General features: G+C 39.4%; 2 protein-coding genes across 4 annotated transcripts in view; one reads left to right on the plus strand and one right to left on the minus strand.

Annotated features, from left to right (window-relative positions):
- Nucleotides 1-4,815: 4,815 nt before the first annotated feature.
- Nucleotides 4,816-55,677, minus strand: pdgfc (platelet derived growth factor c). Of its 3 annotated transcripts, none has more exons than XM_035425113.1 (6): nt 54,686-54,807; nt 25,039-25,226; nt 19,906-20,086; nt 7,921-8,128; nt 7,150-7,367; nt 4,816-6,545 (listed from the first exon to the last, which is right to left on the minus strand). In XM_035425113.1, exons 2-6 carry the CDS (start codon nt 25,101-25,103, stop codon nt 6,429-6,431), a joined length of 789 nt encoding a protein of 262 aa, XP_035281004.1. In that variant the 5' UTR covers nt 25,104-25,226; nt 54,686-54,807; the 3' UTR covers nt 4,816-6,428. The 3 variants fall into 3 exon arrangements, with proteins under 3 accessions (XP_035281004.1, XP_035281003.1, XP_035281002.1); XM_035425112.1 differs by lacking the exon at nt 54,686-54,807 and adding an exon at nt 53,485-53,873 and having other exon boundaries at nt 25,039-25,234; XM_035425111.1 differs by having other exon boundaries at nt 4,818-6,545; nt 25,039-25,234; nt 54,686-55,677.
- Nucleotides 55,678-65,745: 10,068 nt separating this feature from the next.
- Nucleotides 65,746-72,089, plus strand: part of glrbb (glycine receptor, beta b) — an 18,942-nt gene continuing 12,598 nt past the window's right edge. Inside the window, exons 1-4 of the mRNA XM_035424583.1 lie at nt 65,746-66,081; nt 69,102-69,247; nt 70,362-70,468; nt 71,041-71,108. Of these exons, the coding sequence (XP_035280474.1) occupies nt 66,079-66,081; nt 69,102-69,247; nt 70,362-70,468; nt 71,041-71,108 (324 nt within the window). The 5' untranslated portion in view covers nt 65,746-66,078. The remainder of the gene's footprint in view (nt 66,082-69,101; nt 69,248-70,361; nt 70,469-71,040; nt 71,109-72,089) is intronic.

Here is a 72,089-nt window from a genome sequence, read left to right on the forward strand (position 1 = left end):
CATAAATGTGGCGGTAATGAGGTTTGCTTTGAAAGAGCTATGTAAGCTGTTTCTGAAGAATGACAATCAAGGTCTGAAGGCAGAAGAAGAGAAGGTAAAGGGTCAAGGAGTAGGACTGGGCTCAATCAGCATTTGCTGTCATTCACAGCAAAATGAATGTTAATCACCTTCTGTTCCAAACACAGTTGAGTTCAGCAAATGCCATAATTATCTGAACAATCACTGATAGATTGGACAGTAGATGGAAAAACCATCCCATAACATCAAAGATCTACCAGCATATTTCATTGTAGGTGAAACATCCTTTTAAATTTGAGTGTCCTTCTTCTGATGCCAAACCAACCGCTGGTGTGTCTTGCCAAAAATCTCAATTTTGGGCTCATCTGACCATAGCACCTGGTTCCAATCAAGGTTTAGCACTGGAACTTCAACTGGAACCAGGTGGTATGGTCAGATGAAAACAAAATTGAGCTTTTTGGCCACACACATCAGTGGTGGGTTTGGCATTGGAAGAAGGACACTTAAATGATCCACCGCTGTACATGTCAATATGTCACATGGTTGCTTTCATTTACGGGACCTAGGGATCTTGTTAATGAGGTCAATGGAATCATGAACTCCAGTACTACCAATACATTTTGCCAAAAATAACCCCCCAAATTCCCCCTTCAATAACCCGAATGATCCCAAGCATATGTCAAAATCAACTGTGAAGTATTTGCAGGAACGAAAAATGAAGGTTTAGAATGGCTGTCAGTTCCCAGACTTGAATATTATTGTAAATATGTGGGTAGACTGAACTGCATGCAGCTGGAATAGTACTACAGGGAAATCCTAGAGCGAGGATAGAAAGAAGTAGTTGGCTGTAAGAAATGTTTATATGCCATTATAGATCTGTCAAAGGAGCTGCCACTAAGTACTGGCAGGCTGCTCAAATTATGTATCAAAAGCACTTCATTATTCTGAATATTCGATAAATGCAAATGAATAGTAATCATGTATCATGTTCAACTCAAAGACATTATGCTCAAACACATCAGTTTATGACAATAATGTGAACATGTCTGAAGATGCAATGTTGCAGTCCATTCTAGACAGTTTCTGTCCTCACTAAGTGGGAGCAACATGTTATCTGAATTATTTTATTTTTATTTTTTGACAAGCGCCCCTATCCAGTTTGCAAGCCAGTGTGTTTGCACTGGCATATCACTAAGACACATTGTTTTGATTTTAATATTGTTTCAGGAAATGAATTAAGCTCTGCATGGGTATTTGGGGTTGGAAGCAGATACACTAAATAGGCTAGAAAAAGGTGAAAATCTGGTTATATTGATGCTGTATAATAAGTAGATGTAAAATGACAAACCATCTTAGCCATAGCAAGCCAAAAACAGAGGACTGACCAGTGGTGAACAAAAGGAAAGCTATAAATTCAGTTAACTTCTAGTTGCGCTGCTTACCACTAATGTGAAAATGCACCATACCTTTATTCAACAAGTTGCTATCCATGCATTTCAAGTTTAAAGACCCTGAATAATATTTTAGTACTTCACTCAGTCCACATGCATTGTTTTGGATTTTGATAAACTTTGCTTGTTTCCTTTTGGCTAGTTGAGCTCAGAAAAGGGTTTCTCGCTATTTAATTTAATTAAAAGAAATAAGTCAAATCATTATGGCTTTGATGTCAGCAGAGAAAAACAAAACAATGTTGGAAATATGTTCAATGACTGCCACTGCTTCCTTTCATGATGTAGCTGGGGAAATGACTTGCTGCAGAATGGACTCTTTGAGCACTAAGATCATGATGCAGTTACATAATTGCTTTTTAGTTCCTCATAGCAGACTAACTCCCTGTGGTCCCCTGTCTATGTTCCACTAAATATTAACTTAAATTGTCCCCTCTCAAACCCTTTTCATTTTCTCATTTTATTCTTATTCATAGTGACAATAGGATGTCATCTATCCAGATGATGGATGTGGGGGCTGTGACTCATCAGGTACCTCACCTGTCTGTGCCAGAGTGGGAGGGTTTTGGTCTACAGTGTAATAACCATTTCAACACTCAGTTGTTCTGATCAACTTATGGAAGACACAGAAGTCAACCTACAACAGGTGCACACCTAACGGCTTCCTGTCTACACTTGCTGCAATAATCACAACAGATCCAAGGTTCTTGGCTAAACCAGTTGTGCAGAACATGCACTTTCCTTCAAGTTTAACTTTCCTGTTGCCATGAAACAGTTCAATGGGTAGCCAGTAGAATATACAGAGACCCATTGTGATTGCACCAACACATAATGAACACCAGTAGTGAAGAAAAAACATTTTCTCCTCAAAATATGTTTTCCTCTAGTGGGGGAGTTAAACAGCACTCCTTTGCAGCTAGAACATTATGGACAGCACCCTGCCTGAGAAGGCCTCAGGGTCTTTTTTATAAATTTAGTTGTATGACTAATTTTATGATGTGTTTTATGGTATATGAGTCCCACATACCCCAATTATTGTGACCTTGCGCCCTATAAATTTATTTTTGTTGCATTTTATTGGTGGTGAATTTCCATGCTTAAATAGCATTACTTAACCACTTCTCATAAAAAAAACACCCATGATTGAGGCGTTCAGAGCATCCATGAATAAGCAATCAAAGATGTAATGGAGTAGGTGAACATTCAATTCAATTTAGATCCACAATGCAATACTTCTCAAAATGATGAAGAACAGAAATATAAAGAGTGGTACCTACACTGAACAGGCAGTGCTTTCAGTATTCGTCTCCAGTCAGTGCAAAAAAGAGCCCGCCCCTGATATATTCAGGAAATTAACAGCAGCTTTCAATGAGTTTGTGTAATTTTTGCTGTTAATGCGTCTCCTAATAATGCAAGTTTTTCAAATTAGATGGATCACTCACTAACTCACTTTTTGGTCAGAAATCTATATATTTATTTAATACTGCTAATGCAAGCATTAACTGTGCATGTTGATGTGGTCCTTTTTAAAATTCCATAGTTCAGCAATTGTCAATTGAAACAATCAGTCAGAAAATCCTGTGCAGCTGACTATGGGAAATTCAGATTTCATGAAAATAGACATAAGTGACACGCAAGCCTCCAATGCATGATTTATGACCTACCACATGAACAATGGCAAATAATCCTTTAGGCCCGAATGCACTGCACCTGTAGAAGTGCCCTGTCATTAACTTTCATAAAAGCAAGATTGGCAGTGTGATTCTCTCTTCAAACCCAGTGCTGATATGTTTATTTCTATATTGATCTGTGTTTACTTAGCAAACACATTTATACACAGTGATGTGCATGATCTTTTTGAAATGGTCTGGCCCTTTCAGATCAAATCATATCCAAAACTGCCTCTTTAAAAATGTTCATAAAAGTATATTAGAAAGCTGTCAGATTGGTGGAATCTTACAATTACTGGGGATGAGGCTTCATGCCAGAATGTGGCACTAAAAAAGGTAAGTGACACATCAAAGTGCAACAATAAATTTAGAGGGCAGTTTGAAATCCCAGTAGCAAGGTAGTGAAAATGATACTGTAAAATGACTATAATGGCATCCATAAAGCCTATGTCCTTGCCTTTGTGCTTCCTGTGCAAAATCAACAAATAGGTCCTTATGTTTTATGTTCATGCACACACACGCACACATACACACAAGCATACATGCACGCACACACACATACGCATGCACACGCTCGTACACGCGCACACACACAAACACACACACACACACCTTCTGGTTCATTGCCTCTTGAGAAAATTGCCTCTTGTTAGTTCTAACACTTTCTGTACTGTGCTCAATCTCTGTAACCATCACTGCTTTACCCTGGCTAAAGGAAAAAATACCAAAGGCATGTGGAAAATCCGCTCTTTATAGAAAAGACATACATACTTTAAGAAAGCAGTTTTTCTTTAAGAAGCATATTGATCAGAAAATACATATTCTGCTTTGACATTTAAAAAATGTCCTGAGTTGCAACATAATTTACCTCAAGCTTAATGTCTCTGATCTGAATATAAATTATAAACAGTATAAAATATTTAGCAAAAAATCTGTGGAAAAAGTCTGAGGTTAGAGCTCGACAGTGATACATGTTACATTATATCTTCCTATAGCCAGACATTTATTGAAACTATATGCATAAATTAAATAGCTCAAGGGCAAAATTATACGGCCTATAGGGTTTATTCATTTAACCCTCAACTAATTCCCTTAACCACTATATGTGCATGTCATAAATACACAGTAATTGGTTTATTTTTCTCTATTAAATGGAAATGAGAAAAGAATACAAAACTGTAGTTCTGATGTTGATGTGCTATAAGTGATGAACGGGATGCATAGGCCTTATGTCAGTGAGGACTGGTTTTAACCTGATAGACTGTTGATGGGAAATGTGAGCAACTTCCTAGTCCCTGACTTTTATTTGACATGTATTTATATCAGACCTGGGTCAAATATGTATTTGTTTTGGGTTCAAATACTTTTCCGTGCTCTATTGATCTTGCCTGGTGTAATTGAGCCTGCCAATATGACCAGACGGTGGGGTTTGCACTTTTTGAGAGTTGATTTCATTGGTTCCAATAAACCAGACAAGATTAGTGAAGCGTACAAAAGTATTTGAATCCAAAACACATACGTAGTTGACCCAGGTCTGCTTTATATATTAACAAGGATATTAGTAAAGGTGCCGAATAATGGTGCCAACAATCTGTTTTTTTTTTTTTTTTTTTAAGAACCCCCCCAACATTTTCTGACCTGAACTCAGCCGAAAACTTGTTCTTCTGCCGACCCTTCCTGCCAGCTTCAAGAGGGGCGAGCCGTAGGCACGTCACTTCTCCGATTCACGCCACCAATTACAAGCCGGAGGATTACGGAGGACGTAAGGTCAGCGTGTTCTCGGTTCGTGCCCGGGACTTGGCCGCTGGAGCGTGATGAGATTGGAGGAAACTAGCCTAGCCGGCTTACCCCCAAGCGTTCCCCAGTGAGCCTGGGCCAAAATGCTGCCTTGCCAGAGTGAACCTCCGGGCATAACCAGCAGTGGTGCGGCCAGGACTCGAAGGCGCAGTCACAGGGTTCATGCTTTTCTTTCACAACAAGTGTCTGTACAGCGGAGGCCCTGGTGCCAACCGTCCTAACATCCCCAGAATTTGGCACTTTTGTGCACGGCGCTGGCTCACAGCGAAGCGGCGAGGAGTAAATAGTTTTTCTCCTCTAACCCTGTTCTTCAGATTGGAAGATTTTCCTAGTGTAAATCTCTGAAACCACAAATTCAGTTTTTTTTGGAGGTCTTACGAATCCAAAATTATGTTCATTGTGTTCAAGGAGGTGTGACAATCTAGGCACTGCAGTACATTTAGAGGTAAAAGTGACACATGACATGAAAAGGAGGATACACTTCCCTGCCATTATCTGTAAACTGATGAAAATTGCAAAAACATTTAACTCTTCAGGGGTGCACATATGTTTCGATTTACCTCAAAGTTTTTTTTTATTTTCAATGACACAGAACAGATAGAAACCAACAACAGAGAGAAAAAAATAAAAGGTAACACAGAGCAAGTAATGTTAAATAACTTCGGTAAAAAATATATGACAATGCTGGGGGAGGGGTGGCAAGCAAACACTCTACAAAAAAAGAAGACATTTTATGGAGTATGCAGTTAAAAATAACATTTAAAAAGGAAAGGATGCTTCTTAATTAGCATAAATGCCGACAAACAAACAGTAATACAGTGATTTAATTTGCGTCTGACACAGAGCATCTCTGGTTGTAAGGCCGGTTGGCTCCCCATTGTGTGATGGTGTGAAGAAGCAACAGAGGATTGGCCATGGGGAGGCTCTGCTCGGCCTGAATAAAAAAAAAAATAAAGACCACAAAAAAACATCCTTTTCAAAGACACTCCAGTGTCACGTGTTCTGATTAAACAAAACGAAAAAAGTAAAAATAGTTTTAGGGAAAAAGAACAACGAAAACAACGAGGGGGCGGGAGGGGGGGATCTGGAACCATCAGTGCCGCCGAGGCAGTAGGACGACATTGCCACTGAATTTGTACCAGCCTGTACCTCTAGCTACTGAAAAACAAGAGGAGAGCCTTTCAGCGATTTATAAAAGAGCAAATAATTAACAGTTCTTTTGCAATGCACGCTGTCAGCCTCCTCTCTCTGGAATGCACAAAAAAACAGCTTTAAAAAAAAAAAAATAAAAAAAAGTCCAGGCACTCCACAGCGACTGGATTTGTCCGCGAGTCCCAGTTCAACCTGATGATGCCTGGACAGCTGGTGCGAGTACATGCTGTTCTCCAATTATCCATAAATTTACAGCGGAGGTGACTGGAGGAAAGCTAGCCGTCGCTATCGTGTCTCTCTGGTTAAGTGCCCTATGAAGAGAGGCTTGCCTCCATTGCGCCTTTTATCCGTCCGAATCGTCCTTGCACAGACAGCTGCATTCTTCGTGGTGTTCCAGGGGCACATCCGTCAGAGACTTCTGCAGCCCTCTGCCTCCGCTCCTGTATCTTAGCAGGAGAACCTGCAGAATCAACATCGTAAAAAGTGATTTAAGACCCGTTCCGCCATTATTTATTTGCCTGGCAGAAGCCCCTTATCCAGGGCGACTTACATAGCTTGCATTTTTCCTCATTATTATGCGTTTATGCAGCTGGGTATTTGCTGAAGCATTTCAGGTTAAGCGCCTTACACAAGGGGTACAGCGGCTGTGCCCCACCTGTGCGGAGGGGGGAAAGGGGGTCAAACGTGCAAACCCTGGCCCGCAAGCCCAATTTGCAATAATCCGCGGAGGCCACACACACTGAATTACACACAGCTTTAGGGGTGGAATACCAAAAGAAAAAAAAAAAAGAAATGTTTTGATCCTAAAGGACATTCTTCTGCTCTGAAGATCTTGTAAGAATGAAAGGTTTTTCCTTTCACGTATTTCACGAGGCATTAAGTGTGCATGGCCTCCTTAAATTAAAACAGACATCTATTTTTTTTTGCTTCAGCACTTCATTTAAATGTGACGTGTGTAAGATTGCGAGCTTTCTTCGCGCTTCCTCTCGCTCTGAAAGTGGGATGTATCGTGTTCCCATCGGCACTTCGCTCTCAGGGAAAGGGACCCGAGGAATCCCGTTTACCTCGTGGAACTTCTTGGTGACTTTCGTGGGGGCGCACTGGCAGGAGAAGCAGCCGTGACAGCAGGCGCAGTTCCCTCCGCACCGTTTGACCAGGAGGCAGTTGGGCCAGAAGATGGAGTCGGTCCTCTTCAGCTCCTCGCGTAGGGAGACGGAGAAGTTGCGTGGGGTACAGCTGTACAGCCTCACCTCTTCTTTCAGCTGATTTAGATCCACCACTCCTGCAGGCAAACACAAAGAAATCACCTTTGTGTTATATGATTTTTTTCATTATATGATTATACATGTTACAAACAGTATCATTATGATACAATAACATATACTGAGTGAGATAAGATCATCCCCTGATTTAATTGGCTAAAATTAAATCTCCCTCCAGTGGAGCTGCTCAGTGGCCAACAATAGAGGATTGTGGTTGTACTGGGCAGCTCCCAGGTGTGAATGTGTATGAGTTTGATGCAGGGCGTTCCTGCAAAAGAGCATCCGTGCTCAGTGAACCTACCCTGAGTAAATAAAGGTTAAACAATAATATTATTATTATTATTATTATTATTATTATTAATAAGATATTGTGACCACAGACATCTGTAGTAAGCAAAAAAGACTTCATGGCTGTTTGCACTTTTTCCAAACCAAATTCGTAGCTCAATCTAGCCAAGCTGTAACCAGTACAGTGCACATGGACACAGACATCAGAGCCCTGCTTGTGAACCTGATGCAAATTGAATTATGGGGGAAATTGAGAGGTGAAAAAAATTTAAGTGGCAAACTCGCCTCTGGATTTCTTGGAATGGATGTAAGACTTTCCGAGCACGTGCCATGTCGGCTTGTACAAGTCCTCCATATCCAGCTTCCAGCTGTCGGGTTCCAAGTATTTCATAACTTCCTCTACGGTGTTGAAGCCAGACACCACCTCGGTTAACATGTCCACGCTCTGCACAGATGGTGGCAGAGCCACCGGTCTTTCTGATTCCGGAACTTTCTGAATGGGAGACAAACAGGAAAAAAGATAAATAAAAAATTTATTCTTTAACACAAGGTTTTTCAGCGGGGCTGAGGTTCATGCTCAAACGATATTTTATGAAATCGTCTTCAGGGTCTACAATATTAGAGAACACCCCCGCCATGTGTAGTGGCATTGAAACTACATGGAGAGGCGCTGTTACCATGTCACTGAATGAACAGATCCTCTCTCAGTACAACAGACAATCACTACCAGTCCTACAGGCTTGTCTACAAAATACCAAGCATTAGTCTTTGACTCTTTCACAGCAATTGGACAATTTCCAGGCAGTCCAGGCGGGTCTCTACAGACAGGTCTTTTCACGTGAGCAAAAGACTGGATGCGTGAGACAATGGCAAAAGTAAACAAAACAAAGGTTATAATATACATTATAAAAATATATTGGTTTTTTTTCAATATATAAACTCTGGACTGCTTTGTTTTTTTATACCCTGGAGGTGATGACTGACAGGAGGTTTTGGGGCAAAGTCAAGCCAGGACAATGGAGGGAAGATAAGACTATCTCTTCAGCCAGAGAGCAGCTGTTCTCTCACCTGGTCTGTCTAGACAGAGATAGATAGCATAGCTAGATTCCTCTTGTGTCAATACGAGGGGGAAAAAAAGGAGACACTATTGGAAAATGCATTTCGCGCTCATATATATCTGTCCACGCACAGATCATTCCTTTCAGGCTCCTAAAGCCAGCTGGAGTGTAGCGACGGACCCTTGTGAATATTATCACCTTGGTTTTTTCTTTTTTTTTTTTCCTGTGATATTTTCCAATATTCTGTGGCTGTCTCCTGAGTGTGTCTGATTTCACAGCTCATATTTTCAGCGGTGACAAAATTGTGATGCACTATGACTGACGCTGCCAGACTACAGAATTCTGTTAAGCGCGTTATATGAGGGGGAGGTGAGTGAGTTTCCATTGCCCTGCAAATCTTAATATCTCACATGGAAAGCTCTTGTGTTTCGCATTGCTCTTACATGGCTGGCTCATACTGTACAAAATGGCACGCATCATCCTACACCTTTGCATAACATACCTAGTACTGCTCCCATAGGTCACAGAGGGCTGGCTTTATCACCAGGATAAAAAGCTAAGGCACAGCACTGTTTAACATTTGGGGGATGAGGATGGGGATGGCACTCAGAACAATTCAGAGCTCAGGTCTCTTTTGGGAGCCTCCCCAATAATTTGAACCCTAACCGCGAAATTGTATTGGGTTCAAACACTAATGACTAGGAAGACACATGATGGATGCCCCTCTTCAATATAGTTGTGATCCTCATTAATCAAGCTCTTGGTTTAAAATGTGCAATAAACAAGAATTTTTTTTCATTTTATGGCGCTAGCTAAAATAATAATTAAGGGATTTGCTGGAGTGCTCAGGAAACTATTTTCTCTTCAGTAAGTTTCCAAACATTTAACATCTGCTGTTTTGGTTCTAAACTTCTGAACCTCATCATTTGAACTCATGACCTCATAGCCACATGAAAATGATTTTGTATGTATGAATGAATGTACCCCAGAGGGCTTAAACTTAGTGGCCATTTTCTCCCACACACAGCCATTAAGGCTTCTGAAAGAAATGTCTGATCCTAAAAGTTAACCGAAGCATAAATAAATAAACTTCCATTACACATAATACACACAGCCCTGCCCTTTACAAATCTACACATTTCAGAGAAGTTGAGCAAACACAACCCACCAAAGATATTAGGCAGCTTTTGATACCATGCCAAATGACATAGACATGACAAATCCAGGTTGAGAAAGTAAGTCCTCTCTGGTATTTTGTTCCAATCACCTGGATATGCTAATTATCACAATTCTTCAGCCAGGAGGCAGAACTAATTGGTAAAATCAGCTGGCTGAGTTAATGGATGGAAGAAACACATGGCAGGACTTTTACTTTCTGACCCCTGGACTTTCCACCACTGATCTTACACACATACAATGAAATAAACAACAACATAATTTCTGGTCACAAACTGACTTATTTAAGCTGAAGCTTTTGACAAGAGCATGTGGTTAATGAGCTGCACTGGGACCATGGAAATGTGTTAAAATGGTAGAGATAAAGTGAAAGATTGGAGTATTGCTATGCATATGTATTTCATAAGTGTGGGCACCCTTCACATTCAAAAAGTAGTAGATATCCAAAAGCACAATTCACTGTTCTGCATTCATAAATACATTTAATTTAAGTTAAATTTTTATTTCTTGTCAGGTCAAACAGCCCGAGGACATAATTAAAGCTATACAGAACAATAAAAAATAAAAGAAAAAACAAAACGTATGAACTAGTACTCATTACAACAACTAATTAAATGGGATCAAAGTGTTGAATTGACAGGGCACAACATTGCCAAGTTAGCACATACTAAAGTACTAGATACCTGAGAAACAAAGTAAATCCCTCATGCCTAATGGCAAAGTAATAGAAGAAAATAAGAGTTACATTTTCTAGTAAGCATCAAACACACCTAGAGGCAAACAGGAAAAATAGGTTTGTTGCCAATCACTATATGAGGTCTGACCCTATGTTCCAACAGTTCCACCTGTTCCTTCAGAGTAATTACATTTACTCCCACTCCCTGTCTGCTGTTCTTTCTCCCCCGCTTTCCTAGAAATAATCTTATGCTGGTTACATTTCATCCTAAAGATTTTTTCTCACAAGCTATGTTCACAGTATGTGAGGTTTTAATGCTTATACTCTGTGGTCAGTTTTACAGTATGTGTGGTATTAATGTTTATATTCTGTGTTCAGTTTCACATTGTGAGGTATTAATGCCCATACTCTGTGTCCCGTTGTCTGCTTGGTTGCCACCGACTCATAAGAAACACACACAGAACACTAGCCAAATAAATATAAAACAGCACCTGAGAGATGCAAACCTAAGGAGTTATGTGGGTTTTGGATAGCTCTGTCAATCCCCTTACAAGTGTCTTTTTATGCCATCTAGTGGTAAAACAGAAGAACTATCTTACTCGAGGGGGAGCTGTTCACTCAGTGATTTAGTCAGTGAAGGACTCTGCTCTTCAGACTTATTTTGTCGAAGCCAAAATAGAAGTCTCTGTATTGACTTTGTTTTGTATCTGTGAGGTAGGTAGTAATAAGTACTAGTCAAGCTATCAACTGGGGAAATGCATTACTCATATGCAACGGCTCTTTATACTGTATTTTCGCCTATGGTATACAATCAGTGTGGCAAGAATGTCTCACAAGCAGTTAATATTCCTCTTTGCTGCATGACTGAAATGTGACCTCTCGCCTAGCAACCCTAAAAATATTTGGCCTCATACTTGTGGGTTTACAAGTTCATATTCTTTCCATCACCCTTCCCCCTATTTTCTAACACGTGGAGTACATTTAATCTCCTGCATATTTCACAGTATGAATAACACACATTAAATTAATCTCATGAGATATTAAACTTAAAGCAATACCTCTATGTTCCAGTGCCACAACTAAGAGGTGTTTGGTTCTGTAATATATGTATTTTAATAGGTAGCCAGGAATAGCTGACAATTCTATGGATGTTGTTGCAGAAGTATGTGGTAATTAAGATAAAATGATTTTATAATAAAATCAATAAAAAAGGAAATCACATTTTTAATAAAGCATTTCGATTATTAATATGAACTAAAACAGTTTAACAGTAATGTGGACATCAATCTTTTTTTATGAACTTCTATGTATTATACTGTATTTCAATAACCATATACAGTAGTTGGCATCACAATATATTAATTATGGATCATTTGGGGAAAGTTAAGAATGGTGATACAGAATGCATGACAATTATTTGGTTTCTACTGGCAAAACGTAAAACATTTTACTTCTTTTTTTCAATTTAAGAGAACTGCAGTCTTTGCCAATAAGACTTCAATACCAATGAGGCAGTGCAGCCAAGTCAAGGTCCTAATTGGTTGATCACCCTAAAGCAATGATCTTTATACCAGCAGACCCTGTGACCCAATAGGACCAGGAATGAAGATCACAGCACTAAGAAGAGAGAGAGATGGAGAGAGAGAGACAAAAAAAAAAAACAGATCTTGCATTTCTGGGTTTATAGCAAAAAAGGCATGCACGTTCAATGACATCACTACTAGACAGCAGCAACAGTAAAATCAAACTGTATAAAACTGCTTGCTGAGTAGTCCAGCTTTTCTCATGCATTTCAACATCAGATACCTTGAGAAGTACAACCGCTGTGACATGCTGATGGCTGGCATTCTAAAGAACCAGACTTTTCTGTAGATGAGCCATTGCACAGAACAGGGCATATTTGAGGTTAAGAGGGCCTAACACACAGCCCTGTGAATTCACGGAATCAGAAAACCCCATATAGTATTGCCAGAAACTACAATAGTATTTATCTGTGTGTCTCTCCTTTCCTTCTCTGACCAGGTTCTCTCTCTCTCTCTCTCTATCACAATCACAATCACCGATGAGAGCCAGTAAGTGTCGTAGCACAACGGCTCTTAGCACAGGGGCAGGCCCAAGCCCCGCCTTCAACAGCCTCTGCGATTGGGGTTCACCAAAGGTCGGTGTTTGAAAGACGATTTTACTTCAGCCTTTATGAAGTCGATCTTTCTTCTGCGTGCGGTGTTTTTACAACCTTCTGTCTGGCCAGAGTGTTTCCAAAATCTCTTCCTAAAAATTACAGCCAGGGTTACTTTTCCTTTCATGGAAGCGGTAAAGAGGAATTACCACTGTTTAAATATAAACTAACTGCTGCCCTGTGGCCCGGGGTTCCAGTAGCTTTGGTTTACCCGCAGGGGAACAGTGAGCTGCTGTTTACATGGGTTTCCAGAACTGTGTACAAAAAAAAAAAAAAAACCCAAGCAGGGCTTGCATATACATGAAGTCTTCAAGTATTTATAAAAATGTACACCTTATTTGCTCAAATTTGCTAATGTACGCACAAACAGAAAATTTTGCCACGCACTATTGTTTTAGCAGACGCTAAATGACAGCAGTAATAGTATATGAAAAAGTTTGCTGAGCAGTCGAGAAACACGAGCCTACTGCAAACTAAATCAACCACAGAAATATCCTTTAAGGAAATGCAACCAGATAGACTCCATTCCATTGCGTATACATTCTGTCTAATGGCAGTATTTGAGAGCTGCAGCAAATTATATGTTCTACAGTCATCCTCCTCCAAAACCACTAAAAACAGCACTTTAGCTATATCTCCTTTGATGTCTGCTCTGTAAACTCCTGCCAAAATGCACCTCCTTTCAGTAAAATAACAGATCATTTCATAAAGGAAAACACAGTAAACTAAATACTACACAGAACAGATAAATGTGGCGATTGAGGACCCGTTAAATGGAAGCCCCATGTTTCGAATGAAAATTTAGAACGGCGACACCCTGTAGCACACAAGGCTTTCATGTGGATGCTTTTTTTTTTTCAATATATTTTAAATGTTATGAGCTCATACACCACATATTGAAATTGAGGAGTGTGATGCTAGTGTGTTGTATGTATTTATAAAAAAAGACAAAGTAGTACTCTTGTTCAGTTCTACATCATTTTGTTGTGCGGTTACAATCTTACTGTACACTAACCTATTTCTTTAACATTTAGCCATATTTTCCTCCCAATTTTGAAATGGCCAGGTTTTGTATTCCCAAAACCTCTTTCGGAGGTTTAGCCTGCGTAGTCCTTGGAAGGCAAACTGCTGCGTTTTTCCCTTTGCAGTCCATCAGTTCGCACAGGCATACAGTTGGAGGAGGACACTTCACAGATGGTTTCTGAAGGCAGTCTGTGGGTCCTCAATTGACTGGTGAGTGATGTGGTACTGACTGGTCTGTGATGTGGCATTTACCAGTGTGCGATGTGGCACTGACTGGTCTGTGATGTGGCATTTACCAGTGTGCGATGTGTTAGCTATACTGCAAAGATCACACTTCGGAAATACATTAACAAAATAAGCAAAAATAAAAAAAGCCTTTCCTTGAACAAATTTTCATCTGTAATATTGGCCAGTGCAGTTTTTTTCTTGTGCTACCACATCAATGCGTATCTGTTATTTTCAGAAATGGCTGGCTAATGAAGTTGTAAAGGAAATAATATGGCAACTGCAGGCTGCACAATGATCTTTCCAATTCAACAGCTCATTGCCTAGAACAATGCTATTCTACAGCGATACATGAATCATGAAAGAGATGATTACATTGGTTGATAATAACTGGGATGTGTTACAAAAAGTTTATTTTTATGCAAAATGTCATGATGTGCAGTCGCTGGGGAAAAAACAATTCCCCAGAATACTTTGTTATTATTATCATTATTTAGTATTTTATAAAATTGTGAAAACAGCTCTCTATGAAAATCTCAGTAGCATGCCCCAGAAGTACAGTGCCTTATCTACGTTCCTTGCACATTTATTCTTGGATCAGTGCATTTCATTTATTACAACAGGCCTATGCTATGGCAGGTATCAAATGTCAGCACTGAACAAAGACATGAACTAAGTTTTTGTTCAGCTGCAACACTGAAAGCCATTCAGACAGGAGGGGCGGTTTCGGAAGGCACGTCAACTATATAAACAACCCAAAGGAAGAACAACAAAATTTACTGAAAGCATTACACATCAAAGGGAAACGCATCCATTAAATCATTTCAGGGGATAACCTTGAATTTGTCAAACAATATTTTTCCGGATATGAAGTAATGGGGAAGTTGAATTATTACGGTTGTTGAATGTACCAAAGAGAGGCACCATTCATGCTACACTGTTCACATTGAGGAAAAAAAAATGACAAAGAATAATCCCTGGGGGATTACAACTAACCAAAATTGTTCAGATATTTACCACTGTGCCCTCCACAACTTTCCCCCTCTGCAATGTTCTATCTCAGATTCTGCAGGTGTCATAATGTCTGCTGCAAGGCATGGTGTGTGTGATCACATTTTGAGGCAAATATTACACAGCCCTGGAAAAAATGTTTTTTATCGAGATCGGTATGAAAGAACTTGACTGGCCTGCACAGAGCCATGACCTCAACCCCATCCCACACCTTTGGGATCATTTGGAAAGCCAGTGCTTGACCTCACTAATGCTCTTCCAGGTGACTGGAAGCAGATCCCTGCAGCAATGCTCTACCAACATCTAGTGTAAAGCCTTCCCAGAAGTGTGGAGGTTGTTCTAGCAGCAAAGAGTGGACCAACTCCATATTAATGCTCATAAATTTGGATGAGATGTTGGATCTCTGGTATCCACACATTTGGCCATGTAGACTATGTGACATAATCATTGATGATATAATGACAGATTTTTTTCTTTGTTATGAATGTTGATGAAGGGTGTGGCCAAAGACAATAACTCCATAACAAGTTCATCCATTTCTATGGGACTGGAATCACTGGAAATGTTCATCTTCCTAGATTTGGGAAAAGACATAGGGTTTAAGGGTTTCTGCCAGAATCTCTTGGCTAAACAGGTAGGAAAACAAAGTGCATTGACTCAAGAGTGATGAATTATGTCGGGACAGTCAAAAAGCATAAAATAGGAGTCTGACAGGTCTATGGTTCTTCCATCCATGCTTTTTTGTCTAGGAAATTCTGGCTGGTAATAGAACATTCTGGTGCTGTCTGTGTTTGAGCGAACAATGGCTGTTGAGCATTTGGTCACATCTCGTTGTGAATATTCATAGTGAAACAGGAAAAGAAAATAAATACGAAAGCTTTGTTAAACTGGCAGAGACAACATTTTCATTGTCAGCCACATGTTGAATGTGGGCTCAGTAAATATGTGGTGTATAATGTTGACAGCAATTATGATGATGTTATGCGAAACATCTGTGTTACAGGTCAAGAATCCAGTCTTAATATCGCACTTCAAAAATCTGTCTCTATGGTAACAACTTGATTATTGAAGTCTTGTGGATATTCCAAGCTGGGGTGGGGGAAGGCAACCCGGGGCAAGTGAACTCTGATAAACATTCATCTTTTCTCACTGCGGTAAGGCTTAAATATTATTACAGTAAATGACTTCTGATCATATGTGGATTCAGATGTGATGAGGGACCTTAGTTACACCCGTTTCCTTGAAGCTGTTAAATTCAAAATTGATTGCATAATGTGGTTTAGTATTCAAATAGCATATGGCTTGCTGTATGAACTAATTACAGCACTTGAAGGAAATCAAATACATTTACATTATTTATGTGTATAATGGTGCAGCAAGAATGATAAAGGTTATTCTCATGTTAATGATGGAGACATACCAAACATCTTTATCAGTTCACCAAAAGGTGATAGAAATAAGAAACATAACTGACATTTTTACATGCATAATATAACAGGAAACTACGGTCTCATATTACAGTTCTATGCTGTAATACTGTAGGTATAGAGTCTGTGTTATTTTCTGAAAAAACAATACAATTGGCATTTTGTGAGCCTCTTCTGAGTCAAAATACTTGAAGAATTTCATACTGTGTGTTTTAATATTATTGTTCATATACATTTTATGTAAAAATAAATTTGAGGGTGGGTGGTAGTGATCGGGGAGCAGCAGGGAGGGGACCATTATTTACAGTAGTCACTGTTGGGTTGTACAAGTTAGGCTACTGGGAACGTTGGTCAAGGTAAACAGGTGTGAACAAATGGTCACCAAAACAAACAAAATCCCAACTAGCTATGTCTATAACTTGCTATGGCCTACACAACCCAACTCGTCAGGCCAGAAAGCCCAGAAAGCCCAGAAAGGGGCATGATTTGGCACAGCCACAGCTCACACTGTAGTAGGCTAGCAGGCTATGGATACAATATGTGGGTGATGCTATTAATTTACATATTCCCCAACTCGATTACTGGACAAGGAGTTTGTTAGCCACCAAGCTAGTAACAAGTTAGCTAGAGCCAGAAATTGCACAACTACACCATACTAGTTAGCGAATAGCCTAATCACATTACAAAAAAATAATCCACCCGTTGCCACATTGACACTATTCAGACTCAAAGCTACAGAGAGCAATGCACAGTCAATATCCACCAAATGTACAACACCAAGGTGACAAAAAATGCATAATTACAAAAATACTATAATGTGGGGATCATAACAACCCATTTCTAATTCGTAGTATGCAATTTTCAACTTCAAAAGGAGTCAACCCAGCTCAAACAGGATTTGAGCTGAGATTGCTCTGGGATCAAGTTTATGTTCCTATTAAAACATTAACACACACATATTCTAACTGGCCAAACTGGCATTCTGATAATGTATGTTCAGCCACTCCAAAAGCCTACCTTTAAATTAAAAAAAAAAGTGTTAGGAACAATCAATAGTAAAGGCTCTCCACTGAGCAGGCGATCTACCTTGCTCCAGCCTTTTTTGTGTCCCTTTGTCGTCTGACTGACATTTCAAAATCCAGTAAAACAGTTTCCACACAGGGACCAATTTAGAAGCCCACAAAAAGGGTTGACTTACAGATGCCTAGGGTAGCCCTTGGGCTCTTAATTGTTCTATTTAACATATTCAATTTCAAGTTATAAGGTGACAGTCAGCAGTATAGCAATAGTGGCCACACTGCATTATATGGCAACGCATTGTACTTACACTTGCTAGCATTCTTTTAGCATTATATATTTTTTTTTACACTGGTAAATCTCAATTTCACACAGCTCCTAACACAGATACAATGGGAAGAAAAAAAAAAGAAATAATACTTTGTTACCTTTGTGCAATTATCATTATAACCTGTTGCAATTTTATTTATTTTGATGTATAGTGAAATACGATGAAAATGACCTTCATATTAAAGGACAAATCTGTTGCCACATACAGTGGTTTAGGGTTTTATTTGGCACTGCTGTTAAAATATAGCTAAGACGGGCTGTGACATACTCACATGATGGTGCCCATGTACTATGTAAGAAGCTCCGTTTATTTACATGAAGCTTAGTGCTTATGGGTTTGGCACCAAGATGTGTATATCACAGTCTTATCCTAAAGTAAAGAACAAGTTTGCAAAAAAGGGACCACCGACACAAACTGAACACCACAGCCAATACAGAAAAGCAGAACAGGAGAGGAACAAAATGTACAGTGAATTCCAAACTGGGAAAAAATATTTACATAACATGAAAAAAGCATGAATTATCAAAAAAAAAAAAAAGAAAGTCTGAAGGAGATATTTATAAACACGGCTGTAACCAATGGACATTGTCAGATAAGGCCTGTGTCCAGCATTATTTTATGATGATGATGATGATGATGATGATTCAACCACTGCTATGACTACTATCACCCAGTTACTTCTAACTGAAGCTGTCTCTTACAGAGTTTCTTTTTTTTTTAAAGAATGCCTTCTGGACACAATCAGAAAAATCTCATCCCTTGTGTTTATCTGTCTTTTTTGATGCAGGAATAATGAATGATAGAAAAGAATGTCTGAGGTTGTTATAGCAGCAATGGGTGGACCAACTCCAAATGAATGCCCATAATTTTGGATGAGATGTTTGATGTCAAGTGTCCACATACTTTTGGACATGTAGTGTAGGTCATTATGTTGATGCTGTGAGGACCCACATTTCCAGTCTTCCACACCAAGAATATATATTTTTGTACCATTGTTTCTTTTCATACCATAACTGAGAATTTTTGAATGGGTAACACTGATTTTAGCCACATTCTTTGGGGTTGCATTTAGCCTACGATGCATTGTCCATTTGTCATGGTTAAACTGTACATGGACTATATACTGTTCCCATTGTAAAAGTCAAAATGAAGATGTCTTAGCTGTGAGGCACCGACCCTCATCCTGTTGAAAGTCAATCAAATTATACTTTTATCACAGCTCAATCTTCTCAGCTTCCGTTAGCACACGCTATAGTTTTTGCCTTGGTGCTCGCTTCATTATGCAGTTTGCCAAAAACAGCTGCTGAAACATTGCATAATTAAATGGTAATCGGCTGTGGGCATGCCTTTTGTAAACTCAGTGCTCAAATCCTGACACTCAATGCGACCGTGGTGAGTATTTAGGGTGGGAATAGCAGCTTTTGCTGCAGGTGCATTTGAGCAGCTTGTAAGCATGCGATGCCATGGAGCCAATGTGTGATTTCACTGTGCATGCCATGAGCTCCAACAATAACCAGAGCAAATTTTTGGCATATCCGTAATGGCTATTATCAAGACAAAACTGTACTGTGTGTTTTTAAGCTTTTAGTTTGTTTTCCTGCTTGAAGAATGACAGGAAGAAATATTGAGAGAAGTATTGAAAGGGGGGAATTGAAATTGAGAGAGAGTGACAGGGAATGTGCATTAAGCCTCACTGTGGGAGGTCTTGGAGGAGGAGAAAAGCAAAGGGCAAAATGGTGGTTTCTCAGAGACATGTCCTGTATTCAAGGCCAGGCTCTTGCTCAGTCTGTTTAATCCCTCTTTTATTTCCAGTAGAAAGAATTAATCACAGAATTAGCCCATTCAGGGTCAGCAAGCTAACTAGTGTCTTTGGAGCTTGAACTGATTGCGCCTGTAGAACTTTGGCGCCGTCATGAATACCAAACGATGCTCCTCTACTTCCTGATCACAGGGAATCATCTCCACAAATGCATCATGCCATCACATAGAAAACACTCCTGTTATGCATTCAACAAGGGATAAAATAACTGTGTCTAACTAAATCAGATCCCCAAATCCAAACATAAATTATTACTGCATAACACATTTCAGAAACCTTTCTAAAGAATTCTACTGAAATTCGACTGAAAGGTTGAGAAAAGTGTGCTTACCACTGGGAGCAGGGAATAGCGAATGCAGAATCCTGGCTCTGAAGGAAAGTACTCATCTGATATAAAGCGTATCCTGATCTGGCTCCCTTTGGACACTTGGGTTTCCGGTACAGGCTGAGATCCACACCAACGACCCAGTATAGTGCCTTCAGTAGGCTCCTCGATCTCTACAAAGTCATACCTGAAATCGAGAAAAAGAAGGGTTTTTAAAACATTATCATAATTTTATCATATTTTGGATGCTACACACTTGACTATCATCATACACGTATGCTGTTTTGCAGATGAATCAAGTTTATAAATGTTTATTTTGTATGTATTTTATGGTTCTTGCCCACTCCCCCCACAATTGCTTCTAATTGAAAAAAAAACAATGTTCAGAAAACGACATCAAGCTTCTATATGCAAATTATATTTGTACTAATTAAATACATTGTCAGAGTGATCACACACAAATGGCATGAACTTTTATTTTCCTGATCACTGAGTCAATGTCAGCAAGACCCACGACACAATTAAATATCATTACATTTGCTAGTCTCCCCAAACAATGCCTTGTAATGAGATCGATGCAATTTAGCTAAATTAATAAAGCGCACAGTGACGTGTGAGGTGGCAGTCCCGAGACACCTAAAGCTCTTTCTGTACTGAGAATGTTTTCTCAGGCACTCTGTGGTGCCGCTGAATGGTTTGCAACGGTTGCCTTAGTGCTCAGCCAACCTCAGCTGAGGCCCATTGCAACTGGATTATCCACTGTTTGCATTCAATTTAAGGTGAACGCTACATTACAAATACATTTTTGAGGTAGTGAAAGAATTAAGAGCTACCACTTCTCCTGGTGACAACAGAGGTGGCATGTTCACGACACGAGAAAATGTCTTTTAAATGAACGTGTAATAGTAAGTGTTGAGTTTCCACCCTTTGTACTGCGTAGACAGGGACCCAGGTTAATTAGAAAAAATGTATACAGTTGGCATTGTTCCTTGAAAATTCCAACTGTAACATCAGTACCAATACTGCTATCAGTAGTACCTTTGTAAGCAGAATTGGTACCAAACATGAAATACACTAAACCACTAGTCTTTGCCACTTACTGCTTGGTTGGAACAAAAGCCTGTGCCCACACTGGACATTTCTGAATAAGATGGAGGACCCCCTGTTGTAGACATTTGACAAAATTCTACACTTTCAATTTGACATTTTGTCAAGTTTTTTTACTGTTTATCTTACTTGTCTTTACAACTTGAATTTATTGAATATAATTTTTAAACAATGTGATTGGGAAGTCATTTTCAGTTCCATGTGGTGCAATGCAGAACTTCAATAGACTTGGAGTAAATTATGCAACTGTTTTTTTTATTTTTTTTTTTACTGATTAGTTATACTGTATATGCTCCCATTTTCATTAGCTATATTTCAACATGGTTTATTTCCTTTTCTCTACATATTTCTTACCCTTTGTGTTTAATGGCCCTGACCTGAATTGAGTGTCTAAAGACTTCAATTGGCATAACCATTAACCATGTATTTTTTTTTGTATAACCTTGTCTTTATTGTGCAGCCAAAAGCTTGCAGTCATGGAGTCTTCAATAAAAGTCTCAGACTTTTGCCAAGACTGGGGCTGCTCCTTGGATTGCTGCTTAAATTAATGTATATGTCATTCAAACATACCAATGCTGATATGTATCTTCAGTGAGACTGTTTTCATTCTGCAAGGTCCAGTATTTTAAATTTCAAACTGTTTTCAATACAAACAGTGCGGTGGAACATGTGCTGTAAGAATTAAATGGATAGAATAAATGCATGGGGACATTCCATTCTTCAAATTTAACTGTGATTTGGACCAGGACCACAGCAAGAACCATCACAGTGACATATTAGATAATGATATTATTCTTCTACCCCCTTTCTTCCAAAGTGATACCCACTTCTGGTTGCTTTGTCTACAGGGAAGCAGATGACTGATTCAGGAAGTTGTTTTAGCCAATGAAAGCCACTAAGCTGAACACTTCCACCAATTCTCACCTTGTTGTTGGCAGCAGCTGGCACGTAAATAATGCAGCAGGAGATTAATTCCCCAGCTCAATTATTTCACATTTTCACACGTTCTGTCTCTGTTTACCATCTCACCATTTCCAGCATCCACATATACCACCCAGCTTACACTGACTGTGTTTACAAGCACACAATCTTCTGTTTATTGCTATTGTTCTGAATAAGACAATGTTCCAAATAAGCTGCTTACATGGCTACTAACAAATGAAAGTTCTTTTAATATTCCTGTTTATGTGCAGCCACGTATAATCCGATTAACATGGCCACATAATGTTCCCATTACGCTCTGTATTTATCTTTCAAATTTTTAGAAGTACGATAATTTCTCCTTCCATCCAAAAATGTTGTGTCTTCTTTGCAGGGTCTTCCTTCCTAGTGTCCTACAAACTGCTAGCTGTCTGGCCCATATTAAAATGCAAGCGGTAACCTAGTAACAGCAGTGCTGACCATATACAACACTCTCAGACCATATATGCTGCAAACTGTTCTTAACTGAGTCGGGTATTCTGAATAAGCTGTATATATGCCCAAATAATATTGGTATGCTCCACATCTTAATTGGAATTTGTCATTTTGGGATTAAGGCCTTATTTGGGTATTTAATATTCGGGGTAGAATATTCTGTCTACATGACCCATATTGTATTTGGGATATTGTCTTATTCAGAATAATATCAAAATATCAGTATGCATGTAAACACCCATTCATCCTTCAAATTCCCACCAAGATATTACTTGCATGCCTCTTCAGGAAAGAATAAAACTATATTTTACCACAATAGTGTAATTAATTGGAACATTCTACATATTGCACTCATGACTATTCTCTAAGATAATTATCTTGACTTCACCTTAAAATTATTCACAAACATATATAATTAATAGCAAGAAGATGAAATTGAGATATCAGCAGTACATATCCATACTAGCCTTCCAGTATTTGAATTGCTTGCAAGAAAGCACTTGTTATTTTCATCTACATTCCCAAGGTCAACCAAAGTCTATATTTTATTTTCTGAAAATGACACATCTGTACACAAAGGTGAATCTAGTGATTACTGTGATTACCCCTTCATTTTCAGGCCTGTGTATATGCAACTTAACGGAAACAAGGCACTTCAGTCCAATCCTCTGAGGGATTTCGGTGAATGCATTTTAGCACTGTCCTGCTTTGCAGTTTTATTCATTTATTTGGGGCCACCAGTGTTTATCTAAAGTCAGCAGATGGCGGTATCCTAGTTATTGACTTGTTTCACTGTAATGAAGCCACAGGACCTAGCAATGCACCATTCCGTGAGTGTTTCGCATCACATTATTTCCACCTACATTCAGCGTGCAGGAGAGAGCACGGGGTGCGGTGTCGTGGGAGGGGGCAGTGCCGGCAGATTGCTGCCGTGCCACCGAGTCAAAGCAAGTGTGGTGTGTGTGTGTGTGTGTGTGTGGGTGTGTGTGTGCTTCCATTTGTATGTGTGTGTGTGCTTGTGTGTGCTGTGCCTGTGTGTGTGCTTGTGTTTGTGCTTGTGTGTGTGCTGTGTCTGTGTGTGTGCATGTGTGTGTGTGCAGGTGTATGTGTGTGTGTGTGTGTGTGTGTGTGTGTGTGTGCGCGCATGTTTCTGTTTGCGTGTGTGTGCTCAAACTGCACATTTGTGCTTTAGTGGTGTTTGTATGTGTGGGTGACCAGGGTTGATTATCATCACCGATATGCAAATACTGCTTCAGATAACTCAGTACTAAGAGATGTTTTTTTCATGCATGTACCTATACATGTAAGAATGTTACTGAGGGCATGAAAAAAAAGCCGGCTCTATGCTTTCTCCCTAATGTTTCAATCTGCCTCTGTGGCTCTAATTCCAAGATTACCTGTGCGGTCTTGAATGCGGCAGCACTTGCCAAGCGGCTGTCAATCACCGCTGCGGCTGACTGCGCTCATTGACTTTCCTTTGCGAGGGAGACAGCACAGAGAATGCATTCACGGGGGGGCTGGGGGGGATTCACCAGGCTTGTTACGGCAAGTGCGCGTCAATTACAAGGAGGGCATTACGGGGGGGGATTGCGAGTGTCTACACAGCAATATTGTGATGCATTGAGGGAGTGCATAGGGCTCCCCGGGTATAACTGGCCTTGATGCTGACAACTCTGTTCTGCTCACGGCGGCCACTCCTACACGCGCAGGCCGCGCGCTTGGGTGCGCGGGTATCGGCCAGGTTAAACATGATGTATGACGTGTTCGAAAGCGACGGCGGTGTGAATTTCACGGGCGGAACCGTCACAGGCTGCTGCCGATGTAGGCCGGCGCTCCGCACTTGCCGCGCAGCTGGAGCGAGCTGGGAGCTAAAACCAACATCGAGCGTGGTCATCCAGACACCGACGTGTTTGGAATACGAGCCGGGAGCTAAAACCAACACGGAGTGTGGTTGTTCAGAAATGAACACGTTTGGAACATTAGCTGGGCGCTAAAACCAACACTAAGTATGGTCCTCCAGAAACAAACATGTTTGGAACATTAGCTGGGAGCTATAAAAGCAACACTGAGCACGGTCCTCCAGAAATGAACGCGTTTGGAACATTAGCTGGGGGCTAAAACCAACACTGATGTGGTCGTCCAGAAATTAACATTCTTGGAATGACATTTGTGTTGAGTGTGGCAAGGCACTTCTGTCCAGCAACAGTGCCCAGAAAACAAAAATGATGACTGGAGGATCATTCATATTTGCCCGTATTTCATGGCAAAGGCAATGTAAAAATGGGCAACAATGAAGCTCAGAAGGCCTGAAAGGATAAAAAACAGTAACAGGCATGCTCCCATTGAATGTTGGTCCACATTAGTCCATACTCTTGAAATGTACATTTTATTAGAATGTTTTGGTAATTGCACATATACTGCATAACTTCGACCACAATACTAAAATACCACACTACTACTGCTGCTACTACTACTACCACTACTACTCCAACTAATAATAATAGTCAGCATCATCATTATTGTTAGTGATTTATTTAAGTGGGCATTGTACTATGAGCAAATTCTGATTTCCAGTGAATTATGACTCCAAGATACAAATTCCTTCCTTGCGCTTACTTGCATATCCCGTCTTCTGGGTCCTCGAGACCAAATCTTTCATCAAAGGTTAATTGTATCCGCATGTTTCCTTGAGCAGCCACGAGTCTCCAGACTAGAACTTTGTTGCGAGGGTAGGTATGGGGAAAGTCCGGGCTGTGAACAGTTCCAGCTCCTGACACTGTGAGAACTTTCTCATGCTGGGAATCCTGCACTCCTTAAAAAGAGAGAAAAAAAGAAAACAAAACAAATTACCTCATAAAAATGCCCACTGGCTAGCACAGTGAAGGGGTGACTAAATTCATTCTTTTAAGGTTCATTTAATCTACTGTGAAGGGTTTTGCTATACTCGTACTTTAAAGAACATTGCGGGTTTAACTTTTTTCTCTTCTTTAAGTTTCTTCTTTTTTTTTTTTTTTTTTTACATCTGTCAACTTCATTTCCAGTGACAATAAAAATGTATACAGCCTCACTTTTTTCAAACTAGCACAACAACTAGACAAAACATGATGCCATACTGTACCTCCACCTGAAATGGGCTTAAAATCTGCACACTGTGGCAAGACACAGCTGTTTACAGACAGAAGGTAATGGGATGTACAGTATTACAGGACATGACAAAATGAGAAGCCTAAGGGATATTCACCAAACCACAGTTATGTTTATAATGTTATTATGAAACATCCATAGTCTCTTATTATCGCCACAGTGATTGCCCATAGGAAATATGGTGCATCACAACAATAAAACCGCTTTTTTCCAGTTTACAAGTGGTTATGCTTGTTTATAAATACTTATGACAGACAGCCATGTGGATGTTAATCCTGTTGGTTGCTGACAACTGGAAGCCAGAAACCAGAAGCCAGGTTTGAGGTTTATTATTCATTTATTTATATATTGCATAAGCTGCCACATGACTAATGGCCAAACCATAACAGCGAGACCAACTGACACTGGACTTTTTCAGTTTTTTAGCGTTTCACTGCCCTCATGCAGAACTTCACAGGTTGTCCAGGCACGTTACCTCAGGTCACTCTCAGTGCCCAGGCTCAGTTTCCTAATTGCTGTCCCTGGTAAATAAAACCCCCCTTTAAGAGCCCTTCCACCAAGAGAAACTGATTGCTTCTATCAACAGGGAAGCCTCGCCGCCTTTAGCCAGGCCCTCCAAGTGGCTCAAATCAGAACGCGCGCCGCCTGTAAGAGGCAGTAAAAACCGGGGCGCGGCCCGGGCCCTTTAACGAGCTCCCCGCAGCGCCGCCCTGGGAATTCCGTGCCCTGGTTTTAAATCGCACACGCCCCTCTCCCGCACTTTTCATCAACATCGGTCACCTTGAGCAGAAATACTGCCAATAACTGCCAAATTGCTGCGCGCCACAATTAGGCAACACTGAACAATTCCACCTGATCCACCCCCTCCTTCCCCCTTCCCCCGCATGCCCCTCTGCTCCTTTCCCCTGAACAATTATTAAGATCCCCCGGCACTGCATCATAAACATTATCAAGCCTTTTCATGAGACGTCCAAGAAAAGCTGTTAAAATGACTCATTTAAAACATGTAAGTTTTACACTTATGAAATACAAGTCTACCCTCACAAAGAACACTGAGGTGTTCAATAATTCCCAAAAAGATAAATATACTTTAAAAATAACAATCGAAAATGTACACTGATTAGTTCTGTTTATTTCAGTGTTAAACTACCACACTGCTCTGCTAGCAGGCATTAGACTTAGCAGACATTAAACCTGTTTCAAGGTACTGTACAGAAGTAAAGAAATAATGACTAGTGGGAGTCTAACTGATTTTGGCTACTTATTAAACCAAAGACAACTATTCAAATCAAATAATAGTTAATGCAGAGGCTTTAGTCTGGCATTAACATTTCAGTTCAAGCAGAGACATTACCTCTGGAAAAAAACCAAGCTGCCAAATCATTATTGCTGATTTGTTCAACTTACATGACTCGATCAAACAGATGTTACTGCATTTCATTCAGTGTAAACATCCTTTATTTCATTTAATAAAAAGACGTGTACAACATGTCCAAGAAATAATACAATGGCATTCCTACTGTGTTCAACATTAGTCAAAGCAGTGTTTTGACAGCAGACAGTGGTTTTTTGTTACCAGCTGTGTGGTAAACTGTGATGTGGCGTGAAATTCAGACACATCACAACTCAGACACACAACTTTAGTTTCAAGTAACCACATTTTTCAACTGAATAGGACGCTTTTGGCAATGAGTACAAGCAATGTATACTGTACAACAGAAAAGACACAGTGTCTGGATATGTAAGCTGCAGCAAGACTATTCTTGCTCTGCGGAGATTGCGAACGTACAACGTGCGGTATATTAATCCAAATCCAGACCCTCAGGGCAGTATTCTAATGCCATGCACTGCAAACAAACCCGGTTCGCAAGACAGAACGCTGTGTGTGCTACGTAAGTTATATAAACAGCCAATTCTTCAGTTGCTTCACCCTAGATGTCTCTCATACGTTTTTTATGGGCCTTTTAATCTCACTGCGCTTGACTGACAGCTCTCGTTGTTTTGTTTTTGACAGCGCACGCTGGCTGGGTTCCATCACCTGGGAGCGCCTAAACCTCCTCTGCCGCAAGTGCAGGAGTTCTCGTGGCCACGGTACGATATTAATTACCGTCTATTTACCGTAGGTAAAGCTCGGCGGCTCACAAAGCGCATAACGGTTAACGCAAAAGGTGCGTTTTTAAATGCGTGGCGGGGCGGATTCGCGTGCGCTACCGCACACATGGTTTTGATGCAGGCGGGAGCTGGGCCCCGCCCACTTGCACTCAACTAAACAAGAACACATAATGGGAAAGTCAGCTACACGGGGAATGGCAGGCCAGTTCACCGAGGACACGATTGAGAGCCGGAGGGGAAAAAACCCAGCCTTCTCGGGTGAGATGGTGGGCAAGGAAAGGAAAATAAGGGACCGAGACAGACCACAGAATCCTGATGAGGAGGAGGGCTTTGCTGGCATGGAGATCAAAGTGAACTCTTACTGTTGCAAATTTTATCATTTTATGAGCCAGAGAAACCATTTTTTATGACTAACTGCACACTACACTATTTTTCCCAGGTGACATTTAAATTTTTTGGGGTGGAGGGGGGCAGTCTCAGTGAAGAGGGAATCACAGTATGATGTGGCACCACGTATTTAAAGAAATACTTCACCCTAATTCACCTCATCCATCCCCAACCCCCCACCCCACCACACACACACGCACACAATGATTGTTTCTTTTAAGTTGATACTGCTGCTGAACATCCTGAAGTTAAAAAAATAAATAAAGTAAAAACTAAGACATGCATGTTTTAAAAATATTTCTGTTGAATGTGATGCATTTTATTGACTATATGAAGGTCACATTGCCTTTATTGATTCTTAAATCATGGCCACTTTGAGGTTTTTCTTGTCTTGAAGAGAATGCGACATAAATACAGTTGAAGTGTTTAGGCTCTACCACCCCCAAATGAACAGTAGTTTGGCAAATGCATCCCTCCATTTCATTGTTGATGGCCTTCGTTCATTGTACAGATGTAGGACCAATTTATAATTCTCCCAAATAGAGAAACCTCAATCAGAGTTCTGACAATTTATTTTTTAAACATCCATTTGTTTCATCTGCCTTCGAAAACAGAATCAATGTGATTACAAAGGATCTCTTAAATGCTAGGAACCCTGGTCTTCGAAGCTTGTGTTTGAGTAAAATGCGATTACCTCAGTTTCCTATTTAAAAAATAAATAAAGAAAAATACAATTTAATGCTAACAATGGGGTCGCATGGGTTAATTGTTTCAAACATGACTTTTCCTTGACCCAATTTTTCAGCAAAAAGGGGAGGATGATTAGGGCAGGAAGGGAGTTAAAGTAAATAGACCTAAACAGTGCTGCCATTGTGTTTCATTCACACATTACCAAGTAAAGCATTTCAGCTCAGAAACCTACGTCAAATATTAACCTTTCTATCACCTAGACCGGCATATGCCCAATATGCACACTGGGGAGGGACCCCAGTCTTTTGCAGTCGTACTACATTTTGCTGCATGTTGCTGTTATGATGGATTTGCTCAATTCCACAAGCTCACAATAAGTGCTAGTGGAGGCTGCTGGGTGGCTCATCGTGTTAAGGTATTGTTACAGTGCATGGATGAGTCTTGCATTTAGGTATCTTGGCCATGCCAGTGCTGATTGTAGCCTGCAACCAGGCAGAGTGATGCGCAATTACTGACTCCTGCTTTACCCACAGATGGGCGGTTGGGCTTTTACATTTCTGCAAGCAATCATATTCCCAAACCTCCAAAAATCCACAAATTATGTATAACCATGCGTAATAATAATAGGATCCTTCATATCAAGCTAATATTGAGATGTACAGTACCTGCTAGCTGCCAGTAAGCTGACCCCATTCCCATTTTGCCAACACCTAATGCTTCCTTCCAGGTCTCAGCGTCCCTCCGACTAGCACGATTTATTAGTGCCATGGAAAATTCCATAGTTAGGTGGTCTACTAACGATGGGCACAACTGGTGCATTGATAAAAATTTTGAAGGTATCCACCTCCGCAATCTTATTTTTAGTAACTATTAGGCTTAGGAACAACAGCCACCTCTGAGTTAAGTTTAGACTCAGACACGAGTCATCATTCAGTAATATTAACTGTGGTGACCAGGATAATTCCGTATTAAATTACCCAAATTGTGAGAGGCTTTTTTTCCCAGAAAGCACCTTTTACTTTAGTTTTTAAAAAGTGCTAAATCAAGAAAATATATTAGCTTGGGTATAAAGAAAAGGATATAGGGGTAATGAAGTCAATAATTGTTCTTACATCTGTTGCTTATTACAGGTTTGTAGTGGTTATTACAGGTGCAGTAAATTCCAGGTTTGGTTTCAAATATTTATTACCTTTAGGTTTGTAGCTGGTCAGCATAGCTGCTGAACACTGAATTTATGATTTTTTAATACTATTTAAGAAACAATCCAGCCTTATAAGAGTATCATCTTCTGCGCTAACTTAATTTGTTGGACGGTTCATTCTATGTTCTATTGTCCTGACACAATAAAAAAGGAGATTGCATTACCTTTTATTACTGCATTGTGAGCATTTGATCTCATACAAAGCCGGTTGTACCAATTGTGCCTGTGAATTCACTACAGGTCTGTTTTTTTATCCTTCACGGGAAATGTGCACTGTGCCTTAATCCTAATATGTCCACTGTCAACAAGTCTTCTGTCCGCCATAGTTCTCTCTCCCCAAAGAATTAGGCTTACGGAATGAGGAAATCAAGGCCATCCGGTCTTCACACAGACTCCTTTGAAGCTATTGAAATTACAACACACCCTGAGGGACATTTACTTTATTCCTCAACGTGTCACTGTTTGAGCCAGGCTCAAGGGCTGCAGAGGCATCTAAGCTTGTTGTACCTCCAGCCTGGCTGTCACACAAATAACATCATTGTTTGTAACCCGCTCTAATGTCAGGACTAGGCTGTCTGCATCTATGCAGGGAATACCGTGGAGTGTTGGCTCAAATACAATGCACTTGCAAGACAAGTTTAACACAGTATCAGACACATCATGCTATAAGAGAGCTATAGCTGATTCAAGAAGAGCATTGCTTCTTTCACTAATGACAACTGGTAGCCTATTGGCACTTGGTGAGTATCTCAGTAGCTTATGCAGTACTAACCCTTGAAACCATGGCCTACTCATGCCCCCCTCCCAGGTGCATTGACTATGACCTAACAAAGTGTAAATTACTGTTATGTTATGGAGGATTTCTGTGAGTGTTTGTGACAACACTGAAAAAATACATCTATATGATACATCTGAAAGGTTGATGTTCGCAAAAAAAGAACAAGGTGGCACATTCAACAAACAGATTTACAAAATCTGATTACTTGCAGTACACTTGATGTTTTATGTTATAGGCACTCAAATTATACAAAGTGAATTGCGTTTCAGCTACAAAGCCTTCTTTAGAGTGTGATATAATACATTTATTTTTAATCTGCGCTAAATCAAATAACATTGTGAAAGTCTTGAACAAAGATAAAATTTAGTTCCAACATATGAACGTCTATAGCCCACAAGGCTAAAGCACCTTGTCCTCATTCACTGCCAAATCTGTGAATCTATAGTATGGCATCATTATTTAAAATGAATCAATTGATTAGTTACAGAGAACTATGTAACTTTTGACTTTACATCATGAATCAATAAGTATAGCTTATTTGGAAATGCTAATGTCTCTGGCACACACACACACTTTATCACAAAAAAGCACCACTGAAACCACCCAGCCAAAATAATGCACTGATTAAATTATTCTGTTTGCATGCCAATTCCAAATTGTTTGTGTACACATGCAGAAATGAAATCCCTTTTCAGCACACTCCAGTTGTCTTGACATTTCCTATTCATAGATGATTTTCAATAAAACCCTTCAATCTTCATCTGCATATAGAGAAAATCATCTTCATATCTTTTGCTTCTCCCTACTAAATCAACAAAATGTGAAATTATTTACATTGAGGAGCATAATATATGTGCAAAAAACAGTGCAAATGGCTCAGATATGTCTGTTTCACAAAACAGGAAGTGAAAGTGTTTAATGATGTCAGCGTCTCCTGTGTCCACTTAATTCGGGGTAGCCACCACCCCCCTGAACAGACAACAGTCTGTCCTTCGAAAGGTTCTCAGTTGGGCGTCAAGCACGGCCAACTGTCAGCCAACAGAGGGGCGGGATGCGATGCTGGCAAACATCTGTCACACCGAAGGCGCCTTCATCACTGTCTGAATTTACTCAAAATCGAAATGATCCGAGCACTTTTAGGAAAGACATTAAATCAGTGTCTGCATATAGTAACTGTAGTGACTTACCTACTTGTGTAATGCAGAATCTAGTTGCTGTTCATGCTCAATCTAGAATGCTAAACTATAAAAGTGCATTCTGTATCTTCTGGCTCACTGTTTGATTCTGTCTCTTCCCCTTATGTACAACCCAGTGCAACCAAATTATTTATTTGAAATCCTTCATACTGCGTTTGATATTGTGTAATATACATTAAATTGAAACGTAACCGTGCTAACAAAACTAAACTCGTGGTGCGTTCCAAGTCAAGAAAAATGGCCAGCAAACCTCCCAGGTATTGAGATTGAATCTGTCTCATAAAATCCCTTGGCATTGATGACTCTCTGCCACGTATTCAGCAGCTTAGACAGAGACTGAAGCTGAACAAGGCTTGCTTTGCTTTGGAAGCTAAACAAAGACATGTAGCCACAACTTTTAATCTCTATACTTGACTGTGGCGATGTTTTTTTTTTATTTACTTGCATCCACCCATTGTCTTTGAACCCTTGACTGAACCCTTGATACTTGATATCATGGAGCTTTAAGATTCATACACCGAATGTAAGGCACTCACACGCCCATTGCAATCTGTAAGCTCAGGTTGGCTGGCCTGCACAAGCCACTCATAGACTAAATCACTGGTGCATTTTAATTTACAAGGCAATTCTCAGTCTCCTGCCATCCTATGTACTACAGCTACATCTTGCAAAAAAGTGCTGGAGGTCATTGTCTTTGTTCTCAGGATTTATTCCTGTTGTCTGTCCCCAGTGTGCATACAGAGGTGGGGGAAAAGGGCATTCATATATTCTGCTCCCTCTACCTGGAATGTATTATACAATTATTTGGAACTTGCTGAGCTGGTCTCTTTTGGTGTTTTTAAACCTATGATTAAGGATCAAGTGGCAATCTCCTTGTCATGTCTATCTGGCTAGACTTGTTGTCATATTTATTATATTGATTTTAACTAATTTTACGGTGAATTGATATGCATTTTTATGTCTTTCATTTTGTGTAATTGACTTGCTCCAGCCTGGCTTAGCCAATCCTGGTTAGAAATCGTTTAAAAATTATGCAGGAGGACATCTGTTGCCTCCTTGTGCCTGGTAAATGTCCCATAACCCTTTTCAGGATACCAGCAAGGCCATAACTGCTGGACAGTAGAAAGCATGTGAGGACAGCATCAATATGCAAGATGGGACATTTCCTTCAGTGATTTCCATTACTGGCACAGCAACAAATGAGAAACAAAAGAATGAAAACATCAAAATGAATGATCTACTTTTCTCACCAGCATGTACATAAAGGAAATGAATAGCTACAATGCTTTTTGCAGTGCACAATGATTACTGCACACGGCAAATAATTCACAAACTACTTGTAAAATAAGTATATATGGTCATTTGTATCTGGATCGTTTGCTCGTAAATACAAGAAAAAAAATGTTACGTTATGACTTTTGTTTTTATTTTCCCCCTATCTGGATCTATAGTTCTATTTATTTTCAGAAATAGTTTACAAAATTCAGCTGTGTTATCTGAGGATCTTATCAATGTAACCCCCCCACCCCATGTGCGCTAGGGGCAGTGCTAGCGCGACCTCTGCAGTCTTAAGGCATTTGCACTTTTGCAGCGTAAATCTTATTCCAAACTCATGTGCTTACTCCGCAGTAATAAATTACCAAGGCGTCTCTCTCACCACCTCACACAGCGCCTGACATCTTTCAGGACTCTCAATAATTCTGCCTCAGTTCTGTCACTCCATACCCTCACCATAACCTCATAGCCTTACAGGGATAGAATACTTCAACTTTTTTTTCTTTAATGCCAGTGATGTTTTACTTATTGACCTTGTTCATACTTCAGTGTGGGCCTTATACCTGCATTGTTCGTAACTAAGCTATTGCTTTAGCATTTTGAAGTTTTTCAAAACGCACTTTTGCTTAATTTGAGGTTAGCTTTGAAGCAGCATTCACTGTGCCAAATGCTGACCTTTCTTGTTAACCCTTATTTATAAATCAGTGTGTAAAGGGATGCAACAAATGCACCTAATATATAAGGTCCTTCGAGGAAACGCTCATCTAATACAGGAAGTGGGAATGCTTAAGTGGCTATATCGCTGGAAATAAATCCTGGGGCGGAAACACAATTACAAAACCCCGCGGAGAGGACGGAGTACTTCTGTGTATACTGCATACCGGAGAAAACGAGGGTGCCGGGCCTGTTTAAATTTGCTCCCTTTCAACACATTCGGGTTCTGCCTTTCTGGCGACCAATCGCAGGCCGCGCATTTGTTCTCCTCGCCTCGCATGTGGCCTGTGTCCTTTAGCGATTCAGGAAACCCGCTAATTACCGCTGACACTCCTGTCTGGCCCCCACAGGTGCCCGGGGCTCTCCGATATCCGCCGCGCTGCCTTGTTGACACTTTCGCCGTGGAATTCTATTTGCACACGCACAGCCGTGTTCGCAAGACCGCCACCTTTAACCCCCCGCGCCTCAACTTAGACGTGACTTCATCCTCGGAACCCGAGACCGTTTCGGAGGGGGGCTTCTGATCGTTCATGCGCAAATCACGAATCCCATTAAATAATGTCATTTTGCTCTACTGAAATTCATAAATCGCAAAGAACTGAATTGCGTGCGAAATAAACAGGAAATAAGAAACTTAACTTAATAACATTCTAATTTTCAATATTGAACACAATATAGTATTATGTGTTGCCTTGAAAAGTTGCAATCCTTCCCCAATCCTACACTAATCTTTTCTATTTGTTTTTTTTAAACCTTCTTGTGCAAGTGTTTGGTTTTGTCACAGCGTGAAAAAAAGAAAGTTGGATTCTGTAGAACTGTCTAGTTTTTTTATTTATTTATTTATTTCACATTTGTTGGCCACTATGTGAAACGAACGCAAAGATAAAATTGTAAACTAAAGCTTCATTGCAGGCTGTTTTATAAAAATCCTCCATTCGAAATATGTGATCCTGATCTGTTTCACAGACTTTATTTACAGAGGGAATTCCCATAATTACTAAAAGGGGGAAAATCTTTATTTATTAGTTTATTTCTTTGATGGGGTGGTCTATATTAATGTACTTTGTTGGTATTAAGTGGCATTAAGGAGGAACATATGAAGGATAAGCTTTGTCCTTAATTATGACCCAGGCGAAATGAGACACATGCTTCCTGACAGTCAAACATCAGTAACCAAATCGATAGCTGGGTCACAATTAAGCTTTGAAAACCAATCATTTTATTGGGCTTTGGAATGCATTAACTCAGAGACTGTCCTTTAAACATGGTGTGACAAAACTAAAACCTCAGTCTGACTATTTTCATCAGCCTCTGACAGGCATGTCATTCAGTTTCAAAAAAAGTTACAAAGTAATTTTCTCCACAACTGAGTCTTTCAGCGGGGAGAGGCCTTTGTAGTCACATCTGTCAGACACTGGCAGCTGGAACCTTGGGAGTGAATTACAGAGTTATCTAGCCAGGCCGTATTTGCAGGCGGCTTGTACTGCAAGATCAAGATACTATTATTAAGAGTGACTGCTGATCCAGGTTTTCTAAAACCCAGGGATAAAGTGTCCTTGTTGACTGACATCCTACTCACATCCTACTTTGTTGTGGTGTTCCTCTCTAGCTAAAAAAAGATTACCCCGGCAAACACGACTCGACTGGGTGGAGGAGGAATCCTGACAGATGCATAAATATACGGCAACCTTCTCAAAGTGGCTCCTCCGAACAACTGATTGATGTCAGGAATGTATGAAGAAGCAGAGCTTTCATGTGTAATGTGTACAGGGCACTCAAAATGGTGGTGGTGGTGGTGGCGGCGGCAAGAGGGGTCAAAAAACAAATGTGCCTTACCTTTGGCCTAAAACCGCAAAACCTAGCACTGTAAATAAACATTCTCAGTTCCTTCTCAGGTTGCAGTGCCTACAATCAGTGCATTCATGGTATTGAAAAAAAAAAGCATTTGAACTTCAGCCAGATATATTTCCTTACTGCAGTCCATTACCTCAGCTTTGTGAATGAAAGGAAAGCCCTTCATTTACTTAACATTTCTCACCCACACTGACACCTTCCGATAGCCCTTTAAGCCTATGATCCACAAAGATGTTCTAACTGAGCAACGTTTTAGAAAACGTCCCATTGTGAGAGAATGAAACAGTGTGCATATCAAGACTACTTAAATCATTTACATTATTAGCTAGCCTTGTCTACCTGTGTGTGTTTTTTTGTTTTTTTTTTACTATGAAAGTGTAATATGATTCCTACTGGGACAGGGGATATTATGCTGGGAATATCCAGGCAATTAAAGATGAAATGCTACACTATGCTTTTTGTCTCCATAATTTGCTCTGCTCGTGTGATTTTAAAAGCAATGCCATGTGAAGTGCTTGCACTTTATGAACTTGGAAATCTGGTGTGTTTTCAAAAACTGTGGGCCAGCTGTGTCTTAACTGTGGTCTCTTTGAAGCATCAGCAGAGGAGAACAGGAGGAGGTACAGAAGTCCTAAAACTGAGTAGCAGGTACACACGAGTACCCGAGAGGAAATGAAAGTGGATCAGCCAATTATTTTCATCTAGAAACAGACACAATTCCTGTTCTGCATAAAAAATCTCCTGAACATGGTATTTTCAGAGTGCATGCTGTGTCTATGTTAATACCAGTGAAAGAAATGGACATGCAGCTCTAATGTTGACCTGACCTGGTCAACACAGATTGTGAATACATATTTAGAAGAGCCTGCAATTAAACATACTTTAGCGCCTTTCAGATTTCTTTCCTATTGCAGCATCTGAATCTCATTATCTTTGTTTACAGATGGTTGAAGTTCATGTTTTATTTATCTGAAAAAAGTCTTTATATAAGGATCTGCATCATGCCTTAAAAAGAAGTAAGAAGTAAAATGACTTTTTAGAGAACTTATTCTGTTTTATGCAACAATCTCATACACATATATAATAACAATGCAGTATATAACATTCATGGATGTAATGATCTACACTGTAAAAGAAAATTAAATGTAACATTCAAAATAAAGAAGACATTTAGATAGAAGGCAGTGTTATACAGCATTAAACTTCAAAATGGAAATCTTGTGTTTAAAGTGAGAATCACAAAAGCTTTAAGTGCAAAGCCATGTAGGTTCCCGAAATGTAAAGGGATGGCTTTAAATATTTTTTCCAGTTGTATCTCACATACACATGTTTTCGAATCGATATATAAAATATAGCCAATAAATATGGACTAACATGCACTATTACAAAGGGTGCCATCATTGAATTGAGTAAAAAACTATTATGAAAATAGGTTTCACTTTGAAAGATCAAGTGCAGCTTTTCATCCAATTCTAAACAATGAAATTGTCTCCATGTGTGCACATTGATACATTCTAAATATGTCTATCTGTCTGTGGGAAAAAATAAACTTTTTAAGAGATTCTCTACTCACCAAAATTAAAGGCTCTGGGTAGTCACAGAGCAAGCTTAAAGTGAAACTGTAGGGTGGGGTGCTACATTTACCAGGCTTGAACAGGAACGCTCAGACATCAATATAAGTACTGAACTTGATTTATTTATTAAAGGTTAATTCTAAATTTGGAAAATAAAATCCTAATCCATATTAAAATTGATCTAAACAGATGAACCTGCAGTTGCTGCAACCACCTCCCCGTGGAAATGGATTCCCACTGAAAAAAATATTTGATACGTTTGTATCTGCATGCTTTAGAACCTTATGCTAATGTTCATACTCTTGACTCTAATACATGTGATGGATAATGCACTACCAATATTTCAGCCAACCCATTTATAGTAATGAACAGCACAACTCCATTTTTATTTGTATAGTGCTTCTAACAGAAAACTGTCGCAAAGATGTTTTACAGTGTAGCAGAAAACAGAGCAAAAACATAAAAAACCAGGCCTGAACCCCCAAATAGCAAGCACATGAGGTAAAAACAAAACTCCCAGAGGGGGGAGAAACCCTCAAACAGTGGCGAGAAAAAACTCGAGAGGGGACCCAGCTATAGAGGGGGGGCCCATCCTCCACTGGCTGGCCTAGCATACAGCAGCGGTAGAATGTAATGTAGCAGAAATGTAATAAGGGATCTATCACAGCAAATACAATGGGTTGAGCAGGTTACAGTTGAGGTAATAAACAAGCTGGAATAGTAGAACACCAAACTCATGTCAAGTTCATGTAACATTATAAAGCATTTTACTAACTGTCCAAAAAACGTAATGTATTAATGATTATCATCACATGGCTAGCTTCAGGTGGTGGAATGCTGGCCATAGCCAATCCAATACACATTTTCTGTTCTTTAAAAATATACAGAGGAAGAAAGCAGACAAGAGGGTTGAGCAATCGTGGCCTGTATAACTCCTATATATCCTATCTAACTCATTATCCCCATCAATGTGACCGACTATATGAATTCAAACTGAACTAGCTTATCTAGCCGCTTGTAAAAAAAAGTTATGGAGAGATATTTGGGCCGCTTTGGGGCCAGCAGTCTGGAGGCTGGAACGGAACCGTGAAGATGCAGCCTCTCTCTCCCTCCCTCTCCAGACAACGCTAGCAGCTGAGTGGCGATCCCGCGGGAGGGAGAGCGGCCCCCGTTTTCTTCTGGGGTGTCAGCAAAAACGCGAGCGGGCGCGCCCGGTGGGACGGCGAGCGCCTTTGAGAGGAAGAGGTGGCAACCGGGGGGTGAAAACACAAGCGAAAACAAAAAAGAGAGAAAGAGCGGAGGAAGACAAACAGCTCAGAGGCATAAAACATCCTTTAATCTGCAGAGAGACCTGAGTAAGCAGGATCTGTCTACCCACATGAATACCTGAGGAACTGGGGAGGTGTGTACAGATCTTTCCCTATGATTTCAGCATAATCCGCAACAGTTGCAGTCTTTTGCGTATGTATTTGAAATACGTATCACATTCTTCTTTCTCTCAAGAAAGAAAAATAGCCAGAATTTACAGCTCTAACAATGTTTTTCATCCTGAAACATAAATTTTGCAGCACTCAAAACATTTGTCATTGACATTGCCATGACGCAAGCAATTCCGTGCTCTATAGCAGGGCAGTTAAATGGCTGTTAATGTTCATATTAATGTATAAAATGTAATTAGGCTTATATATTGTGTATGAGAGTCTCTTATTTAGTGTCTGGTTATGTGAAGATGTGATTTGTGAAAATTATGAAAGTGAATATAAACCTATAAAGTAAACTTATCCATATTTCCATCAGATATCTATCCTGAGATTGATAGATCAGAGGTGGGCTTTGTATCAAATTCAGTTAGCTATGTAAACATTATTTCTTTTCTATTCCATTTTATAATTTGCACTCTAATTTGGATGTTCCATCCATCTATTATCTATACACCCTTACATTCCTGGGCATGGTTGTGGGGTTAGGGAGCCTATCCCAGCGTGCATTAGGCGAGAGGGCACACACCATTTACTCACCGTTCTCTTGCAATTTAGAGTCTTAAATTAGCCTGCATGCATGTCTTTGGACTGTGGGAAGAAACCAGAGCACCCGGAGGAAACCCACATGGACACGGGCAGAACAAGTCCACTCAGAAAGACCCAGGACTTTTACCCTTACTGTGAGGTGACAGTACTGCCCACTGCACCACCGTGCCACCCGATGTTATCTGATGTAATTAGTTAGCAAGCTAAGCTAATTTGCACATACAGAAGCCTTCAGACAAGATCCAGTTTTCACTTCACACCGGTGTACTCAAAGAGCAAAAAACTATGAGGTGTGTGTGGTGGGAACAGCAAGTAGCCTAACAACTGAAACTGCTACAAAGCTGGTCGGAAATGGCAGTAACACAGGGTAACTGAGTTTGGATTACCATGCCAGAATGGTGTAATCTGTTGTTTATAATGTCTTATAATTTATCCAGTTTTTTGGAATGAAAAGGTGATCATGCCATCTCAACAGAAACATTAACTGGAAATTTAACAATAATACCGACATGGTCTTGTTGGACATTCTTGAGAACTTATTGTGCATCCTGTTCATTTTTGAGACATACTGTATCTTTTGACACAACACTGTATGCTTTCTGCACAGAACTAATGCTCCTGCCTACCTGTCCTTTCATCCAGAGCATTGACATGGCTTCAAGCAAAGTACAGTCTATCCTGTATGTAAGCACTGTCCTAGCATGAAAATACAGATACAATGTCATATTCAGGCATAGCCTTCATGGTGCTGCAGACTGAGGAACACAAAAAAAAATATTTCCATGCTCTCCATCCAGAATCAATTACAGAAGCTAAATCCTTTCTTCTAAAACTTGAATCCTGAACACATTCCTATTATGTGAAATAACAGGAATTATCAGTACATTCCCAGTTCGCGAATAACGGATAATTGTTGTGAATTTAAGCCCACGTGTTTTCATTTATGTTAATGTCATACATAGGCCAGGGGCATAATTATTGTACAAAAAACTAAAATGGTCATAACGATGTAGAGTGGAGTCAGGGGAAAGAGTCAAGAGAAAATCAAAAATTGGATTAATGACAGGATAGGAGCCATTCCATTGGATGATTTGGCAAATGGTATATACATTAACTCAAATACAAATGCTGAGTTCAATTACACAAATGTAATACTTAAATATTTTAGACAGGTCATGAGGAAGGACCTATTTAGCTTCAATACAGACCACAAATAGATAGGAATTTTTCCATTTCCTAGTCTTCTTCAAGTCCAGTGCAAGTGTTTAGATTAGAAACAACTATGTTTTTTTCCCCAGGATATGTAATAAAATAACAAAATGAATAAAAAATCAAATATTATAGCTTGAACGAAAAAGCATCACAGTTAATGCACTATGACGAGGTACTAACAAAAAAATTGTTCCCTACAAGATTCCTATATTCAATCGATTAATTAAAATATGTGATTCATTAACAACATTATCATTAACAATTGAGTGTTACTAAGTGATCACTGTGGTTAAGCGACTGTTGCAATCTCAAAAAAAACAAAATAAATAATTGGATATTATGTAAGTTTTCTTAATGTCTATTTAAGAAATGTGCAGATAGTAAACATCACTCAGTTGAACAAAGCAATGGTGCAAAACACGTGTGCACAATGATGCAATAACAGACTACATGAACATCTCTGGCCACCATGGATAGCTTAATTCTTAGGGGTTCACTCACATCCACTGCACTTGATTTCAAACTGGGAAAAAAAAAACACAAAACCTATGGGAGTACACGACTCAAGAACTGAAATTCCTGGTCAATAATCTCTAACTTTACACTCTTTCAAGGGATTTTTATCTCAGCTTGAAAAGATGAATTTACATCAGGGAGGATAAAACTCCCTGCACAAGGTATTTATGAAAGAGACCAATTAAAATCTGTTACTATGCATGTGTATTTAATTCAGGGAAGAGATTTTCAAATGCACTGATTTCCTTATATAATAAAAGGATCAAAGTTGAATTTAACTACATCCATGCCTTTTTCTCAGAGTTTTTAAACTCATCTACTTGCCTACTTACAAATCAAAATATTATAATCATAATTATATTTAAATATTTATTTAAATGATTCTCTACAATGTTCCCAGATACATATGAAAAATGGCTTGTTAGTGCTCATTTAAATAAAGCAATTAGTTGTGCACTGCGGTTTTATAATTTCTCAAAAGGTTAGGAAACATTTCCAAAGCAACTGTGTACCTGCGTTTGAGCAAGATGTACTTTGACAAATGGCAAAAAAGATAGATTGGGCTTGTCAATGAAATCTCATTAGCCAGCAGGGCTTCCAGGCTATTTTAATGCTGTCATTCATAAGTGTTAATGAGGAACAGCTGAGCAGATGTTCAACCCAGAAAGAAGGGGAAAAGGGTCAGGGGGAATAGCACCTCGCTGATAGCGAGCTGTCCTGTCACCTGACTCCCGCTTTGGGGAAATCGCTAGTAAACGAAGCAGCCGTCAGGCCCCTGGCCGAGCTGCTCGGCGCTGTCGCGTGAAACCGCTCTGCAACACGCCGCCAGCTCAAACGCTACTGCTCACAAAGCCTTCTCTCCTGGGGGCAGCGCTACCGCTGATCCTGCTCCACGGGCCGCAATGTTTCATTTGAGCCACGCGGCACGTCGAGGGGCTTCACGTCGCGCCAAACGGCACCCCCGTAGCCGTGACCGCATTCATGGATGTAGCACGGCCTTGGGTGCCATATTGCTTTCACGACGAGGTTACAACATATAGAAACAATTCGTTTACGACACAATGTTATTCATTTCGGAATTGTATTTGTAAGTAGTGGGTTCTGTGCGGAGTGATACTGTTTTCAAACAGGTTGTCTGAATAACTGTTACTGTAGTGGATTTACAATCACTGTGGAACGCAGTCTCAACCAATAAGCATTCAGGTTCGTAACAACCCATTTATAACTCCTGTTTGATGAGTCTCTTATACTGTATCTTTAAGCAGAAAGTCAAACTGATCTTTGCCATTTTGTCACAGTGCGGTTCCTGTGTGTGTTAATTCCTGTGTTAGATCCACTATATTTTAAAAAGCTAGCTTTACAGGCTCAATAAATAAAATATAATTATCCAAAACATGAATTGAATACAGCTTCCTTAACGTTAAAGTTTGCTCTTATTCAAATTCTGATATAGCTGTCAATGCCCAACTTAACAGCAGTGCACTGTGTTTATGGCATAAGCATTACAGCTTCTTCAGCAGTTACTTTGTTTTGTTCTTGCTTTTTGTCAAATGACCGATCATGTGACCTTAGTTTGGTCCCATTAGTATTCTTGAAAGACGTCCCTCCCGAGGACAAACGTGGTGAATGTTGACTGCAGGGTGTGTGGCGAATACGTTGTGCGCTGTAAATTCCATTTGTGATTTGGGAAAGCCGATGAGCTCTCTAAACAGTCTGCGTGATTCGGTTACACCCCGCGTGCAACCAGCAAGCCGCGTGAAATCCAATCATGAAAAATTTTCACAGCTCTAATACGATCGGGGCCTGCCTCGCTGGGGCACTGCTGAAATAGCTAATGCTGAGACTAGAGTAATTTCTCGATAAATGCCAATTTAATCTCAAAATCTAGGGACACAAATTGAATCCCTACTAGTGAAGAAATGAAATCATCCAACATCCCACATGCCAAAGTACAGAAATCAGTGTGCACAAACACTGCATTAAGAGTCTATTCAGCAACGCAAGCAGACTGTTTATTCTATTTGTTCTCCAAAATGCCAAAATGACACACAAACCGCAACCTCCCACCACAATACACACATGTGCACGTACACACACACGCATAAATGTCGAAATAGGTATTTTTATGATATGTAAATGTAAATAAAAAGAAATTAAATTGTAAGATCTTCCCAATGTTGTCTTAATGTCAGTACATCCAGCTCAAGGTCTAGGCCACTTGCAAACAGTATGCGTATGTAGCTCACAAGATAAGATCACGGATTGTATGGGAGACGCACATGTTCTCCTACGTGCATCACGCATTTGACTTCTAAATTGTCAGCCTTTCTATTAAAAATGTTTTTATTTTGAACCACTGTCAGAGTTAAGAGATAGATTAAGAGAGACAGCATTCAGTGCACTTATTTATTCATAGTATTTACTTACACGATTCCTCATATGTTATTACCAGTGTCATCCATCCCCATAAGAGATACAAAAGTATAGGCTTAAGGCTAAATGTTTTGCAATCTTAGGTCATGATTTCTAAGATGCAGCCTAGCTTTAGTCTATTTTTACATATGTCTTCGTTTCCTGGAATAGCTAATAAAATGTCGATCAAACAACATTTGCAGCCCATCAGTCTACTACTCCATCAGTCGGATAATCATTGGAAAGGAGATGGAAATCTGTTGCGTGTTCATTCACTTATTCCTGTCCTGGGGTTCTGAGTGAAGCAAAGCTGGATAAAGATCTTTAAGTGGGTCTGCTGCTATACAAGGGGGCTTTAAGTGCCCACCCCCCCACCCCCCCAAAAAAAACAAAAAACCAAACGAACAAAAAAAAAAAGAAAACATAAATAAGACCAGTGCTTGAGTAATCATGGACACATCAGCCTCCCATTGTGTGGAGAAAATCATAAAATGCCACACCCCTTGCGACTATGTACATTTAATATTCAGTGACCTTAGTTACACTGCCTCCTTATTTTATTGACCCGGATTAACTCTGGCATCTAAAGCTGACAGGCAAACGGCTTTCACTGACTCCTCTGAATAAGGTCACTCCTGAAAATAACACAAAAGTTCCTGATTTAATTAAACCCTCCATTACGTATCCAAGCAACTGTATGCAATGTTAGGACTGACATCACCCGTGAAGACAAAGTGATCCTGCTTACATAAGAGCACATTAAGGTAAGCATATTATAATACAACAGGGCATTTGTTCATTCATTTAAGTGAAATGCAAATTCTCTGAATCTATTCAAATGTTTCGACCATGTGATTTTTCAAGCACACCCAGCATCCTAGCCAGCTTGCCAGGACCCTGAACAAGTTCAAGACAATAGATTAGATGGCTTAAAAACTGAACACAAACACATTTGCTGCAACCAACAAGTGTAATGTACGGGTCCAAAAAATTTATGTATGCTAGGAGAATGGCACTAAACTTCAAGAAGCAGTGCAATGCTATTTATTCTCAAATAATAAGCTGTCACTTGGCAGAACATAGGAGAGTGATGTCAGGAGAAACCAATGTACCGTTCCTCTAATGTGTTGTACATAAATGTGACAATCTAGGCCTTCAACCTGAATTTCAGTAATTATCTTCCAGGTCTCCTTTGTAGGCTTTCTAATTTCAACAATCTTTTGGCAAACAGCTCAGACACATGACTATTTACTTGGGATGGGGACGAATAATGGATGAATCGATTACTTGACGGACACGTGCCTACTTAATCTTATTTTTTTCTTACAAAGGCTATACATGTGTTGGAACTTGGCTCCATTTATTAATCTAACATACGTGGAAAAAAAGAGACACATTAAAATAGAGAATATTTCTTCAACTAATATGAACACAATAAAGCAAATATATATTTTGAAATGCATGCTTTGATTACAAATATGCTTTTTGTTAGTAAGCCGTTGTTATAAGCGGGATAATGACCGAGGGGCATTACACAGAATCAATGTTCTGAGCTGAGGGAAATTGCTGAGTCGAATATACTACTACTGCATTGGGCATGCAAACTGCTTAATGCCCAACCCCTTAGTTATTATCCTGCTTATACAACAGCTTACCAACAAAAAGCATAATTGTAATCAAACCATGCATTTCAAAATATGCAATTCCACTGCAACATGTTCAGTGCAAATATTCATACTGAAAAACTGGATAACCCAAATTTACAAGCATATCTTTAGAAGCATGTGTTAGAGGTGGTAAAGCCTGGTCCAAGCAGGCCATTTTGCTATACATAACTTCTGAGAGATGCCCTTGCATGGGAAAATTTGTTCTCTATCAATAAGACCATGACAAACCAGATGGGGGAACTTGTGTATTGTGGTACGGAGTACTATTTGAATTACACCCAGCTCCAGTGCATTAAAGAAGTATTGGAGGACTCCCGCTGTGCAACATGGCTTAATCCATTGGCTTGAGAGTCAGGAGGGGAGAATTCACAAAACCATCAATAAACTAGAACACATGATGAATGCATATGGAACACTGGCACAATAGGTTGACTGCAGACAGCAGAATAAACCATCTGTGCATTACAACACTCAATGTAGGAACAGACAAGCTCAGAGAATATTCCAACACTGATCAACTGAAAAAGGAAAACATAGTTCAAGTCAACTGTCTGATATATATTTTGAAGATTGTCGGCATTTCTGGGCCTGAACAAGTTTGTGTACTGGATGTAGAAACCATCCCATTTGATTCAAATTCCAAATTCTCTTGCAATTTCCAAATTCCTCAAAAGGTCCAAACGTTCTTGGTTCACTTCTGAAATACAGTTTATCACCGAATGCCAAACACATATCATTACCTTGCAGTAATGTAGCAATGTATGGCAGGTTGCTCTGTTTAAATTAACATGTAGTACTTCCTCAAAGGAAAACTATTCTTTGTGTTCTTTGAATTGCACCATCATTCTTCTGAAACATTTAAGTGATTATTGAATAATTAACTGAGATGACTTGCAATTAACTGAATTGCTTGAAATAAAGACTGTCAACCCCTTCCTGGTGGAGGACTGATATACGTACGAAATAATAACCTAAAATCTTCACTGCGACCTGATTATGTAAGCTGCAATGTGAAACTGTCAAAAATTCTTATCTTTATGTAAAACACTTATGTCAAACATTGCAGTAAGTACATTTCCATGGGAAAAAGTTAGGTATGCAAAATCTCCCACCAACAGGAAGGAAGAAAAATCCAGATTTATTTTAATGAAGACACAGGGACAGCTCTTCTACTTCTGAAGCTTGAGGAATGAGAAGGACGAGACCGAGTGATGGCAACTTCTGCAATATCTTCAAAAAGCAAATGTGTGCGATTGATTGGTGAAGCCAGAACCACATCTGAGAGGCTCTTAACATGCAGCCAGCAGTGTATTTTCAGCCACTTAATTTTTGAGGGATCTGGGGGAATGTGACCATCTGCTGTGTTGGTTGCATTAGGGCACCAGCAGTACAAACTGACAGGAGGAACACACACTTCCTTCAATATTTTAAGGCAGACTTGGCCAACATGCCACACAGCAGATTCACCCCAGCATGGGTAAACTGAAACAACCCCACCTTTAAGAAATGATCCAGTTTTATTTTAGATATACTGCACTGGTTTCAAATGTCCACGTTTTATATTGAACCAGAAAGTAGCCATCACGCCTGCAGTCTGTTATGGACTTCCGGGAGCTGCACTGGGCCTTCTCCTTGATGACAGCCCAGCACGTTTTCTGCATCAAAGACCCACCCTTCCAATGGAATGACCTCCCCTCTGAGTTCTGATCACCTCGCTATTGCTACAGTAGTTCCAAATGTCCGACTGATCCTAAAATCCTGAATTACCTTTTCTTTTTAATTATGAAACTGATCTGGGCATCTTACCAAGTGCATTGTTGGAACAAGCAATATTCTTAGAAAAGACAGAATTGGCACTCTGAATGTCTTGAACTGCATTCACATTTAAAGGCCTTTAGGCCATTACAGTAAGTGTTGGCAGGTGCTCTGTAGGGCTTCCATCATCCATAGCTGTGGAGGCCAATGGCACTGCAGAGCAGAGGCACTGTGTATTAATTAGCTCAATGGGTTCAATGACCAGACAGTGGTGGTACCGAGTAAATTATCATGGTGACCGATTGTGACAGAATATGGAATATCTTACTTTTTTAGAATTTCATAAAGAACTTGCTTACCCAGACAACTTCTCCAAAGGGTACGACTAGCTGAGTATAAACTGGAGCAGTCAAAATGTAGTTGCACTTATATAACTTAATTTAATAAAGTAGAAAACTGGTACAAGTAGGCCAAACTGACATTTCTCTTCCAAATTCTTCTTGCCTCATTGATCAGGGTGTAGGCTGTTTTCAGAACACCTCCCTCCCCCCCTCCCCCCCACCTTCTCCATGTTTTCACTCACTCTAGTATTTGTGATTCTGCCTTTCTTACATTTCTTACTGAAGTGTGAACCCAGAATGGGAGAAAGAATTGAAATGAGAGGCTATTCAAACACTTCAAACAAATAGGGACACTAAAAAGTTGCTGCATAAATAATAGGATTAAAAACAGGGGAAAACAGACTTTTAAATTTACCCTCAAAAAAAAAAAATACACAAGTCTTAAAAATTATCTATTTTACTGAATATGAAAATTTATTCATGATATGTGTCCTAGCCGCCTTAATGTTGCTGTTCATATTTATTTCCTGAATTATGTAAATAATAATAATAATAATAATAATAATAATTTTACACTTAAACAAATCTTGAAGTCTTTTTAAAAATAAATACCTTTTTGAACTGTTGCCACCTGTAAGAAAGGAGCTGAAGAAATAAAATGCAATTTTAGCATTACAATACAAAGAGCATGTATGTTAAATATGTACTGTAATATGTAGGGTGGGGGCTTCCAAGTACTCTATAGGGGGTGGTGAAATATATGAAAGCCAGGTTCCTGATAAAGACAGCAAACATAATTTCAGTGTGTGGCTGCCGTGTGGTAGACACAGGGTCTCTCTGCAAAATGGTGAGGATCTCCAAATAAACTGGAGCAGCACAATAACAAGAAAGTGTCCCTTTGAATGAATTGATTTCTCTATAAAGCCTGTTGGGTTGTTTAAGGTTAAAAGCCTCCCACAATGCCTTTCATTTGCTTTAATGGTGTGAAGGTGGGGGCCTACCATGAGGTAATGCCGGGATCAACAGCACACCATCACTGACCTACAGTGAACTCTTTGTGTCACCGTCTCAAAGAGGAACTCACAGGACCCAGTATGGATTCACAATGTGAAATCAAGATTGCTAATTACTTTTAATATTGTGGCAAATCATATTTATTTTGTTTTATTATCTCTTTGGTTTGGAGGAGGGTGTTATTGTGACACCTGAGCTATTTGTCAGTCAGGTGTAGGAACCCTTGCTGTGCCCATAAGAGATTAGAAAGACGGCTCATTAAAAGATGGGGTTGACAGTCAGCGATGACACCCTGTGAGGAATGCAGGTGTGTCCTTTGCCAGCGTAGACCAAGGTCAACTCATCGCACTTGCCTGCTGCCAAAATCGTAAGATTGATGGAATCTAGTTTATGTTTAAAAAAGCAACAACTGTGCTTTAAGCCTTGATGTGCCATTACGTGGATCAGGGCCCATTCCATTGAGATTATCTTCAACACCGATACAGGTTAGCCAGGTGTCGAAGCACGCTAGATTCAACTTCTACGGCCAACATCTGATTAGTAGGTAATACCTACATGTTATAACAGTGCATAGCATATTTGATTCCTTGTAATTTACAGGTAATGCAGTGCTGGAAGGATTTGCAGGGCAGTTTCAAGCTGTTTCTTGTGAGGCACTGACAGGTCAGCTCTGGATCCTGTTAACATATTAAGTACTTGGTGTATACTGTAGTTGAATATTACATCTCATTCGAAACATTGACAAAATGATGGTTACTTTTTAATTTAATACTAACTGACCAAAAATATGCAGTGAGCGGCAACAGACTGAGCCAAAACATTCAGTTAATTTTGAAAAAAAAAAGTCTACACAGCAATGGCATACCTTTTCGACTTCGTAATTGTGGTTTTAGCCATCAGAGAGGTGCAGCTATTCTGTACCCAAGGCCTTCCAGCAATAACGATTAATTTACTGATGCTGAGCGGCTTCCAGTGACCGTAAATGCAACTCATGTTACGACCGGAGAGGGAGGAATTTCAGAGTTAAGATGTGACCTTCAAAACATACTGTGGAAAGGAGCGTCATCCCTTTTACATTTCTTTCATCCCTTAGAGAGTTACAGATTGTTATCAAAAGCCAGATTGCATGGAATCAAGGATTGTGGCCCTGCAGGCAGATTAAAGAATGGAACAATTCCTTGAATGAACCGCACATTAGCTACCAGACAGACTTGTTTATACAGATATTTTTTAGACTAATTCGTATCAACAGCAGACAGTATTTAGAATTACCGAGTCTGTCGGAAGTTCTTTATTAAAGGCACAGAACACAGGTGAGGTTTTCCACTAATGAATAATAAACGACACTTTAGTGCAGGTGGGAGCCAAATGAGAGGAAACGGGTGTGTTTGATGGATTATGGGCTCATTCACAGCTCTTAATCGCTTGCTACAAATTCACATTTTTTAAACGACCGCGTGGTGAACACTGCAGGGTGATTTTAGGGTTTCCGAAAAGAAGATAAGGCAAGTGCAGAGGGACACGACACCCTCAGTAATACAATTTTTTCACCCAAAGTTAAAGCAGTAGGGTCCTCAATGTAATCCTCTGAAATATGGGAGGTCGTCTGTCTTTCTGGAGGTTCCATTAAATCTATTGTAATGTTCTGTAGTGGGGTGTTTGTCTTTTGGAAGGTAAAAGCCACCATGCTTGCAGACCACCATGTCGCCCAATCAAAGTACACTCGTTTGTGCTTTTCAGAAAAGCAGACCTCGTGGGCTGGTGATGTACTGCACTGTACCTTGTGAGAAATGCCCTAATCATAATATTTAGGTACAAACCAAAGCCGCGAGCACCATTATACTTAACCAGCTGTTGGCAAGTCATTGACGGTGGTCTGCCGTCTTCGCCACTAGACCAGAAGCAGAGGAAGAAATCATTCCAATTTATGACGTGAATAAAAGTGAGAGGTAAACCTTGTGACATTCTTACAGGAGCCCCAAACCCTCACTTCTCCACACTATAGTTAAAAGGGAACAGCGCCCAGGACAAGTTCTGGGGCTCTTTTTTGTTCCGCGGGGAAGACAAATAGCGAAAAAGCTTTTATTTTGTTGGCTCGGACTGTGAAACGTGTGGCTTCAACGGGGCTGTTCCATTTCGTCATCTCAGATTCTAACTTGCTCTGCCATGCATTCAAGGGCACAATACGTTATTCTGTCTGCAAGCATTCTTTTAGGTTGAGCTCTGACTCACCTGGACAACCACACACAAAAGCAGGGGCTTTGTTCAGAAATAACAGCGCTCTGCTCCACGGGATATGAGTTAAACGCACAAACGGAAAGAGGGTAAATCCGGCGGCCATGTTTCAAAGCTCTTCCAAGTTCAATGACGCAGACCGTTGTTCATCTTCAACGAACGGCAAGAACACACAGACGCACGACAACGACAAACACAGAAACCTGATTGAGGAGCGGAGCTAGAGGAGGAGAACTGTGCAAATGCAACAGAACTGTGGTATTCAAGGAGAACAGTGTTTACAAAAAAAGACACTGGCAGAGTAAGTTAACAGTGTGAATGGCACAATACTAATAGTGGAAAGTGGACAGGGGAACATGCAAAAGTAGGAGATGATTTCACATGGAATAACATAGGAAACACAGTTATCCCTAAGCAAGGGGATGCTTCATGAAGAAAGTTATGGTTTTAGAATATGACGACACCACTAGAGGAAAGAGACACTGCTTGTCGAAGAGAGCATTGCCGGTTGAAGACCAAACTCAGCTACATCCCCACACTGTCACTCGAGAATCTGAAACTTCATCCTGACCTACTTAAATGAGAGGCCAGTTCACAAGGAGAATCTACTTCAACAGCACAAATGACAAACACCAGTAGGCCATAAGTTACTTGTACGCCAGATAGTTCCACAGCATTCAAGGACAGCAGAAGAACAGCACTGCTATCCTCATTTCATATTCTGTATGATTTACTGTGGAAGAATTCTGTGTCTGCTTGCAAATGCCCATTGTTCACCCTTACCAAAATCACACAATTTTGTTTTAAAGTACATTTACCTTTAATACAATTTACGGACAGTTTATCCCAGCCACCATGGAATGTAAATCATTTCTGTAGTTTCGGTATGCATGTTTTGAATGTGTTTTTCCTGGCAGGATTTACTCATACATGAACACATTTTTCCCCTCATCCAGAGGGGTGTCAGTCAGGTTAACCTTTTAGTCCACAATTTGCTCTGTTGAATTTGCTTAAACTTGAAAAAACAGTTGAAAATTAATGTAGCAAAACTGTGCCATTTTTAATTAGGGACCACTGAGCCATTCTAGAGAATATAGGTTTTCCTTTCACATCAGTTCAAACATATGAAAAAGTGTCTCCTATGTCCTCCAAGTGAAACAAAATGGATCCACAGCAATGTGAAATTTAACATGTTAGATTCAGGTTAGATTTAGAATTCCATACTTTTGGTAAAGATCATCAAAGCTACACTCTCACAATGGTATATGTATAATACACATGCATGATCGTAATTAAGACTTGGTCAAGCAGAGGATAAACACCGGAAATTAAACTAATTAAAATAGTTAAACATTTGTAGTCCTCACACTTCCCTGCTCCAGCTTAAACTATCCCAAAGCACTGGCTTTTATCAACAGGTGTACAAAGGAATGGTTTCCTCATAAGCTTAGCCTTCTGGCACTGCTCCCTTTCTAAATGAATTAAATGCTTATCTTGTTCGCCGTCTTATCTTAAGACAGCGAGGAAATTACACAGCCCTAAAAGTTTGCTCTGCTTTACTTAATTCCGGTGACTCCTTATCCTTAGCAAATGTATGATATTTGAAACGGCATATTTACTTTAAAAGTTCTCATACAAACTTGTTACATTTGTTGAACTTCAAAAAAAAAAAAAAGTTTTATTGTGTTTCGTGACAAATTCGCAACACAAGTTGAGGCCCAAAATGCATTTGTACACAGAATACGACACGCCGTAGCCCCGCGGGCCATATTAACCCCATTACGACCAGATAGTCCCGCAGCCTAACTCTGTGAAGCAGCAGCTGTGCGATCTTTGGTAAACGTGGGTCTCGCATAGCCCCTGCTTTCCCGGGGGCACTGAATCATCCCGCACCAGATTTAAGGGGGATAATCCGCTCCTTCCACAACGTCTGCAGCTGGTTCTTTAAATGTGGTCCAAACTATGCGGAGAACTCCGGCATGGGGTGGGCTTTCACGGATATCGATAGGAGGTGGTGACTGTGTCATGGCTGAGTAATGGCTTTAAACCGCTGAACCACTCCTCTGCTTTCTGGAGCTCTCCATTGCAAAAGGTAACCTCGGGTTATTTTGGGCTCTGATCAATTTACCTCCGTAGCAGGGAATGGATTGGTTTGCTAGCAAACACAACAGGATCCTGAAAGGGCATGCACAGTTTTATTTAAAAAGCCTTCTGGCAACAATGTATCATTTGCTCTACATGTTTCAAACAAGCAAATCTGAAGGGAAAATGTTTAAGCAAACTCCACCACCCTCAAAAAATGTCTGCTGACATTATCCACAATGTTGTCTACTTTATTGTCTTAATGGTGATACATGTAAAATCCATATCAATGAAGGTTATTAAGAGATATTAAATATAATTATTTAAATTCAGCTCATTAAATTCAACCCATACCACAGTTTCCCACGCTGACAGACGTACTTGTTAACTACAACCAATGTATACCTAAGCAGAATTGATGAGAGTTCATTTATAAAGCTATATCACACACTGGTTACTTTGTTTGTCAACAGAGAACCGATCTGACTCCCCCCTCACTGGTCAGAGTAAGGTACAGATGGAGAGTGCCATAGCTAAATTTCCTTTGAGATTTCTGATTTGTGTGTCTGTAGAATTTTCACAGATACATCTGAACTCCTGACCCCTTTCCAGCCACACGAGAGATTGACTGCCCCCATTCTGACCCCACCTGCTAGCTGCTAATGAACTACGGCAAGAGAGAAGTGAGCTAGACATGTGGACAATTAAAAAGAACCTCGTGCTCCTTGTGGTCATTTCCTTCTCGGTTATCGTTCTCACATTTACACGCAATAAAAAAGGCTTTTGTTTGCTAGACTGTTTATTCAGCCTTGTGCAAATGAAAACTTCCTGACTTGTGATTTCACAACTTCAACAATCAACACACTCGTTTCCTACCTTGCCAAGTTCAGCATCGTATCGTGGAGCTAGTCAAAAGCCGATCTCACACCCAGGATGAATTATACCTGGAGCTTATGTTAGTGTAACAAGAAATGTCTCTGTAGTCATCCTGGCACCCTCCTAAGATGAAGGGACAAGAGATTATTTCCTCCAGAGCTGCTACCGCTCTTTGGCTTCCCATATTAATCTTAACCTGTCTTTTGGTATCAAACACCCAGTAACGGAGGGTAAAAAATAGACCTCAGTCTGCTACACTCACATGACTGGGTCAAAAGTCACCCAACTCAGATTGTTTTTTTGAGTGGCTTCTTTTCTGGTGATTTTGATGCTGTCCCCCTCCCCTTACCCAGCAGCTTCTCAAATCTCCACTGATTGGACAGAACCAGTCTTGGGGTCAGGCTTTGATCAGCCTCCTGCCTAGCAAACAGGTGATACCTGTCATCACGTTTACAGAAAACATGGGGGTGACAATGGGCAGTTCATTGGCATAATAAATAAATAAGTCTTCCAGTTTGAACTTGAATCTTTCGATTTTCAATATTCTCCACTGTCTCGTGGTCTTCAACCATAAGTCGTTTTCAGCGACTGTATTGCACACTGCTAAATAAAGAGATATGAAATAAATGAATGAACTATGGAATGGCACGGGAAATCCGTTAACCCGACAGAATGAATTTCCATTCAGTATCCAGTACCTCAAATACTGTTTTTTTAGATAATACATTCACCAATATATCACTTGAATTAAAGGAGGCAGTAAACTATAGTCTGAGACTAAACTGAACTGGAGAAATAAACAGTGCAAATGACTGAGGGTTCAGAGGGTAAGAAAATTACACAGCCCGAAGCGGATCGCACTCCATGAAAGAAGTCTTTCACGGTTATAAAGAACTCCGCTCTCAAGGGACTTTGGATTTGAGTTTTTTTCCGCATTCAAACACACCCGAGTAGGCTACACTTGAAAGCTTAAAGTAAATTCCATTTCCTTTGCAGAATTGTGCTGTTTCGACCGAATAAAAGGCATTCATTCATACACTGTGAACCTCAAGGAAAATGTATTCGGGAGAAAAGGCGTTCTTGTTCTTAAGTAAACTTTCGCTTTGAGGACTTGCTACGTACATATTCACTGCGCCACTTTGACCTCGAGAGTAGACATGAAAAATGTATGGCAACATTGTTATCCAAGAAACCAACTTACCGTTTTGTTCCTTCACATTGGTGTGTTGAAACTTGTTACTAAGGCTGGATTCAGCGCTCGACGCATGATGCTGGACTGCAGATACAAGGAGGAGCAGAAATGACAGGATCATTTGGATTTAGTTGATCAGCACGCACTAGGCACTTGAGGTCTGTCGATGCTAAGTGTATTTCACCATCCACAAACTTCGTCTGGAAGAAAGTACCGATCCTGTTTTGGACACATTTGTAGAGGATAAACACAAAGTAGTGTCCACATAATCCCATCCAAAAGTCTCCCTTCAAATTTATCAAAAAATTAAAAAATAAAAGAGAAAATGCATTGCTTGGCTCTGTATCCTCTTACACTCAACCGTCCGATTCAGGACAGGCACGTCATAGAAGCTGAGCAGGATGCAAGAGCGGAGCACCTGTTAACTCCGCTGAAACTTTTGCACACAAGCAAAGTTAGATCATCCGTCAATCAGAGGAAGGTAAAGCGTCGAAAGAAATATTCCCTTTTTAAGGGAAAAGCCCGGGGTCAACCAGTTCATGAAACTTCATTTGATGCAAGGATTAGAGGATTTTTTAAAATATGTACTACGTTTTCTTCAAATAGAGATAGTTGTCAGCGGTGGGTGTTGCTCCCCTTCCAAAGTGTTCGCTAATGCATTCGTTCTCCCTTCAGCTCTATAAAATCCAGAGGCTCACTTGTGCTTTGACAAGTCTGGCATTCTCTGCAAAGATGTGTTCAACGCAGCTTGGAAAATACGTTTCTGCCCGTCGGCAGTTGAGATTCCGGATGATCCTGCGAAAAGGAAAAAAAAAAGTTTCCTGGTGTTGAGTGAAGTCTGATCCTATGCGCAGCAGACCAAACTGCTTTAGCCTACTCTGCTCAGAGGGCAGGTTTTAGGTTTTGGGTGAACGTTAGCTGCCAACTTGCTCCACAACAGGTGTCGTAGCCTACGTAAGTTGAACTTCCCAGCTAAGGAAACTCCCTGGAGATGTGTTAACGGTTCAGTTGCAGCTATTGACGGTAACTGGAATCGCAGATATTTTCCTCCATGTTGTTCGTTTTAATTTTAAAGTGCGGTTTCAGGGCCTTGCAAGCACAACACAGTAACAATTCTGATTTTGCAAAACTGAGACGCAATGAACACAAAAAAGCTTCGTCTGTCTTGTATCAATGGGATAACAAACAAGTAAAATCTAAATTCCCAATTAACATCCATTGTGTGTTTCCACAGCTTGCCAATTAAACAGTTGCATGCCACATTAAAACCTGAATTTCGATGATGATTATTATTATTGTTGTTGTTGTTGTTGTTGTTGTTGCTATTATTATTATTATTAGTGGCCTTGTAGTAGTAGTATCAACAACAAACAAAAATGAAGTGCTCTATGGTGTAGTATCCAAGACATCCACTGAAAATGTATGTCTGCACGGTACACATTTCACAGAACACAAATGGTCCCAACATGTGTGGAAGTGCTCCCTGTTGTATACAGTGTGATTACAATAAGGCAACGTTTGGATCATTATCTCCCGTGTCAAAGCATGTGAGTATAAGACGGATTTGCAGTTCAATAGAGTAATCAACAGTAAATTTCACATTCTTTTAATGGATCCTAAACAATACTATATAGATACATCTTCTGATGAGATGGGTATTTGTTATGTCCCAGAAGGGGAAGACGTTAGAAAAATATTTAAAAACAATTAATCTTCCACGTATCATCCCTCATTAAGACCGTGAATCATAAGCAGTCATTAATTACATTTAGCCATTTTATCATCTCACCCTTGTTTTTCCTCTTGTGCCATACTGAAAATTACTTTGAATAATCTGCAATAATTAATTGGGGCGACATAGCTCAGGAGGTAAGACCGATTGTCTGGCAGTCGGAGGGTTGCTGGTTCAAACCCTGCCCTGGGCATGTCAAAGTGTCCTTGAGCAAGACACCTAACCCCTAACTGCTCTGGCGAATGAGAGGCATCAATTGTAAAGCGCTTTGGATAAAAGCGCTATATAAATGCAGTCCATTTACCATTTAATGAATGTGTCCTCTGGGAAGTGCTAAAACTTCTCAATTTGTTATATGAAAGCTAAAGACACTGTGCCTTCTTTCCTTCTGTTTCCAATTTGTGACTGCACACAATACATATATAAAATGTTTTTTTTTTTAAATAAAAAGTGGTTACTCTCATCTCTTAACTGTCAATAAATTGATTCCATAAGCTAGGAGTCACTGTTAGTGTTCTGTCAGGCCCACAGAGTTAAATCAGTGTGTACACATTGAACTGGTTCTAATGCCTGAGACATGATGCAATGGTATAACAATTTACCTCCATGTCAGAACTCTAAAATAGCCAGCCTGCAAAAAAAAAGGCCTTTTCAACCTTCCCTTCGCTGTGAAATCAGAAACAATGTTTTAACGAGTTGCAGACTAAAGCCAATCTGTGCCGTTAGTTTCCATGATACAGTAGGTAGGCAACTGAGTGGCCCGAGCTAACAGTCATGTTTAGAGATCCCCTGTGCATTTCAGTCCCAGGCCCGGCTTTTCTGTGTAAAAGAAAGTATCATGTTCCACCCCTGAGTCTGCAGGCTGCTGTCAGCACCTTAATGCATGGAATATTTCTCTCCTTCCCCCCCCCTGCAAACATAGTTTTTGTCTGCAAAGCTCGGTGTTTTGTCTTCTCGGTCCCTCTCATCTGACACTTCCCCGGTGGTCCTGATGCTCTGACACGGAAGAAACACGCAGTAAACAGTTAAAGCAGAGATGCGCTAACCCTCTGGAGCATCACAGTCATGCAATATGAAGGCAGTGTAGGCTTCTACACCAGATTGATGTGTCACATTCAGGCTATAAAGAAAAGTAAACCCAGGCTTTAAAAGAATAAACTGATTTATACCAGCGTGCATCGCTTCCTCCGGACACATACATCACATTAATGCGGCAGGACATCATACTTAGACATTTATTATTCTTTAAATAATTTGTGACACTTTATTTCTTTCCAGACTAATATATATTTGGAAAATAGTATTTATTGTTGGTTGATTTATTCATTCAAATAAAGCACACTATAGCCTTATATTGATTGCAGAGCATACCTCACCTTACACAGTGGAAGACTGCAGAAATGTCAGCTTTGCTTTCCCTTTCCAGTCTCACAGAACATGAAGTGTCAAGTCCCAATTCCCCCTATTAGCTTCTATCAATACAAAAGTGATGAAAATTTAGCAGTTTGTTGGTGACAATAGGAAATAGGCAATTAGCTGTTTTCCCACAGGAGACAGCTTTAAGTAAATGTCATAACAACCAAGATGGAGTAAGAGTGCTTCTAAAAACCTATAATCATATTTTCTTTCCGGAATAATGGGATACTGAAAAGGTTTGTGTGTAGATTATTAAATCTGTCAGTATTTGCATCTCTCCTATAAATAATACATTGATTCCTTAATACCCAAAAATTAAAATGGACACATTTTATTTTGTTTTTCCTTCCTGAAAAGACTTCATTTTCCGGTTAGGAATCCACATTCATCTGGCTGGCACCGCATTTATCCTTAAGTTGATAAAGAAATGTCATGTTGCTATCAACCATATATGTTTTGTTCAAAGAATAAACATTTTTATTAGAAGTTATTACATTTTTGCATTACTAAATGAACTGTTTCCAGTTCTGTACATTTTTAATGCTATATTTGCTTTGAGGCTAGAGACACCTGGTGGCATTCCCTGAAGCTACAATTCTGTAATTGGCCATCACAAAAGTTCTGCATTTTAAACAGTAGATGAGCCAGTTGTTGTAACATGCTAGTTGAACTTTAATTTCTTTTTTTTTTCTTTTTTTTTAAATAGACATAGTCATAGACAAAAGAAAACATTGAAAAATAAATGTATTACCTTAACCTGTGAGATTTTATTTTAAGTGGAACTGGAACTGATCACACAAATGTAGCCTTTTCAGACCCTTGTGAGTAGACTATGACAGCAGCGATATTGTGCAAGTTAACACTGCTTGAGTAGATTGTTATTTTGTAACATGTGAACACCATTGCATAAGGCACTGTCAGTCTTACAGCTCATCATTTTGCTCTCTGTACAAATTGGAAAGCTATTCTACATGCATGCATGCAAAAAAAAAAAAAAAAATCATGTATTTTAGACATTTCAAGGCATAAGATCAGACCCCCTGTCATTGTCCCTGCGATTGTCATAAAAGCTGAACATGACAGTATGAATAGTAGCCATATTTACTGTTGCAGAGTCAGTTTAACAATTGTCTCCTATACCCCTTTTCAGTGATTTTCATAAACCAAGAACAGAAAGGGAAATGTCTGTTGGGCTGAAATAATGATTCAGAAGCTACATTTGGCAAGCTCATCTGGACAGGATACAGCATTCTCTGATCATGTACTTGGTACAGTCTGCAAGCCATTACTTGGAAGTTTGAGTGCAGCTGAGTCTTGAACCTTATGTGTTGTGCACGATCGTGCCAAGGACAAAATCAACAGCAGTTTTTGCCCACAGTGTCCAATTTTTATAGTGTCAGAATGCTATACGCACACCAGCTAAGCATGTCAAAATGCGGATGTTGCGAATATTGTGTCAAATGGTGTGCACTACCATCAGCACAAAGACACGAGTCAGACAGTTGCCTTGGGTGATTGTGACTCCTTTGTGTTCTGTTGGGTGATGTATTGGTTCAAACTGGCTCCATATGCCGTTTGTTGAGAGAGCTGAGACGCTAGAATAAGCTCAGGTGCCAGGAATGAGACTTGCCACCATTGCTACGAATGCGCATGCATGATTTAAGAGCATTATACAACGTATGACAACCTCTGCCAGGCTTAGGCACGTTGTTCTACATCTGAGCACTCCCAGGTTGTAAACACTTGAGTAATGGTCCATTAGTTCAGCTCAGCCTGATTCACTGTGATGCCCAGGAGAAGGCAAACAACTGCAGTTAGCTGCAGCTTTAAGAACAAAGCTAAAGAAAAATCTTGATTATTTGCATTTAGTGATCCTTTTCATTTGTTTCTAAAGTTTTTCCCATGTCAAGATTCCCCTGCCTGATGTTGGATGTTCTTCAAGAATCTTTTTCTATGTACTGACACTTGCTTTTAAAAATCACCTGACATATCAATACAGGCACCTATCAGACAATCTTATCCAGAATGACTTACACAGCTGTTACATTTTTTACGTAGGAGTCATTTATGCAGCTGCATACATATTGAAGCCAATCAGGTTAATTGCTATACCTTAGTCATGGACCACAAAAGCAGTGTCCCAGCTGTGAATCAAACATGTAACCTGTAAGTTACAAGCCCAGTTCACTAACAATTATACTACAGCGCCACCAATCACAAATCATGAGTTAATCTAGATTATGTTATAAGACTTCTTGAAGCAAGAGTTCTCACCCACAGATCAAACCTGTGGGCCGGATTGCCTGAGCAGCTTTTTTCATCTGGGAAACTGAAGGCTCTTCAGCTACAAGATGTGTGTTGCTAGAGACTCAATATATTTATTCTGCATGCGAGAGCATTTCAAGTAGCAGATTAACAAGTGTGATGGCGTTCTATATCTGAATTATATTCTCGAAAATTACATTATATATTCCATTATATCTGAGAGTTGGATATTGTATTGCACATTGATTCAGTGTGTGGCATTTGTAGCTTCAAAGCTGTCTCAGCAGGTAGTGTTCAGTGTTTTGTTGGATGGACAAACAATAACCAAAAGCAATCCTGACAGATAAAAAGGCATGGCTTGTCCCACATGTCGACTTATTATAAAAATCTGAACTACTGTAAAAGCGACAGTTTGCAGTCTCATTTGTTTCCTGGTAATAGTAGTTGATGCACAGGTATTACACATTCAAATTTTATCTATGCATGATCAAGGTTGTGGCCTTTTTAAATGAAACTATGTTTTCATGATGTAACAGGGTAATTTAATGGGGCTCCATTTGAAATGAATTACTTGCATCCAATGCCAGGGTAAGATGTATGAGTTCAGCTACTTTAAAAATGCATAATACAAGAATTATTCCACTTATGTGTTCTGCATATCGACATGCAAGCCCTTGACATTTGCAGTCATTTGTCCTTTCCTGTCTTTTTCCTTTTTCCTTCAGAGAAAGCCATACTCATGCATGCATGACTCACATGGTGTGAGCATATCATTATTTCTGTGGTATGAAGCATATTATTATTTCTATGGTATTGATGATGCACATGTATGCTTGATAGAGGATGGTGGTCCATCGCTGAGCTGATAAAAATGTCAATCATTGTAATTGTGATCGCCATGTAGAGAAAAAATGAATACCTTATTTCAAACCTACACTTGGACAGTTGATGTTACAAATATCTTTCTACCTATGATATTTCCCTTCCGCTTTCCTTTCAACAGTCCACCACAACATATTTCATGGAACAAAGTATTTTATGGGAACAGAATGTAATAAACTGATTTGGATTAAGAAAGCCTACAAATGTAAGCACTACAAAGGATGTCAATCATGCAGTTCTCACAAGAGAAACATTTGAATCTATAACTAAACATGAGAATCAAAGACATTATAAAGTACAATCGATATTAATAAAATGATGATTCAGTGATGGCAGCAGTCAGTGTTAAATGCTGTGAAACGCTCCAATACAAAATCAATGAATGCTCATTCAGGCATATGCCAGGATTTGCTGCTCATTTCACTGACTCAGTGGTCCAGTTTCTCATTATTCATTTTCTAATGCTCTTTCCTTCTTTTTTCCCTTCATTTGGAATGGCTGATCTAATATATCATTGCTTATTATTTCTGTAACCTACATTATGGATGTGGGTGAGCAGGCAGGCAAACAGAACTTCTTATCACACAGCAGCTCACAACCCTGGCTTGTGCACAGAGGAGTCTGAGGAAGGCACTTCACGTGCAGATTAACTGGTGGACTAGCAGGCACCCACTTGACCCGCGAGCACAAAGGATCTCTGCTGTCCAAATCCTCCTTAATCACAGGCAACGTTGCCACCAGCTATACCTGTTAAATTTGGCACTGGTCATGGTCTGATCCCAGTCCGTGGGACTTGTCCATGCTCTTGAACTTGACTGATGCAATAAACACCCAGCAACTCCAAATATTACGTTTTCCAGGAGCAGGCTACCACAACCACTTTGCTTAGCTACCGGCACACTTGGGTCTGTAAAATGGTTTAGTCATTAGCTAATAAGAACTGAAATCACATGGGATATCATAAGTCGAATGTATCATAGAGTAGCACTGTTCTCTGCTTTAGAATATCATGCCTCCCACAAAAATTTATAGATAATAACAATATTTACTTATCAGTTACTTTTTGATATTTACAGTAAGCATAGTACAGTACATACAGTAATGACCATGTTCAGATTTTCCGATTTATGATTTCGATTTATGATTTATTCAAGAGATGAAAATTGATCAGTGCAATACACAGGCACATCAGACAAAGTAAGGCAGTGGAGACTCCAGTTGAAACTTATAATGCATGTGTCCATGATTTACAGGACCACCCATAATGGTCTTCCCATAAATAACTAATCACTCACTGATCACAAGAACAGTGATCACTGTCATGGTATCCTGATATCCTGAACATCCCACAAAGATGTAAATTAGAGTTTGTGAGACACCATCTTCCATTGTCTGGAAGCCAGCCAACATGCAAGGACATTTAAGGAGACTCAGTAAATAGTATGGCCAATATTCCACAAAATATCATTCCATTTTTTGAAATTACCCCAAAAGTTATTTAATTAAATATCATTTTAAAGTAAAAATGGTTAGTCCAGAAGACTGAACAGATGACACTTCAAACTAGAAAAGCATAAAAAGAAAACTGCAAAAATATGTGGGAACTAAAAAAAAAAACGATTTAAAAACATACCAAAATAACAGATCACATTAAAATTTAGTTTCTGTCATGTCCCACCACCTAGATCATCTGGGATGAAGCAAACTATAAAGCTTAAAAAATAAATCTTGTCCATAACGATCATGAACAGTAAACTTAAAATCCTGGCTTGACATTTGCAAGTCACATCCATGTGAGTCCCTGTGGGGCTCACTGTGACCATAAATGCGGTATAGAATTTGAAGAGAACTACAATAGATGTGGAGCATTTGAGTAACAACTTAAAACAACGCTTAAGTAAATAAAAAACACATTTTAAAGATTCCAACTGGCCTCGTTTATCAAACGTGAGCCGAAAAAATTTGATCGTAATTCGTTTATGAATGCATTTATGCTAATAATGTGGGATTTATCAGTTTTTTATGTCAGTTTGTTTATAGGATCCGAACAAATTGCACAAGTGCTCTAAACTAGTCATACTGTGTGTGTAAACCAGTCATACTGTGTGCATTGTTTTGCGTGTTTGTATGATTTCATTCACTCAACTTTTATTTGGATTAAATAGAGTAGCTAAATAATTTAAATAAATAATTATAACTATTTTAATAAATTATAATTGTTCAAATTATATAAAATTTTATATACAAGCCATTTTTGTTTTACCTGTTGCATAGTATGCAGAACATGAGACACAGCGTTTACACCAACAGTAATATCCTGCCAGGCTTTAGTCTTCCCTGGCACTGACACCACCAATTACACTACTGAATAAAATATGATTTTGCCTTGTACTTCCATTAAATAGCACATCAATCTCTGCTTCAGAGAAGCTTTGTTTTTTGTCTTCTCTTGTACATTTATTTGAATTTCCTGCAGTTCAATTCCATTTGGCAAAGAATACTAGTAGGTCATAGGGGTATATCCTAGGATAGATGTTGGGGTATGTATTCAGGACAGATACTGTGGGAATGCGTTTTTTCACTTTTGTTCTGGAACAATCATTAATTATATAGAGTGATCTGCTTTTAAGAATCGATTTATAAGTATAAGGTCCAAAAAGAGAACCATGGCAAGCCCATTATTTCACAAATGCATAATAATAAATACAATTAAATCCACTAATAGGCATTTTCTTTCTACTTGCTATTCCGTTATTTCGTCTGACTTTTCCATTTGTGTTTTTCCCCCTCTCTCCAGCTTTACTCAATCCTTTCCTATAGCCACATTCCAAAGGCCCCATTATCCTTCCCTCGGGCTCACGTAGAATAATCCTGCTCTCTGACTGCACATAACTTTGCACTCTTTGTTTTCTTGCCAGTATTCATCCATATTAACCAGAACTCCTTGCAAGCCTTTAACTATCTCCTGGTCCTCCTCCAACATGAATCCATTTTCCATGAAAAGTTTTTTTTTTTTTTTTCTAATTAAAGAACTTCTCTACAATTTCATATAATATTAGACTATTTATTATTTGCTTTTTTCGATTAGATGACATTAATATTTACATTTATGGTGATGTACACGTGTTGAATAAAATGTTATTGACCAAATTAAAATTGAAATACTGAAAAGTACTGCATGTGATCTTGGACTGAAAAAAAAAGTACTCTTTCAAAAGTGAACAAGAACTGTACCTCTGTAACAAGTCATATATATATATATATATATATATATATATATATATAATTTATTAATTTTTTATTTTATTTTACCAGGTACCATTTTACCATGGCACCATTCACTTCTTATCGCCAAACCAGGAACACACGCTGATAAGCGTCTAGTATCCCTGCCAAATAAAATATATTAAATACACTAAATGTTGCAAAAGATTTTCCCATTTGGCTTCCAGCCATTTTTATTCTGTATCTGCTTTACTGGCATTTACGTATCATAGTACGCACACAGTTCTTGTTCCAAACTTCTTGAAAGGCATTCACAGCATCCGTCCTCCTCAAAGAGATTTGGCAAACTTTCATTCAAACCATCCATGTGTATTGGCAGCGTAGAAACCAATGTGAGAGCAATTGAATAGATAAAGTTTGTTACAATGGATTGTGGATTTAAAATGATAGAACATACACATATAGATATAGTATGGGTGTCAGGAAATTGTTACATAATTTTATGCCTGGGACATTTCATGAAGAGGTCTTATTATGGAATTTAACTTAACATTGAGAAAACAGACCATAGATTTTCTATAACATGCACACAGATTTAATATGATGGATGAACTCCATAAAGAACATTTTTTTTTAAGTCAATAAGTCAATCATTATTCTTTTTTTGAGCAATGTGAAGAATATTAGAAAAAAAGGACGAAATAATAGAGATGGTCACATAGAATTACTTTGTATCTGAAACTATATAGCATTCGTTGATTCATCAGTCACCTTTTGATTATATTATTTTAGTTGTACTGATAGACTTTTTAGAATGTGCTTTTTAAAAACTAGCTGGCAACTGTCTGTATTTCAAATGATTTCCATTTCCATTAGATCTTTCTGAATATTCCTTATATGGTCTGAACAGTAATGGGGATGTGAGTGGGTTGATTGGTGATAACATTATTCATTCTTTCTTTAGTGTTTTTTTCCCCTGCACAGCTGTTGAACTGGCACCTCCACCCACATCTCAAAAACAACACCTTTAATGATTAACGCCTGTATTTACTGAGTAATTCTGCGCATATTCTCATTCCTTATTTTTCATTATTTTTCTGTGGATTGCTATTTATTTAAAAAAATAAAAATAAATAAAAAACATGTTAAATTCAGTGTTATTTAAAAACAATATTTTATTATACTTATTTTAATTTCACGATCCTATAAATCAGTAAATAAATAATAACAATAAAATACTAATCTGGAGTTACCACAGTGTGCGAGTTTTTTTTTTTTTAACTATATCGATTACCTTTTTTAACTCAGCAACTTAGATGTGCTTTCATCACTTGAATTCTTTAGATCTAAATAATATGAACGTTGACGCAGGATCTAACAGATAGCCTACTACCAAACCTATAACAATTGGGGATATGATTTATCTGTCTATTTCACACATGCACGAAAAAGAAAGCATAGAGTAATTTCGTTTTCACATGAATCCCTATTTACGACCCAGAGAGCGTGACTCGGCTTCTCACTGCTCTGGGGCAGTGATGAAGCCGGTTGCTGTGCAGCGCACTACCGCGCATGTCACACGGCAGGTGCACACGCAGCATCCATCTTGGGCATCCTGAGGTTAGCGCAAAAGGACTGCAATACATGTTGCTGCCTAATTTGGACTGAATCGAATTTAAATAGAGAGCGCGTAGGAAAAATGTGTTTGAAACTGAGCTGTGTTATGATTCGCTGAAGTGAACGATAGTGAAGGGAGAGAATAATGAAAAGGAAAGAAAGCGGCATGAAGGCGTTGTACTATTTGCACAATCAGCTGTATTGAGTGTATTTACGGTCAATTCTCCAGAGCAAGGTGGTCCATTCTTAAAAGAACTGCAATTTAATGGTAAGTGATCATGCGTATTATTTTAGTGTTTTGACCTGTCGCATGTCAGGGATGCTTGTCACGCACTATCGCGACTTGTAGGGTACCCTTAATGGTATTTTCTTTTTGCATTACGCGAATAACCCCAACCCCCCCTCACAGCTTGGTGGATGCTGTTTCTGTGTTTCTCCCCCACCCCCTCCCTGCTCCAACCTCTGCAGAGGATCCCGCTGACGGCAAATTGTAAGGGCTGTTGTTTGTTTTTGTTTTTTGTTGCTTTCAATTAAGTATTCCGGGGCTTTATGCGTCCTCTGGCTGTCTTTCTGCTATGTTTATTGTTGTGGACGAGCAAGTCAATAATATCACTGTATTAAATACAGCAATTGATACGGGAAGATGGAGGACGTGCCTGCAGTTTGAATGTGCATACAGTAATGATGCGATACGTACACGCTATGGTAATAGGTTGGTTTGAGGTTAATATTGTCTATGATCTTTAATGCTGGAAGAACACATTTCTCCAGTTTGCAACCAAGTACCGCCTTCAAGATATATCCATACATTTGTGTGTCCTTTTCTCTCAGCATACAATATTGCTTTTTGGAAAACTCCAGAGAAGAAAGTAGAGTCGGAAATTTTATTTGCATTCATAAAACTAGAGTCGTACCATGGAGAGTGGAGTGCTCGTATTCTGTCTTGTTCAATGGAGTAGGTGAGGAATGAATGCCACCAGCATTTGGACATTTACTGTAGGTGAGATAGTAGCTTGGAGGCCTTGGTCCCTTGCTTGGCAGTGCTGGATTTGTGTTCCATAGTATGGTTTGGTCTTGCATGTGAGTACAATTGGTCTTTGCTTAGAATTCTGACTTCCATGGGACATCATTTAACATTTCAGTGTTCTGGAAAACAACACTTGTTAGGGGCCTAGCAATGAGTCAAAGTTTGCCACTCTTACCTCTTACCTCTGAGGGTAATTTGCCATTGGGGAAGGCTGAAAATGTACTGTTTTAAAGACGTCATAAATTGCTGTTTGACTAGTTAAGGTCTAAAGTGAAATCAGTCGACAAAAGTGATTTTCATCTTCAATTCACATTCGGTTGGGTGACTTTTATATTTGTGATTATGACTTGCGGATGAAAAAGAGCCACATTTGAACAGGAGGTACTTATCTGAGAAGTAGGCCAAGTGCTAATATGGAACTTGGTAAGCTATGTACACAATTCAAACTATCAGAAAAGAATGATAGATACCGTATATCTAAAAATGAACATGACATGTTGCCCATGAAAGTATTTATAAAATTGGCACTGTAATGAGGTGCTGTGGTTTCCTGGTCAGAGTGGTGTTTGCTAGCTGCAGTTGTTGTACACACTCCTGATTTTTGAAAACTATATTTGACTGTATTTTATCTTCATTATGTGAGTGGTTATGGAGCTGATAGACCCCAGGTGTGATCAATAGACATACGGCAAAGTCATGCACGAATGATTTTGTTATTTCAGCATTTGTGGTAATACAGAGAGGGATCTGTGACCACTGATGGCTTTATCCCGCATTAACTGCCACCACTATTAGCCTTAACATGATTGTCAGAAAAACTGTGTGCAGAGCCACTCCATTATAAACATTCCCCAAGTTTAGATGGTTGTTAAGAACTGTCAGTAATGGGAACTCTAATTACTACCTACAGTCCAGCTACAGTAACATTAATAGAGTTTATTAAAAAAGGACAGTGGAGTATATGGTATTTTTTTTGTTCATTATGCAATGATAAAATGTATGCACAGTTACCTACATAAGCATCTGCTTGTATGAGTACATTATTGCACCTAGAATCCAGTTTTCTAGAGATGCACTGAACAAAAATTCAGTCAAATAGCGTGCTTTTATTTTTTCTTTTATGTCCCCCAAGATCAAGCAAATACCTTGAACTACTCAGTGATCCATGGCCTCACTCTTTCCATTTGCGAAGGCCAAGCCATACAGCTGCAGATTCCGCTTCATCCTACAGTGACTGAGCAAGAGAGGTTTCAGGCTAATCTCTGATTGGCTGGCTATTAGCCAGTTATGGCAGTGCTGTTGAACTGAAATTGGTGACTGACAGGTCATCACGGACATCAAACAAAATAGTTTAGCTAATCCGGTGCTTGTTTCTCAGTGGCTGACACAAGCCGCTTAAAGATTGTGTGTGTTACACAGAGTCAGTGTTTGGACAGTGTTCCTGCTGGAACAAATGCATGTGATAATTTGCCGTGTTTCCATTGTCTGTGGAAAGCCCTGGAATTGTTCACCTTAACACACACTGTAGAGGAGAACCTTCATATTTTTTTACAGCTCTAAAAGAGCACACATTTCTATGGACCCCAAAAATGTTTAATCAATTAAAGCAATTAATAAATAAAATATGAATTAAGAAATGCATTGTGCAAATCTGGATTAAATAATTCATATTGGACTTACTACAGCAGAGGAGGGCATACTTTGTTTTTTTTATGTTCCAAACACTAGACAGACAAATACTAAGTAGTTGAATTATTTTAGAAAAGCCACACCCAAGTACAAATCGGGTGAATTAACAGGGCATTTCTTCCTCTGTCCCTCTTGGCTAATCATACTGTAAGTTGCGTGTCAAACAAAAAATGTACAAAACAAGAAATGCATACATAGTTATGTAGGGATGCAATTTCAGTACTAGTATTTTTAAATATTCCATCAGAGCTAAAAGTCATAAATCTTGGTTGAATTTTGATGGAGAGACCCACATGTTACTACATGTCCTGTCGTTATAACTCAGTAAGCAAAAGGTATTTAGCAGATCTACAGTAGGCCTAATTCAAGCTCTAGTGAAGATGAGGCATGCATGCAAATATGTAAAATGAAACAAGAAGACAGAAATACAAATTGACATTGTATTATCTGAATATTTGTAAGTTGCTAATGCAGTTGACCTACAGTTGAATATGGATTCACAGTATGGGGGGGATCCATGAAGTCAAGCATTTATAACTTGTAGCTCACTATAATATTTCCATCTTTTTCAGGGTTGTGGTCTGATCTGTTCAAAGATGAGTACGGTAAAACTGGCCTTCCTGTTCCTTGTGTTATCGTTGTGGATGACTGAGGTGTCCAGCAAAGAAAAATCTGCCAAGAAGGGGAAGAAGAAAGGAAAACAGGTCTACTGCCCCTCGTAAGTCTTACTGTCTCCACCCAAATTACTTATGTAGCATTCGTTATATTCAGTTTATGGTTCATATTCAAATGCTATGAAGATACACGTAGTGTGACCCAGCTTCAGTATAGCCACAATGTCTATTATTGTTTCAGTTCTTGATGATATCTATGGCTAATAATGTCTGTGTTTGATGGTAATTGTAGTTCATATCATATCTGTCTCTGGTGTTACCTGTAGCTGATGATATCTGGATTTTGCGATCTCCGTATCTGATGATATCTGTCGCTTTCACAGTCATGTTTTGTCATTAAAGAATAAAGCAGTGGATATTCTCAAACGTATGTCATAGAACAGTGTTGCCTTTGTCTTGAATTGAATGCTAATGTTTGTCTGCCTTTTTTCCAGGAGAAAATTGTAGCATTGGTGCTTTTTAAAAGGCATACTGTATTAAGCAGATGAATATCCAGTCATCCAGTCATAAATCAGTGTTTATTTTTGTTCCTTGTCGTACTTTTGTGTTTCTGTATATGTATGTATATAAGCCTTGTATGTGCTTTGGGGATCCAGCTGGTTCCAGTGCAAAATGATAATGCTCTGCATTAACAGGGAGCACAGCTTCGAAGTTTATTAACCAGTGGAAATTGTGAAAGAAATTTTCCAGGTTTCTTTCCCCTTTTGAGAAAGAAATACCCGGAATTTACAATGCATACACTTGACTTTAAGAATGAAATGTGGTACTCTACTCATCTTCAAAGTGTGATAACGTTTACTCAATTATGTTTAAAGCAGCACTTTCCTGAATTCCGTTGCAGAGCCCTGCTACCTTTTTGGACATTTTTTTTCCTCAGAAGTCTTTTTCATCAGCATTCTTCAGGACATTATTATTATTATTTTATATATTAGCACTCCAGTATGGAAATCTAAGCTGTCTTTTCAGTTAGTAATACAAAAACAGAAACAATGAATTGTCCCTGAATTCTTTTCACATTAGGATAAGATGCTATAATCTTTCCTGTTTACTCCCATCTTTTGCTCTAAGCTGCCTCATGCTGTTTGCTTTTAGCCTATCCTTTAGCTACTGTATTTTCACGTGTCGCATAATTTATGATTTTACTCTTTTGCCACACAGTCAGCTGTCTTCCGAGGACCTCGCCCGGGTTCCTGCAAATTCGACAAGCAACATCTTGAACAGGTTGCTGGTCACCTACGACCCGAGAATTCGGCCAAACTTCAAAGGCAGGTTTTGACGATGGCGCTGCGTGCTTCTTGTGGACTTGAATTAGTCCTCTGTGCAGAGTTTAGATGTGTTCAGTTCACATTGGAGGGAAGGGCTGTCTGATCTGGTCTCTTGCTCTGTGGCATGAAACTAGCATTTCTATGACCATACCAGTGCACCATTACATGCTCTACCTTCTAACACATGCCTTGTATGCATGTCTTGCCGCATAATGAATAGTTTTAGATTTTGGCCAATCAGGTGCAGCCACATTGTTCTTTACCCTGGAAATGTGGGAGTCATTGAAATTGGAATTGCAAGGTTCTTTTTTAAAATTCTGTTTTCTTTATAAGGAAAATTGCTTACATGCTCAAATTTGTCACACAAAAGCAGATATCTTACTGCTGTTCCTGTTTTGTGAATGGAGTCTAATAAAGCCAATTATTAACGCTTTAGAAAAAAGTGTTGTTATGAACGTGCGTTGTTTTTTATTAGTTGTGCAATGGATGTGGGTAGTGGTCCACGCTATCTCCAAATACAGCCATGCAAGATGGTCTCACACAGCTGACGTTTTTCACATTCCCCATTGTAGGTATTCCCGTGGAGGACAAAGTGAATATCTTCATAAACAGCTTTGGGTCTATCCAGGAGACTACTATGGTAAGCAAACTCACATATGCACGATCATCTCTCGCTTTTTCAAAAACTTGATCTGTATTCGAGCAATTTTATGGAACAAAAAGTCCCCTGTGAGATTTCAAGGGATTTCTCATGTGACATTATTGTCTCTCAGCAATTTCAACAGTGCAGTATTTTGCTTACTCGGACACAGAATTAGTAAAATTTTTACTTGTACAAAAATGCTTCCCCTATTGGTTATTGACCATTACAGTCAAATTTCTCATGAAAGCTCTTTAATGTGAGTCACCACTTTGTGGTGCCAGCATCATAATTGATATCATAAGGGTGACTTGGTGATTCTTATTAAATTAATTCATTTGCAGGCAATTTTCAGTTTATGGTCGCAGTATGCAGGTCTTGGTAGGGGATGCTAGTTGCTTTGGGGATTAGTGGATGTTCCTGCTGTGCACAGATTGAAACCACTGTGAATGAGTCTCAGTGACTTTGTTTTATGAACGGTGACAGTTATGATAAGGCCTTTGATGGCTTTTATGTTTTGCACCTATTGAAAACGTATCCTTTGAGAGGGATTACTAATGCGCATCCTGTGTTGCCACTGACAGAAGAAACTTTCACAATGTGGAACAATAACAACATACACCCTGAATGCAGAATACACTGGACAGTAGTGTTGTGTAGTTTTAATTTGACTCATGACCTGATGGTAGCACGGTTCAGTCTCCACATTTGTTCCATGCAAATACAACTGAATAAATGGATAGTTGTATTCTAAGAAGTGCGTAAGTCACTTTGAATGGTATTGCCTGTAATTAGATACAAGTTGAAGTAATACAGGCTCCCTGGTGGTGTGAGAAGCTGAGACAGTGATGTGGCCAGTATCCAGATTAAACCCTGACCAGCTCAGCACAGATTGTTGCCTGGAGACCCATGTGGTGATGCCTAATTGGCTGACGGCTTCCCTGGGAAAGGAGGATTTTCTCTCTGTGGGTTATTTCCCGC

The sequence above is a fragment of the Anguilla anguilla genome, chromosome 7 (assembly GCF_013347855.1).
Source record: "Anguilla anguilla isolate fAngAng1 chromosome 7, fAngAng1.pri, whole genome shotgun sequence".
Lineage (NCBI taxonomy): Eukaryota > Metazoa > Chordata > Actinopteri > Anguilliformes > Anguillidae > Anguilla > Anguilla anguilla.

What these genes read in the sequence shown, in the direction of transcription:
- pdgfc (XM_035425111.1), bottom strand. Translation starts at nt 54,797, where the DNA reads ATGATCCTGTCATTTCTGCTCCTCCTTGTATCTGCAGTCCAGCATCAT. An exon ending in CAATGTGAAGGAACAAAACG is followed by an intron (nt 25,235 to 54,685) that starts GTAAGTTGGTTT and finishes TCTCTTTTTAAG; the next exon opens with GAGTGCAGGATTCCCAGCAT. An exon ending in TCACCAAGAAGTTCCACGAG is followed by an intron (nt 6,546 to 7,149) that starts GTAAACGGGATT and finishes TTGATTCTGCAG; the next exon opens with GTTCTCCTGCTAAGATACAG.